Source organism: Gymnoscopelus braueri, assembly GCF_963280865.1.
Source record: "Gymnoscopelus braueri genome assembly, contig: SCAFFOLD_162, whole genome shotgun sequence".
Taxonomy (NCBI): Eukaryota; Metazoa; Chordata; class Actinopteri; order Myctophiformes; family Myctophidae; genus Gymnoscopelus; species Gymnoscopelus braueri.
In genome coordinates this window covers 74354-145731 of record NW_027660812.1, presented here as the reverse complement: position 1 = coordinate 145731, position 71378 = coordinate 74354, and the positions used below count along the sequence as shown (strand labels likewise).

General features: G+C 40.5%; 4 protein-coding genes across 4 annotated transcripts; 2 read left to right on the top strand and 2 right to left on the bottom strand.

Moving 5' to 3' along the window:
• Positions 1-27142: 27142 nt before the first annotated feature.
• Positions 27143-28632, top strand: LOC308081161 (uncharacterized protein). The gene is made up of 4 exons (XM_080457556.1): positions 27143-27199; positions 27453-27591; positions 27907-28004; positions 28204-28632. The coding sequence occupies exons 1-4, from the start codon at positions 27156-27158 to the stop codon at positions 28346-28348; spliced, it is 426 nt and encodes a 141-aa protein (XP_080313682.1). The 5' UTR covers positions 27143-27155; the 3' UTR covers positions 28349-28632.
• Positions 28633-32548: 3916 nt separating this feature from the next.
• On the top strand, positions 32549-35304 carry LOC308081162 (uncharacterized protein). Its single transcript, XM_080457557.1, has 6 exons — positions 32549-32980; positions 33074-33119; positions 33194-33285; positions 34291-34401; positions 34550-34823; positions 35031-35304. The coding sequence occupies exons 1-6, from the start codon at positions 32625-32627 to the stop codon at positions 35229-35231; spliced, it is 1080 nt and encodes a 359-aa protein (XP_080313683.1). The 5' UTR covers positions 32549-32624; the 3' UTR covers positions 35232-35304.
• A 3057-nt stretch (positions 35305-38361) lies between these two features.
• LOC308081164 (G2/M phase-specific E3 ubiquitin-protein ligase-like) lies at positions 38362-42995 on the bottom strand (the record flags this gene model as incomplete). The annotated part of the gene is made up of 11 exons (XM_080457559.1): positions 38362-38696; positions 38909-39029; positions 39306-39450; positions 39661-39758; positions 40074-40212; positions 40562-40661; positions 40838-41046; positions 41143-41259; positions 41462-41559; positions 42274-42402; positions 42840-42995. The coding sequence occupies 11 exons, from the start codon at positions 42993-42995 to the stop codon at positions 38362-38364; spliced, it is 1647 nt and encodes a 548-aa protein (XP_080313685.1).
• An 86-nt stretch (positions 42996-43081) lies between these two features.
• On the bottom strand, positions 43082-46074 carry LOC308081163 (uncharacterized protein). Its single transcript, XM_080457558.1, has 4 exons — positions 45993-46074; positions 44697-44877; positions 43317-43545; positions 43082-43195 (listed from the first exon to the last, which is right to left on the bottom strand). Exons 2-3 carry the CDS (start codon positions 44874-44876, stop codon positions 43411-43413), a joined length of 315 nt encoding a protein of 104 aa, XP_080313684.1. The 5' UTR covers position 44877; positions 45993-46074; the 3' UTR covers positions 43082-43195; positions 43317-43410.
• Between the last annotated feature and the right edge of the window lie 25304 nt (positions 46075-71378).

Below are 71378 nucleotides of genomic sequence, written 5' to 3'. Positions count from 1 at the left end.
ACACAAAATACATGAGCCCTAATGCCTTCCTTCAGACAGAACTGACACCCACTTTCTTTAAAAAATCGTGGTTCAAAATAGCATTTTTGGGCTGAGATAAGCACTTTGGTGACATTTTCCTGTAACTTGTTCCCAGTACATTTTAAGTGGCTGCTGACTTTGTGAGGTCTGTAAAATTGGGTTTTAGGAGCCCAACACAAAATACATGAGCCCTAATGCCTTCTTTCAGACAAAACTGACTTCCACTTTCTTAAAAAAATCTTGGGTCAAAATAGCATTATTAGACTGAGATAAGCACTTTGGTGACATTTTCCTGTAACTTGTTCCCAGTACATTCTAAGTGGCTGCTGACTTTGTGAGGTCTCTAAAAGTGGGTTTTAGGAGCCCAACACAAAATACATGAGCCCCAATGCCTTCCTTCATACAAAACTGACACCCACTTTCCTTAAAAAATCGTGGCTCAAAATGGCATTTTTGGGCTGAGATAAGCACTTTGGTGACATTTTCCTGTAACTTGTTCCCAGTACATTCTAAGTGGCTGCTGACTTTGTGAGGTCTCTAAAAGTGGGTTTTAGGAGCCCAACACAAAATACATGAGCCCCAATGCCTTCCTTCATACAAAACTGACACCCACTTTCCTTAAAAAATCGTGGCTCAAAATGGCATTTTTGGGCTGAGATAAGCACTTTGGTGACATTTTCCTGTAACTTGTTCCCAGTACATTCTAAGTGGCTGCTGACTTTGTGAGGTCTCTAAAAGTGGGTTTTAGGAGCCCAACACAAAATACATGAGCCCTAATGCCTTCTTTCAGACAAAACTGACTTCCACTTTCTTAAAAAAATCTTGGGTCAAAATAGCATTATTAGACTGAGATAAGCACTTTGGTGACATTTTCCTGTAACTTGTTCCCAGTACATTCTAAGTGGCTGCTGACTTTGTGAGGTCTCTAAAAGTGGGTTTTAGGAGCCCAACACAAAATACATGAGCCCCAATGCCTTCCTTCATACAAAACTGACACCCACTTTCCTTAAAAAATCGTGGCTCAAAATGGCATTTTTGGGCTGAGATAAGCACTTTGGTGACATTTTCCTGTAACTTGTTCCCAGTACATTCTAAGTGGCTGCTGACTTTGTGAGGTCTCTAAAAGTGGGTTTTAGGAGCCCAACACAAAATACATGAGCCCTAATGCCTTCTTTCAGACAAAACTGACTTCCACTTTCTTAAAAAAATCTTGGGTCAAAATAGCATTATTAGACTGAGATAAGCACTTTGGTGACATTTTCCTGTAACTTGTTCCCAGTACATTCTAAGTGGCTGCTGACTTTGTGAGGTCTCTAAAAGTGGGTTTTAGGAGCCCAACACAAAATACATGAGCCCCAATGCCTTCCTTCATACAAAACTGACACCCACTTTCCTTAAAAAATCGTGGCTCAAAATGGCATTTTTGGGCTGAGATAAGCACTTTGGTGACATTTTCCTGTAACTTGTTCCCAGTACATTCTAAGTGGCTGCTGACTTTGTGAGGTCTCTAAAAGTGGGTTTTAGGAGCCCAACACAAAATACATGAGCCCTAATGCCTTCCTTCAGACAGAACTGACACCCACTTTCTTTAAAAAATCGTGGTTCAAAATAGCATTTTTGGGCTGAGATAAGCACTTTGGTGACATTTTCCTGTAACTTGTTCCCAGTACATTTTAAGTGGCTGCTGACTTTGTGAGGTCTGTAAAATTGGGTTTTAGGAGCCCAACACAAAATACATGAGCCCTAATGCCTTCTTTCAGACAAAACTGACTTCCACTTTCTTAAAAAAATCTTGGGTCAAAATAGCATTATTAGACTGAGATAAGCACTTTGGTGACATTTTCCTGTAACTTGTTCCCAGTACATTCTAAGTGGCTGCTGACTTTGTGAGGTCTCTAAAAGTGGGTTTTAGGAGCCCAACACAAAATACATGAGCCCCAATGCCTTCCTTCATACAAAACTGACACCCACTTTCCTTAAAAAATCGTGGCTCAAAATGGCATTTTTGGGCTGAGATAAGCACTTTGGTGACATTTTCCTGTAACTTGTTCCCAGTACATTCTAAGTGGCTGCTGACTTTGTGAGGTCTCTAAAAGTGGGTTTTAGGAGCCCAACACAAAATACATGAGCCCCAATGCCTTCCTTCATACAAAACTGACACCCACTTTCCTTAAAAAATCGTGGCTCAAAATGGCATTTTTGGGCTGAGATAAGCACTTTGGTGACATTTTCCTGTAACTTGTTCCCAGTACATTCTAAGTGGCTGCTGACTTTGTGAGGTCTCTAAAAGTGGGTTTTAGGAGCCCAACACAAAATACATGAGCCCTAATGCCTTCTTTCAGACAAAACTGACTTCCACTTTCTTAAAAAAATCTTGGGTCAAAATAGCATTATTAGACTGAGATAAGCACTTTGGTGACATTTTCCTGTAACTTGTTCCCAGTACATTCTAAGTGGCTGCTGACTTTGTGAGGTCTCTAAAAGTGGGTTTTAGGAGCCCAACACAAAATACATGAGCCCCAATGCCTTCCTTCATACAAAACTGACACCCACTTTCCTTAAAAAATCGTGGCTCAAAATGGCATTTTTGGGCTGAGATAAGCACTTTGGTGACATTTTCCTGTAACTTGTTCCCAGTACATTCTAAGTGGCTGCTGACTTTGTGAGGTCTCTAAAAGTGGGTTTTAGGAGCCCAACACAAAATACATGAGCCCTAATGCCTTCTTTCAGACAAAACTGACTTCCACTTTCTTAAAAAAATCTTGGGTCAACATAGCATTATTAGACTGAGATAAGCACTTTGGTGACATTTTCCTGTAACTTGTTCCCAGTACATTCTAAGTGGCTGCTGACTTTGTGAGGTCTCTAAAAGTGGGTTTTAGGAGCCCAACACAAAATACATGAGCCCCAATGCCTTCCTTCATACAAAACTGACACCCACTTTCCTTAAAAAATCGTGGCTCAAAATGGCATTTTTGGGCTGAGATAAGCACTTTGGTGACATTTTCCTGTAACTTGTTCCCAGTACATTCTAAGTGGCTGCTGACTTTGTGAGGTCTCTAAAAGTGGGTTTTAGGAGCCCAACACAAAATACATGAGCCCTAATGCCTTCTTTCAGACAAAACTGACTTCCACTTTCTTAAAAAAATCTTGGGTCAAAATAGCATTATTAGACTGAGATAAGCACTTTGGTGACATTTTCCTGTAACTTGTTCCCAGTACATTCTAAGTGGCTGCTGACTTTGTGAGGTCTCTAAAAGTGGGTTTTAGGAGCCCAACACAAAATACATGAGCCCCAATGCCTTCCTTCATACAAAACTGACACCCACTTTCCTTAAAAAATCGTGGCTCAAAATGGCATTTTTGGGCTGAGATAAGCACTTTGGTGACATTTTCCTGTAACTTGTTCCCAGTACATTCTAAGTGGCTGCTGACTTTGTGAGGTCTCTAAAAGTGGGTTTTAGGAGCCCAACACAAAATACATGAGCCCTAATGCCTTCTTTCAGACAAAACTGACTTCCACTTTCTTAAAAAAATCTTGGGTCAAAATAGCATTATTAGACTGAGATAAGCACTTTGGTGACATTTTCCTGTAACTTGTTCCCAGTACATTCTAAGTGGCTGCTGACTTTGTGAGGTCTCTAAAAGTGGGTTTTAGGAGCCCAACACAAAATACATGAGCCCCAATGCCTTCCTTCATACAAAACTGACACCCACTTTCCTTAAAAAATCGTGGCTCAAAATGGCATTTTTGGGCTGAGATAAGCACTTTGGTGACATTTTCCTGTAACTTGTTCCCAGTACATTCTAAGTGGCTGCTGACTTTGTGAGGTCTCTAAAAGTGGGTTTTAGGAGCCCAACACAAAATACATGAGCCCTAATGCCTTCTTTCAGACAAAACTGACTTCCACTTTCTTAAAAAAATCTTGGGTCAAAATAGCATTATTAGACTGAGATAAGCACTTTGGTGACATTTTCCTGTAACTTGTTCCCAGTACATTCTAAGTGGCTGCTGACTTTGTGAGGTCTCTAAAAGTGGGTTTTAGGAGCCCAACACAAAATACATGAGCCCCAATGCCTTCCTTCATACAAAACTGACACCCACTTTCCTTAAAAAATCGTGGCTCAAAATGGCATTTTTGGGCTGAGATAAGCACTTTGGTGACATTTTCCTGTAACTTGTTCCCAGTACATTCTAAGTGGCTGCTGACTTTGTGAGGTCTCTAAAAGTGGGTTTTAGGAGCCCAACACAAAATACATGAGCCCTAATGCCTTCTTTCAGACAAAACTGACTTCCACTTTCTTAAAAAAATCTTGGGTCAAAATAGCATTATTAGACTGAGATAAGCACTTTGGTGACATTTTCCTGTAACTTGTTCCCAGTACATTCTAAGTGGCTGCTGACTTTGTGAGGTCTCTAAAAGTGGGTTTTAGGAGCCCAACACAAAATACATGAGCCCCAATGCCTTCCTTCATACAAAACTGACACCCACTTTCCTTAAAAAATCGTGGCTCAAAATGGCATTTTTGGGCTGAGATAAGCACTTTGGTGACATTTTCCTGTAACTTGTTCCCAGTACATTCTAAGTGGCTGCTGACTTTGTGAGGTCTCTAAAAGTGGGTTTTAGGAGCCCAACACAAAATACATGAGCCCTAATGCCTTCCTTCAGACAGAACTGACACCCACTTTCTTTAAAAAATCGTGGTTCAAAATAGCATTTTTGGGCTGAGATAAGCACTTTGGTGACATTTTCCTGTAACTTGTTCCCAGTACATTCTAAGTGGCTGCTGACTTTGTGAGGTCTCTAAAAGTGGGTTTTAGGAGCCCAACACAAAATACATGAGCCCCAATGCCTTCCTTCATACAAAACTGACACCCACTTTCCTTAAAAAATCGTGGCTCAAAATGGCATTTTTGGGCTGAGATAAGCACTTTGGTGACATTTTCCTGTAACTTGTTCCCAGTACATTCTAAGTGGCTGCTGACTTTGTGAGGTCTCTAAAAGTGGGTTTTAGGAGCCCAACACAAAATACATGAGCCCTAATGCCTTCTTTCAGACAAAACTGACTTCCACTTTCTTAAAAAAATCTTGGGTCAAAATAGCATTATTAGACTGAGATAAGCACTTTGGTGACATTTTCCTGTAACTTGTTCCCAGTACATTCTAAGTGGCTGCTGACTTTGTGAGGTCTCTAAAAGTGGGTTTTAGGAGCCCAACACAAAATACATGAGCCCCAATGCCTTCCTTCATACAAAACTGACACCCACTTTCCTTAAAAAATCGTGGCTCAAAATGGCATTTTTGGGCTGAGATAAGCACTTTGGTGACATTTTCCTGTAACTTGTTCCCAGTACATTCTAAGTGGCTGCTGACTTTGTGAGGTCTCTAAAAGTGGGTTTTAGGAGCCCAACACAAAATACATGAGCCCTAATGCCTTCTTTCAGACAAAACTGACTTCCACTTTCTTAAAAAAATCTTGGGTCAAAATAGCATTATTAGACTGAGATAAGCACTTTGGTGACATTTTCCTGTAACTTGTTCCCAGTACATTCTAAGTGGCTGCTGACTTTGTGAGGTCTCTAAAAGTGGGTTTTAGGAGCCCAACACAAAATACATGAGCCCCAATGCCTTCCTTCATACAAAACTGACACCCACTTTCCTTAAAAAATCGTGGCTCAAAATGGCATTTTTGGGCTGAGATAAGCACTTTGGTGACATTTTCCTGTAACTTGTTCCCAGTACATTCTAAGTGGCTGCTGACTTTGTGAGGTCTCTAAAAGTGGGTTTTAGGAGCCCAACACAAAATACATGAGCCCTAATGCCTTCTTTCAGACAAAACTGACTTCCACTTTCTTAAAAAAATCTTGGGTCAAAATAGCATTATTAGACTGAGATAAGCACTTTGGTGACATTTTCCTGTAACTTGTTCCCAGTACATTCTAAGTGGCTGCTGACTTTGTGAGGTCTCTAAAAGTGGGTTTTAGGAGCCCAACACAAAATACATGAGCCCCAATGCCTTCCTTCATACAAAACTGACACCCACTTTCCTTAAAAAATCGTGGCTCAAAATGGCATTTTTGGGCTGAGATAAGCACTTTGGTGACATTTTCCTGTAACTTGTTCCCAGTACATTCTAAGTGGCTGCTGACTTTGTGAGGTCTCTAAAAGTGGGTTTTAGGAGCCCAACACAAAATACATGAGCCCTAATGCCTTCTTTCAGACAAAACTGACTTCCACTTTCTTAAAAAAATCTTGGGTCAAAATAGCATTATTAGACTGAGATAAGCACTTTGGTGACATTTTCCTGTAACTTGTTCCCAGTACATTCTAAGTGGCTGCTGACTTTGTGAGGTCTCTAAAAGTGGGTTTTAGGAGCCCAACACAAAATACATGAGCCCCAATGCCTTCCTTCATACAAAACTGACACCCACTTTCCTTAAAAAATCGTGGCTCAAAATGGCATTTTTGGGCTGAGATAAGCACTTTGGTGACATTTTCCTGTAACTTGTTCCCAGTACATTCTAAGTGGCTGCTGACTTTGTGAGGTCTCTAAAAGTGGGTTTTAGGAGCCCAACACAAAATACATGAGCCCTAATGCCTTCTTTCAGACAAAACTGACTTCCACTTTCTTAAAAAAATCTTGGGTCAAAATAGCATTATTAGACTGAGATAAGCACTTTGGTGACATTTTCCTGTAACTTGTTCCCAGTACATTCTAAGTGGCTGCTGACTTTGTGAGGTCTCTAAAAGTGGGTTTTAGGAGCCCAACACAAAATACATGAGCCCCAATGCCTTCCTTCATACAAAACTGACACCCACTTTCCTTAAAAAATCGTGGCTCAAAATGGCATTTTTGGGCTGAGATAAGCACTTTGGTGACATTTTCCTGTAACTTGTTCCCAGTACATTCTAAGTGGCTGCTGACTTTGTGAGGTCTCTAAAAGTGGGTTTTAGGAGCCCAACACAAAATACATGAGCCCTAATGCCTTCCTTCAGACAGAACTGACACCCACTTTCTTTAAAAAATCGTGGTTCAAAATAGCATTTTTGGCTGAGATAAGCACTTTGGTGACATTTTCCTGTAACTTGTTCCCAGTACATTCTAAGTGGCTGCTGACTTTGTGAGGTCTCTAAAAGTGGGTTTTAGGAGCCCAACACAAAATACATGAGCCCCAATGCCTTCCTTCATACAAAACTGACACCCACTTTCCTTAAAAAATCGTGGCTCAAAATGGCATTTTTGGGCTGAGATAAGCACTTTGGTGACATTTTCCTGTAACTTGTTCCCAGTACATTCTAAGTGGCTGCTGACTTTGTGAGGTCTCTAAAAGTGGGTTTTAGGAGCCCAACACAAAATACATGAGCCCTAATGCCTTCTTTCAGACAAAACTGACTTCCACTTTCTTAAAAAAATCTTGGGTCAAAATAGCATTATTAGACTGAGATAAGCACTTTGGTGACATTTTCCTGTAACTTGTTCCCAGTACATTCTAAGTGGCTGCTGACTTTGTGAGGTCTCTAAAAGTGGGTTTTAGGAGCCCAACACAAAATACATGAGCCCCAATGCCTTCCTTCATACAAAACTGACACCCACTTTCCTTAAAAAATCGTGGCTCAAAATGGCATTTTTGGGCTGAGATAAGCACTTTGGTGACATTTTCCTGTAACTTGTTCCCAGTACATTCTAAGTGGCTGCTGACTTTGTGAGGTCTCTAAAAGTGGGTTTTAGGAGCCCAACACAAAATACATGAGCCCTAATGCCTTCTTTCAGACAAAACTGACTTCCACTTTCTTAAAAAAATCTTGGGTCAAAATAGCATTATTAGACTGAGATAAGCACTTTGGTGACATTTTCCTGTAACTTGTTCCCAGTACATTCTAAGTGGCTGCTGACTTTGTGAGGTCTCTAAAAGTGGGTTTTAGGAGCCCAACACAAAATACATGAGCCCCAATGCCTTCCTTCATACAAAACTGACACCCACTTTCCTTAAAAAATCGTGGCTCAAAATGGCATTTTTGGGCTGAGATAAGCACTTTGGTGACATTTTCCTGTAACTTGTTCCCAGTACATTCTAAGTGGCTGCTGACTTTGTGAGGTCTCTAAAAGTGGGTTTTAGGAGCCCAACACAAAATACATGAGCCCTAATGCCTTCTTTCAGACAAAACTGACTTCCACTTTCTTAAAAAAATCTTGGGTCAAAATAGCATTATTAGACTGAGATAAGCACTTTGGTGACATTTTCCTGTAACTTGTTCCCAGTACATTCTAAGTGGCTGCTGACTTTGTGAGGTCTCTAAAAGTGGGTTTTAGGAGCCCAACACAAAATACATGAGCCCCAATGCCTTCCTTCATACAAAACTGACACCCACTTTCCTTAAAAAATCGTGGCTCAAAATGGCATTTTTGGGCTGAGATAAGCACTTTGGTGACATTTTCCTGTAACTTGTTCCCAGTACATTCTAAGTGGCTGCTGACTTTGTGAGGTCTCTAAAAGTGGGTTTTAGGAGCCCAACACAAAATACATGAGCCCTAATGCCTTCTTTCAGACAAAACTGACTTCCACTTTCTTAAAAAAATCTTGGGTCAAAATAGCATTATTAGACTGAGATAAGCACTTTGGTGACATTTTCCTGTAACTTGTTCCCAGTACATTCTAAGTGGCTGCTGACTTTGTGAGGTCTCTAAAAGTGGGTTTTAGGAGCCCAACACAAAATACATGAGCCCCAATGCCTTCCTTCATACAAAACTGACACCCACTTTCCTTAAAAAATCGTGGCTCAAAATGGCATTTTTGGGCTGAGATAAGCACTTTGGTGACATTTTCCTGTAACTTGTTCCCAGTACATTCTAAGTGGCTGCTGACTTTGTGAGGTCTCTAAAAGTGGGTTTTAGGAGCCCAACACAAAATACATGAGCCCCAATGCCTTCCTTCAGACAAAACTGACACCCACTTTCTTTAAATAATCGTGGCTCAAAATAGAATTTTTGGGCTGAGATAAGCACTTTGGTGACATTTTCCTGTAACTTGTTCCCAGTACATTCTAAGTGGCTGCTGACTTTGTGAGGTCTCTAAAAGTGGGTTTTAGGAGCCCAACACAAAATACATGAGCCCTAATGCCTTCTTTCAGACAAAACTGACTTCCACTTTCTTAAAAAAATCTTGGGTCAAAATAGCATTATTAGACTGAGATAAGCACTTTGGTGACATTTTCCTGTAACTTGTTCCCAGTACATTCTAAGTGGCTGCTGACTTTGTGAGGTCTCTAAAAGTGCGTTTTAGGAGCCCAACACAAAATACATGAGCCCCAATGCCTTCCTTCATACAAAACTGACACCCACTTTCCTTAAAAAATCGTGGCTCAAAATGGCATTTTTGGGCTGAGATAAGCACTTTGGTGACATTTTCCTGTAACTTGTTCCCAGTACATTCTAAGTGGCTGCTGACTTTGTGAGGTCTCTAAAAGTGGGTTTTAGGAGCCCAACACAAAATACATGAGCCCTAATGCCTTCTTTCAGACAAAACTGACTTCCACTTTCTTAAAAAAATCTTGGGTCAAAATAGCATTATTAGACTGAGATAAGCACTTTGGTGACATTTTCCTGTAACTTGTTCCCAGTACATTCTAAGTGGCTGCTGACTTTGTGAGGTCTCTAAAAGTGGGTTTTAGGAGCCCAACACAAAATACATGAGCCCCAATGCCTTCCTTCATACAAAACTGACACCCACTTTCCTTAAAAAATCGTGGCTCAAAATGGCATTTTTGGGCTGAGATAAGCACTTTGGTGACATTTTCCTGTAACTTGTTCCCAGTACATTCTAAGTGGCTGCTGACTTTGTGAGGTCTCTAAAAGTGGGTTTTAGGAGCCCAACACAAAATACATGAGCCCTAATGCCTTCTTTCAGACAAAACTGACTTCCACTTTCTTAAAAAAATCTTGGGTCAAAATAGCATTATTAGACTGAGATAAGCACTTTGGTGACATTTTCCTGTAACTTGTTCCCAGTACATTCTAAGTGGCTGCTGACTTTGTGAGGTCTCTAAAAGTGGGTTTTAGGAGCCCAACACAAAATACATGAGCCCCAATGCCTTCCTTCATACAAAACTGACACCCACTTTCCTTAAAAAATCGTGGCTCAAAATGGCATTTTTGGGCTGAGATAAGCACTTTGGTGACATTTTCCTGTAACTTGTTCCCAGTACATTCTAAGTGGCTGCTGACTTTGTGAGGTCTCTAAAAGTGGGTTTTAGGAGCCCAACACAAAATACATGAGCCCTAATGCCTTCTTTCAGACAAAACTGACTTCCACTTTCTTAAAAAAATCTTGGGTCAAAATAGCATTATTAGACTGAGATAAGCACTTTGGTGACATTTTCCTGTAACTTGTTCCCAGTACATTCTAAGTGGCTGCTGACTTTGTGAGGTCTCTAAAAGTGGGTTTTAGGAGCCCAACACAAAATACATGAGCCCCAATGCCTTCCTTCATACAAAACTGACACCCACTTTCCTTAAAAAATCGTGGCTCAAAATGGCATTTTTGGGCTGAGATAAGCACTTTGGTGACATTTTCCTGTAACTTGTTCCCAGTACATTCTAAGTGGCTGCTGACTTTGTGAGGTCTCTAAAAGTGGGTTTTAGGAGCCCAACACAAAATACATGAGCCCTAATGCCTTCTTTCAGACAAAACTGACTTCCACTTTCTTAAAAAAATCTTGGGTCAAAATAGCATTATTAGACTGAGATAAGCACTTTGGTGACATTTTCCTGTAACTTGTTCCCAGTACATTCTAAGTGGCTGCTGACTTTGTGAGGTCTCTAAAAGTGGGTTTTAGGAGCCCAACACAAAATACATGAGCCCCAATGCCTTCCTTCATACAAAACTGACACCCACTTTCCTTAAAAAATCGTGGCTCAAAATGGCATTTTTGGGCTGAGATAAGCACTTTGGTGACATTTTCCTGTAACTTGTTCCCAGTACATTCTAAGTGGCTGCTGACTTTGTGAGGTCTCTAAAAGTGGGTTTTAGGAGCCCAACACAAAATACATGAGCCCTAATGCCTTCCTTCAGACAGAACTGACACCCACTTTCTTTAAAAAATCGTGGTTCAAAATAGCATTTTTGGGCTGAGATAAGCACTTTGGTGACATTTTCCTGTAACTTGTTCCCAGTACATTCTAAGTGGCTGCTGACTTTGTGAGGTCTCTAAAAGTGGGTTTTAGGAGCCCAACACAAAATACATGAGCCCTAATGCCTTCCTTCAGACAGAACTGACACCCACTTTCTTTAAAAAATCGTGGTTCAAAATAGCATTTTTGGGCTGAGATAAGCACTTTGGTGACATTTTCCTGTAACTTGTTCCCAGTACATTTTAAGTGGCTGCTGACTTTGTGAGGTCTGTAAAATTGGGTTTTAGGAGCCCAACACAAAATACATGAGCCCTAATGCCTTCTTTCAGACAAAACTGACTTCCACTTTCTTAAAAAAATCTTGGGTCAAAATAGCATTATTAGACTGAGATAAGCACTTTGGTGACATTTTCCTGTAACTTGTTCCCAGTACATTCTAAGTGGCTGCTGACTTTGTGAGGTCTCTAAAAGTGGGTTTTAGGAGCCCAACACAAAATACATGAGCCCTAATGCCTTCTTTCAGACAAAACTGACACCCACTTTCTTTAAAAAATCTTGGGTCAAAATAGCATTTTTAGACTGAGATAAGCACTTTGGTGACATTTTCCTGTAACTTGTTCCCAGTACATTCTAAGTGGCTGCTGACTTTGTGAGGTCTCTAAAAGTGGGTTTTAGGAGCCCAACACAAAATACATGAGCCCCAATGCCTTCCTTCAGACAAAACTGACACCCACTTTCTTTAAAAAATCGTGGCTCAAAATAGAATTTTTGGGCTGAGATAAGCACTTTGGTGACATTTTCCTGTAACTTGTTCCCAGTACATTCTAAGTGGCTGCTGACTTTGTGAGGTCTCTAAAAGTGGGTTTTAGGAGCCCAACACAAAATACATGAGCCCTAATGCCTTCTTTCAGACAAAACTGACTTCCACTTTCTTAAAAAAATCTTGGGTCAAAATAGCATTATTAGACTGAGATAAGCACTTTGGTGACATTTTCCTGTAACTTGTTCCCAGTACATTCTAAGTGGCTGCTGACTTTGTGAGGTCTCTAAAAGTGGGTTTTAGGAGCCCAACACAAAATACATGAGCCCCAATGCCTTCCTTCATACAAAACTGACACCCACTTTCCTTAAAAAATCGTGGCTCAAAATGGCATTTTTGGGCTGAGATAAGCACTTTGGTGACATTTTCCTGTAACTTGTTCCCAGTACATTCTAAGTGGCTGCTGACTTTGTGAGGTCTCTAAAAGTGGGTTTTAGGAGCCCAACACAAAATACATGAGCCCTAATGCCTTCTTTCAGACAAAACTGACTTCCACTTTCTTAAAAAAATCTTGGGTCAAAATAGCATTATTAGACTGAGATAAGCACTTTGGTGACATTTTCCTGTAACTTGTTCCCAGTACATTCTAAGTGGCTGCTGACTTTGTGAGGTCTCTAAAAGTGGGTTTTAGGAGCCCAACACAAAATACATGAGCCCCAATGCCTTCCTTCATACAAAACTGACACCCACTTTCCTTAAAAAATCGTGGCTCAAAATGGCATTTTTGGGCTGAGATAAGCACTTTGGTGACATTTTCCTGTAACTTGTTCCCAGTACATTCTAAGTGGCTGCTGACTTTGTGAGGTCTCTAAAAGTGGGTTTTAGGAGCCCAACACAAAATACATGAGCCCTAATGCCTTCTTTCAGACAAAACTGACTTCCACTTTCTTAAAAAAATCTTGGGTCAAAATAGCATTATTAGACTGAGATAAGCACTTTGGTGACATTTTCCTGTAACTTGTTCCCAGTACATTCTAAGTGGCTGCTGACTTTGTGAGGTCTCTAAAAGTGGGTTTTAGGAGCCCAACACAAAATACATGAGCCCCAATGCCTTCCTTCATACAAAACTGACACCCACTTTCCTTAAAAAATCGTGGCTCAAAATGGCATTTTTGGGCTGAGATAAGCACTTTGGTGACATTTTCCTGTAACTTGTTCCCAGTACATTCTAAGTGGCTGCTGACTTTGTGAGGTCTCTAAAAGTGGGTTTTAGGAGCCCAACACAAAATACATGAGCCCTAATGCCTTCTTTCAGACAAAACTGACTTCCACTTTCTTAAAAAAATCTTGGGTCAAAATAGCATTATTAGACTGAGATAAGCACTTTGGTGACATTTTCCTGTAACTTGTTCCCAGTACATTCTAAGTGGCTGCTGACTTTGTGAGGTCTCTAAAAGTGGGTTTTAGGAGCCCAACACAAAATACATGAGCCCCAATGCCTTCCTTCATACAAAACTGACACCCACTTTCCTTAAAAAATCGTGGCTCAAAATGGCATTTTTGGGCTGAGATAAGCACTTTGGTGACATTTTCCTGTAACTTGTTCCCAGTACATTCTAAGTGGCTGCTGACTTTGTGAGGTCTCTAAAAGTGGGTTTTAGGAGCCCAACACAAAATACATGAGCCCCAATGCCTTCCTTCATACAAAACTGACACCCACTTTCCTTAAAAAATCGTGGCTCAAAATGGCATTTTTGGGCTGAGATAAGCACTTTGGTGACATTTTCCTGTAACTTGTTCCCAGTACATTCTAAGTGGCTGCTGACTTTGTGAGGTCTCTAAAAGTGGGTTTTAGGAGCCCAACACAAAATACATGAGCCCTAATGCCTTCTTTCAGACAAAACTGACTTCCACTTTCTTAAAAAAATCTTGGGTCAAAATAGCATTATTAGACTGAGATAAGCACTTTGGTGACATTTTCCTGTAACTTGTTCCCAGTACATTCTAAGTGGCTGCTGACTTTGTGAGGTCTCTAAAAGTGGGTTTTAGGAGCCCAACACAAAATACATGAGCCCCAATGCCTTCCTTCATACAAAACTGACACCCACTTTCCTTAAAAAATCGTGGCTCAAAATGGCATTTTTGGGCTGAGATAAGCACTTTGGTGACATTTTCCTGTAACTTGTTCCCAGTACATTCTAAGTGGCTGCTGACTTTGTGAGGTCTCTAAAAGTGGGTTTTAGGAGCCCAACACAAAATACATGAGCCCTAATGCCTTCTTTCAGACAAAACTGACTTCCACTTTCTTAAAAAAATCTTGGGTCAAAATAGCATTATTAGACTGAGATAAGCACTTTGGTGACATTTTCCTGTAACTTGTTCCCAGTACATTCTAAGTGGCTGCTGACTTTGTGAGGTCTCTAAAAGTGGGTTTTAGGAGCCCAACACAAAATACATGAGCCCCAATGCCTTCCTTCATACAAAACTGACACCCACTTTCCTTAAAAAATCGTGGCTCAAAATGGCATTTTTGGGCTGAGATAAGCACTTTGGTGACATTTTCCTGTAACTTGTTCCCAGTACATTCTAAGTGGCTGCTGACTTTGTGAGGTCTCTAAAAGTGGGTTTTAGGAGCCCAACACAAAATACATGAGCCCTAATGCCTTCTTTCAGACAAAACTGACTTCCACTTTCTTAAAAAAATCTTGGGTCAAAATAGCATTATTAGACTGAGATAAGCACTTTGGTGACATTTTCCTGTAACTTGTTCCCAGTACATTCTAAGTGGCTGCTGACTTTGTGAGGTCTCTAAAAGTGGGTTTTAGGAGCCCAACACAAAATACATGAGCCCCAATGCCTTCCTTCATACAAAACTGACACCCACTTTCCTTAAAAAATCGTGGCTCAAAATGGCATTTTTGGGCTGAGATAAGCACTTTGGTGACATTTTCCTGTAACTTGTTCCCAGTACATTCTAAGTGGCTGCTGACTTTGTGAGGTCTCTAAAAGTGGGTTTTAGGAGCCCAACACAAAATACATGAGCCCTAATGCCTTCTTTCAGACAAAACTGACTTCCACTTTCTTAAAAAAATCTTGGGTCAAAATAGCATTATTAGACTGAGATAAGCACTTTGGTGACATTTTCCTGTAACTTGTTCCCAGTACATTCTAAGTGGCTGCTGACTTTGTGAGGTCTCTAAAAGTGGGTTTTAGGAGCCCAACACAAAATACATGAGCCCCAATGCCTTCCTTCATACAAAACTGACACCCACTTTCCTTAAAAAATCGTGGCTCAAAATGGCATTTTTGGGCTGAGATAAGCACTTTGGTGACATTTTCCTGTAACTTGTTCCCAGTACATTCTAAGTGGCTGCTGACTTTGTGAGGTCTCTAAAAGTGGGTTTTAGGAGCCCAACACAAAATACATGAGCCCCAATGCCTTCCTTCATACAAAACTGACACCCACTTTCCTTAAAAAATCGTGGCTCAAAATGGCATTTTTGGGCTGAGATAAGCACTTTGGTGACATTTTCCTGTAACTTGTTCCCAGTACATTCTAAGTGGCTGCTGACTTTGTGAGGTCTCTAAAAGTGGGTTTTAGGAGCCCAACACAAAATACATGAGCCCTAATGCCTTCTTTCAGACAAAACTGACTTCCACTTTCTTAAAAAAATCTTGGGTCAAAATAGCATTATTAGACTGAGATAAGCACTTTGGTGACATTTTCCTGTAACTTGTTCCCAGTACATTCTAAGTGGCTGCTGACTTTGTGAGGTCTCTAAAAGTGGGTTTTAGGAGCCCAACACAAAATACATGAGCCCCAATGCCTTCCTTCATACAAAACTGACACCCACTTTCCTTAAAAAATCGTGGCTCAAAATGGCATTTTTGGGCTGAGATAAGCACTTTGGTGACATTTTCCTGTAACTTGTTCCCAGTACATTCTAAGTGGCTGCTGACTTTGTGAGGTCTCTAAAAGTGGGTTTTAGGAGCCCAACACAAAATACATGAGCCCCAATGCCTTCCTTCATACAAAACTGACACCCACTTTCCTTAAAAAATCGTGGCTCAAAATGGCATTTTTGGGCTGAGATAAGCACTTTGGTGACATTTTCCTGTAACTTGTTCCCAGTACATTCTAAGTGGCTGCTGACTTTGTGAGGTCTCTAAAAGTGGGTTTTAGGAGCCCAACACAAAATACATGAGCCCTAATGCCTTCTTTCAGACAAAACTGACTTCCACTTTCTTAAAAAAATCTTGGGTCAAAATAGCATTATTAGACTGAGATAAGCACTTTGGTGACATTTTCCTGTAACTTGTTCCCAGTACATTCTAAGTGGCTGCTGACTTTGTGAGGTCTCTAAAAGTGGGTTTTAGGAGCCCAACACAAAATACATGAGCCCCAATGCCTTCCTTCATACAAAACTGACACCCACTTTCCTTAAAAAATCGTGGCTCAAAATGGCATTTTTGGGCTGAGATAAGCACTTTGGTGACATTTTCCTGTAACTTGTTCCCAGTACATTCTAAGTGGCTGCTGACTTTGTGAGGTCTCTAAAAGTGGGTTTTAGGAGCCCAACACAAAATACATGAGCCCTAATGCCTTCTTTCAGACAAAACTGACTTCCACTTTCTTAAAAAAATCTTGGGTCAAAATAGCATTATTAGACTGAGATAAGCACTTTGGTGACATTTTCCTGTAACTTGTTCCCAGTACATTCTAAGTGGCTGCTGACTTTGTGAGGTCTCTAAAAGTGGGTTTTAGGAGCCCAACACAAAATACATGAGCCCCAATGCCTTCCTTCATACAAAACTGACACCCACTTTCCTTAAAAAATCGTGGCTCAAAATGGCATTTTTGGGCTGAGATAAGCACTTTGGTGACATTTTCCTGTAACTTGTTCCCAGTACATTCTAAGTGGCTGCTGACTTTGTGAGGTCTCTAAAAGTGGGTTTTAGGAGCCCAACACAAAATACATGAGCCCTAATGCCTTCTTTCAGACAAAACTGACTTCCACTTTCTTAAAAAAATCTTGGGTCAAAATAGCATTATTAGACTGAGATAAGCACTTTGGTGACATTTTCCTGTAACTTGTTCCCAGTACATTCTAAGTGGCTGCTGACTTTGTGAGGTCTCTAAAAGTGGGTTTTAGGAGCCCAACACAAAATACATGAGCCCCAATGCCTTCCTTCATACAAAACTGACACCCACTTTCCTTAAAAAATCGTGGCTCAAAATGGCATTTTTGGGCTGAGATAAGCACTTTGGTGACATTTTCCTGTAACTTGTTCCCAGTACATTCTAAGTGGCTGCTGACTTTGTGAGGTCTCTAAAAGTGGGTTTTAGGAGCCCAACACAAAATACATGAGCCCCAATGCCTTCCTTCATACAAAACTGACACCCACTTTCCTTAAAAAATCGTGGCTCAAAATGGCATTTTTGGGCTGAGATAAGCACTTTGGTGACATTTTCCTGTAACTTGTTCCCAGTACATTCTAAGTGGCTGCTGACTTTGTGAGGTCTCTAAAAGTGGGTTTTAGGAGCCCAACACAAAATACATGAGCCCTAATGCCTTCTTTCAGACAAAACTGACTTCCACTTTCTTAAAAAAATCTTGGGTCAAAATAGCATTATTAGACTGAGATAAGCACTTTGGTGACATTTTCCTGTAACTTGTTCCCAGTACATTCTAAGTGGCTGCTGACTTTGTGAGGTCTCTAAAAGTGGGTTTTAGGAGCCCAACACAAAATACATGAGCCCCAATGCCTTCCTTCATACAAAACTGACACCCACTTTCCTTAAAAAATCGTGGCTCAAAATGGCATTTTTGGGCTGAGATAAGTACTTTGGTGACATTTTCCTGTAACTTGTTCCCAGTACATTCTAAGTGGCTGCTGACTTTGTGAGGTCTCTAAAAGTGGGTTTTAGGAGCCCAACACAAAATACATGAGCCCTAATGCCTTCTTTCAGACAAAACTGACTTCCACTTTCTTAAAAAAATCTTGGGTCAAAATAGCATTATTAGACTGAGATAAGCACTTTGGTGACATTTTCCTGTAACTTGTTCCCAGTACATTCTAAGTGGCTGCTGACTTTGTGAGGTCTCTAAAAGTGGGTTTTAGGAGCCCAACACAAAATACATGAGCCCCAATGCCTTCCTTCATACAAAACTGACACCCACTTTCCTTAAAAAATCGTGGCTCAAAATGGCATTTTTGGGCTGAGATAAGCACTTTGGTGACATTTTCCTGTAACTTGTTCCCAGTACATTCTAAGTGGCTGCTGACTTTGTGAGGTCTCTAAAAGTGGGTTTTAGGAGCCCAACACAAAATACATGAGCCCCAATGCCTTCTTTCAGACAAAACTGACTTCCACTTTCTTAAAAAAATCTTGGGTCAAAATAGCATTATTAGACTGAGATAAGCACTTTGGTGACATTTTCCTGTAACTTGTTCCCAGTACATTCTAAGTGGCTGCTGACTTTGTGAGGTCTCTAAAAGTGGGTTTTAGGAGCCCAACACAAAATACATGAGCCCCAATGCCTTCCTTCATACAAAACTGACACCCACTTTCCTTAAAAAATCGTGGCTCAAAATGGCATTTTTGGGCTGAGATAAGCACTTTGGTGACATTTTCCTGTAACTTGTTCCCAGTACATTCTAAGTGGCTGTTGACTTTGTGAGGTCTCTAAAAGTGGGTTTTAGGAGCCCAACACAAAATACATGAGCCCTAATGCCTTCTTTCAGACAAAACTGACTTCCACTTTCTTAAAAAAATCTTGGGTCAAAATAGCATTATTAGACTGAGATAAGCACTTTGGTGACATTTTCCTGTAACTTGTTCCCAGTACATTCTAAGTGGCTGCTGACTTTGTGAGGTCTCTAAAAGTGGGTTTTAGGAGCCCAACACAAAATACATGAGCCCCAATGCCTTCCTTCATACAAAACTGACACCCACTTTCCTTAAAAAATCGTGGCTCAAAATGGCATTTTTGGGCTGAGATAAGCACTTTGGTGACATTTTCCTGTAACTTGTTCCCAGTACATTCTAAGTGGCTGCTGACTTTGTGAGGTCTCTAAAAGTGGGTTTTAGGAGCCCAACACAAAATACATGAGCCCTAATGCCTTCTTTCAGACAAAACTGACTTCCACTTTCTTAAAAAAATCTTGGGTCAAAATAGCATTATTAGACTGAGATAAGCACTTTGGTGACATTTTCCTGTAACTTGTTCCCAGTACATTCTAAGTGGCTGCTGACTTTGTGAGGTCTCTAAAAGTGGGTTTTAGGAGCCCAACACAAAATACATGAGCCCCAATGCCTTCCTTCATACAAAACTGACACCCACTTTCCTTAAAAAATCGTGGCTCAAAATGGCATTTTTGGGCTGAGATAAGCACTTTGGTGACATTTTCCTGTAACTTGTTCCCAGTACATTCTAAGTGGCTGCTGACTTTGTGAGGTCTCTAAAAGTGGGTTTTAGGAGCCCAACACAAAATACATGAGCCCTAATGCCTTCTTTCAGACAAAACTGACTTCCACTTTCTTAAAAAAATCTTGGGTCAAAATAGCATTATTAGACTGAGATAAGCACTTTGGTGACATTTTCCTGTAACTTGTTCCCAGTACATTCTAAGTGGCTGCTGACTTTGTGAGGTCTCTAAAAGTGGGTTTTAGGAGCCCAACACAAAATACATGAGCCCCAATGCCTTCCTTCATACAAAACTGACACCCACTTTCCTTAAAAAATCGTGGCTCAAAATGGCATTTTTGGGCTGAGATAAGCACTTTGGTGACATTTTCCTGTAACTTGTTCCCAGTACATTCTAAGTGGCTGCTGACTTTGTGAGGTCTCTAAAAGTGGGTTTTAGGAGCCCAACACAAAATACATGAGCCCTAATGCCTTCTTTCAGACAAAACTGACTTCCACTTTCTTAAAAAAATCTTGGGTCAAAATAGCATTATTAGACTGAGATAAGCACTTTGGTGACATTTTCCTGTAACTTGTTCCCAGTACATTCTAAGTGGCTGCTGACTTTGTGAGGTCTCTAAAAGTGGGTTTTAGGAGCCCAACACAAAATACATGAGCCCCAATGCCTTCCTTCATACAAAACTGACACCCACTTTCCTTAAAAAATCGTGGCTCAAAATGGCATTTTTGGGCTGAGATAAGCACTTTGGTGACATTTTCCTGTAACTTGTTCCCAGTACATTCTAAGTGGCTGCTGACTTTGTGAGGTCTCTAAAAGTGGGTTTTAGGAGCCCAACACAAAATACATGAGCCCTAATGCCTTCTTTCAGACAAAACTGACTTCCACTTTCTTAAAAAAATCTTGGGTCAAAATAGCATTATTAGACTGAGATAAGCACTTTGGTGACATTTTCCTGTAACTTGTTCCCAGTACATTCTAAGTGGCTGCTGACTTTGTGAGGTCTCTAAAAGTGGGTTTTAGGAGCCCAACACAAAATACATGAGCCCCAATGCCTTCCTTCATACAAAACTGACACCCACTTTCCTTAAAAAATCGTGGCTCAAAATGGCATTTTTGGGCTGAGATAAGCACTTTGGTGACATTTTCCTGTAACTTGTTCCCAGTACATTCTAAGTGGCTGCTGACTTTGTGAGGTCTCTAAAAGTGGGTTTTAGGAGCCCAACACAAAATACATGAGCCCTAATGCCTTCTTTCAGACAAAACTGACTTCCACTTTCTTAAAAAAATCTTGGGTCAAAATAGCATTATTAGACTGAGATAAGCACTTTGGTGACATTTTCCTGTAACTTGTTCCCAGTACATTCTAAGTGGCTGCTGACTTTGTGAGGTCTCTAAAAGTGGGTTTTAGGAGCCCAACACAAAATACATGAGCCCCAATGCCTTCCTTCATACAAAACTGACACCCACTTTCCTTAAAAAATCGTGGCTCAAAATGGCATTTTTGGGCTGAGATAAGCACTTTGGTGACATTTTCCTGTAACTTGTTCCCAGTACATTCTAAGTGGCTGCTGACTTTGTGAGGTCTCTAAAAGTGGGTTTTAGGAGCCCAACACAAAATACATGAGCCCTAATGCCTTCTTTCAGACAAAACTGACTTCCACTTTCTTAAAAAAATCTTGGGTCAAAATAGCATTATTAGACTGAGATAAGCACTTTGGTGACATTTTCCTGTAACTTGTTCCCAGTACATTCTAAGTGGCTGCTGACTTTGTGAGGTCTCTAAAAGTGGGTTTTAGGAGCCCAACACAAAATACATGAGCCCCAATGCCTTCCTTCATACAAAACTGACACCCACTTTCCTTAAAAAATCGTGGCTCAAAATGGCATTTTTGGGCTGAGATAAGCACTTTGGTGACATTTTCCTGTAACTTGTTCCCAGTACATTCTAAGTGGCTGCTGACTTTGTGAGGTCTCTAAAAGTGGGTTTTAGGAGCCCAACACAAAATACATGAGCCCTAATGCTATGGAGTTACATTTGTGTCTTTATTAACCAAACAAAAGAAAAAAAAATTGAGAGAGAAAAAATATAAACAGAGCAAAGAATAGTTTTGAATGAAAACAAATTAAAACGGCAAGCAAAAAAATATAATTTGTAAGCAAAGGAAATTGTATAAACAGAACACTTTTTTTTTCATTAAAACAAATTAAAAACGCAATCAAAAAAATATATTTGCAAGCAAAAAAAATTAAGACTTGAAAGAAAAGAAAAAATAATTGAGAACAAAACTTTTAAAATTCAAGAGTAAAAAAATAAGGAAAAACTGTTTAAACTACATTAAACAAAATACTTAGTAAAATGTTTGGGTAATAAAATGTTTTTAATGTTTTTTTTCCTTGTTTGCCAATGAAAGTTTTTTTTTTCTGATTGCAAAACGCCTTCTCTCTCAAAACCTAGAGTCTTTGGTCTCGATTCTTTTTTTCTCTCTTGCGGTTTATTTGTGTGAGGGGTGAAAGTTCAGAAGGCGGGTCCTACGCTGAAAAGATGTAAGACACCTCTCCATTGGCCATTGTCATAAACCCTCCCCATTGGCCACCTTCTTAAACCCTCCCTTTCCACCGGAACACGGAAGACATTCAGAATTTCACCGGCGCGAACTGGTCACAGGCTGCAGCAGCGCACAGCTGAGCAAACAAACAAACAGCTTGTGTTGCCCACATTTCGCCCAGCAGCACCAGTCGTCGTTCGTCGCAGATGTTTACTCTTAAACTGCTGTCATAAAGTTAACACGTAAGTATTTTTATATTGTTCACATGTTATGTCGACTTTATTTAGTTAAAAATGCATAGTTTCTACTAGTTGGACGTGACTTGCGCGTTCCAAGGCGTGTGCCTACATTACATCGCCATCCTGCATGTAGCGTGTAACCAGTGGTGGAAAAAGTACTCAAATGTTTTACTTAAGTAAAAGTATAGATACTGCAGTGTAGAAGTACTCTGTTACAGGTAAAAGTCCGAAATTCAACATTTACTTGAGTAAAAGTACAAAAGTATTGGTATCCAAATGTACTTAAAGTAAAAGTACTAAAATGTTTGAAAATAGCAGATCTACAAGCTCACAACGCGTCGCAGAGCTTGTAGATCGGCTATTTTCAAATAGCCTATGTATAAAATAGGGATAAAGTGGTTAATGTATGTTTTATAATGTAATAATTTACATCTGCAAAGTAACTAGTAACTACAGTTTTCAAATAATTGTAGTGGAGTAAAAGTACAATATTTGCCTCTGAGATGTAGTGGAGTAGAAGTAAAAGTATAGACGATTGGAAATACTCCAGTAAAGTAAAAGTACCTCAAAACTGTACTTGAGTAAATGTACTTAGTTACTTTACACCACTGCGTGTAACTACTGAAGTTACCAGGACAATTAATCTGTTAACCTTAGTTAATACTCTTTTTGTGATGTGGTGCAATTTAATTTTAGCGTTGTGTGTTGCAACTATTATCATTTGAGTCAATTAAAAGTGAGACACTGTCTCAACTATGACTCATCCCGCGTCCAAACAAATACAATCCCACGTTTAGGTTTTTACTCAGTTTATTAAACTTATATTTACAGAATTCTTGTTCTGGAAACTCAAATTAGTATGAAACTTAAGCAGCCAGAAAATGTCTGAGCCTAGCTCACTCTTATTTCCTATCACGAAACGTTCTACTGTACATGGTACTGTTTTAATAACCAGAGTACCCTAAGCGTTTGCAGCCTACTAACAGTCTAATAAATGCATTTAAAAATCACACAGATGCACATTCTGGCTCCTACAGCCTGTAGCCATGGCCCATGTCTTTTGGCCTTTTACACATAATGACACTAACTTCTCCTGTTCTCCCTGACAGAATGCAGAACCAACCAGGCCGACCCCAGGCCCAGTCCGGCCGACCCCAGGCCCAGTCCGGCCGACCCCAGGCCCAGTCCGGCCGACCCCAGGCCCAGTCCGGCCGTCCTCAGGCCCAGCCAGGCCCACCTCAGGCCCAGGTAGGATACTTTGCTCATTCATATACATATGCTCACCATGTGGTCATTGTGATACAACAGCCAAAATATAAACTTGCGTGTGGCTGGAATCAATTGTTAGTGGGTCTTATGTTCCGTGCTCTTATATTAACAATATTTTAATTAACCGTAACTCCTCAACTGTCATTCCAGTATGATGAGCGATCAGCCACTGAGGCTGTTCACCACCTCATGTCCATGCTCCACAGAGGGGAGCCTATAATGCACAGGCCTACAATCAGTACTGAGATGCACGGGTAAAAAAATGTTTTTGTAGTCTTGCACTGTTATTTTACATATGTACTGTGATTCAAGGCACTTGCTATGAATTGCATTTAGTGGCTTAATCATTCTTAATAGCACCAGTGCTATCATACAGCAGTGTTTATCAGTGTGGGGACCAGGGGTCCTTGACGTTAACTTCTCATTGTCACCCTTGCAGAATGCTAAACCAGCCAGGCCGACCTCAGGCCCAGCCAGACCCACCTCAGGCGCAGCCAGGCAGACCTCAAGCCCAGGTAAGGATACTTAGCTCATTCATATACATTTGCTCACCATGTGGTTATTGTATGACAACAGATAAACTTGCGTGTGGCTGGAATCAATTCTTAGTGGGTCTTATGTTCCGTGCTGTCATATTAACAATATTTTAATTAACCGTAACTCCTAAACTGTCATTCCAGCATGATGAGCGATCAGCCACTGTTCACCACCTCATGTCCATGCTCCACAGAGAGGAGCCTATAATGCACAGGCCTACAGTCAGTACTGAGATGCACGGGTAAAAAACATGTTTTGTAGTCTTACACCATGTTGTTGTACATATGTATTGTGATTCAAGGCACTTGCTATGAATTGCATTTAGTGGCTTAATCATTCTTAATAGCACCAGTGCTGTCATACAGCAGTGTTTATCAATGTGGGGACCAGGGGTCCTTGACGTTAACTTCTCATTGTCACCCTTGCAGAATGCTAAACCAGCCAGGCCGACCTCAGGCCCAGCCAGGCCCACCTCAGGACCAGGTAAGGATAATTTGCTCATTCATATAAATTTGCTCACCATGTTGTCATAATGGGGACAAAATATAAACTTGTTTTCCAATGGTGTGCGTGTGACTGGAATCAATTGTTGGTTGCTGATAACTCCTTAACTGTCCTTCCAGTATGTCCTTAACTGTCCTTCCAGTATGACCAGCGTGCAGCCGCGGAAGCTGCTCAGACATGTCTGTTAGTGCTCAACAGAGCCATTCCCGAGGAGCCTAGACCGTTTCAGAGTGCTACAACGGCAATGCTTACCGTAGATGATGAGATGCACAGGTAAAAAATCTAATTGTTTGTAGTATTACACAATGTTGTTGTACATATGCATTGTGATTCAAGGCACTTGCTATGAATTGCATTTAATGGCTTTATTAATATTAACAGCAGTGTTTATCAGTGTGGGGACCAGGGGTCCTTAAGGAAAATGACTTAATTTGCCCAAGTTATTTATTCTTTTTCCCCCAACTGTTTCGCTTAATAAAAATATGTTTAACATTGTTTTAAAATTGTAATTCTTATAGTGCCTTCCCTGGAACCTTTCTAAAAGGCCTTGCCAAAAACAAGGGTCCCCCTTGCCACGTTCCAGAAAAGAGGTCAAAGAAGTCGTGGAAGCCATTCCAGGTGAACTTCCTGTTACTGGCCTCCAAACATGACACTACACCTTCACCCCGTGATGAGCTGGAGCTCATGCAGGCAGGCATGGGAAAGAGGACATTGGCCATTACACACGACTTCAGTCATTCAGAGGTGCAATGTTTAATTTGAAATGCATATTTTGTTCCCAAGTGTATCAAGAGTATTATTGATTGTGTGGCAACAAAGCTATACTGTCTAAATACAAGTAGTTGAAGTTTTTCTTTTCCCTTATCAGTTATCCAGTTTATTAAGGACAGCATTTCCAAAGATGAACAACCTTCAGGACAGATGGCTTCTGTACAAAGCATCAGGTGCACTTTTAAGTTGTCACTAGACTTATTCCAACAAAGTTATTCATCCAATAGAGATGCAAAATAATGCACTATATACTGCATCATTTCAGTTGTGCTACATGCTTTTCAAAGGTGGAAATGGGAGGAGGAAAATGTCACGAGTCGTGTTGGACGCAAGGGGATACTCTGGTTCTGCCATCAGAAGTGCCTCCGGAGGTGGAGGAAAACAAACTCTCTACATAGTGCCCCTCCAAGATGAGCTGGACCTAACTCCGCTGCCAGCAGATGCTCCAGACTTCGCACTGATGCCAAAAGTGGCATGCAAACGTTGCATGACCTTAATGCCACTACAGATGTTGGCACTGCACATTGATCAGTGCGGAAACTCATCCGGCTCAGAAAACGAGGTAAAAATGTTTCCTACTTTGCCTCTTAGGCATGTGAGATCAAAGCTGTAAAAAGTTCACCTTCCAGTTGTAACTTGAGATTGTCCTTTGCTGATGAACTCCAACCTTAGCATATCTACCGGGTCATAACCCGAGATTGTCCTTTTCTGATGAACTCCAACCTCAGCATATCTACCGGGTCATGTTTTACTCCTCTGCTAACTTAGCATGTTTTACTCCTCTGCTCAGGCTGCAGATGTGGTGTTGCTGGAAGAGGAAGAACCAGAGTCCAGAGGTCAAAATTGCTTTCAGCAGGTGGGTCAAATGATGATGGTTGTCTACTTTCCCATTTTAAATGGAGCAATATAACATTCATATTAAGTTGTTTTAGGTCTTAGTTGCAATTCAAAATGCCTCAATGATTTTTATACCTTAATCTGCTTATTGGCGCTTATGTATGTTAAAATACACTTATTTTGGGGCTCAGGTGAGTGGGTGAGAGCTTTTTTTTTGTTTGTTAAATGTGCCCCTCACAATTCTGATTGTCAATGTTTTCCATGTGCCTGCATCTAGATGGATGGGGTCCAAAGTCCTGAGGGTTGTACCAGAGGGTTACCTGTGTTAGACAATATGGAACATGAGAGCTTCTGCGGTGAAAGGTAATTGTTTTTATGTCACAGGTCAGATATGAGGTAGTAGATGGTAATCTGTGTATATGTATTTACATGACAAGTGTAAATGTATTTTATTTACATTAGTATGGGGAAGGACTTCTGCCAGCTTGACCCGGCATGCTCCGATCGGGAAGATCTCTCACAGTTTGACCATGACAGCATTCGCTCCAATCTGGATCATATATCATGGTAAGCATTTGGCACATGGTAAGCAAATGTAACATTTCAATTCTTTTTGAAAGGGCCATGCATTCTATTCATTTGAATGTTTTTAAACTTAACAGCGAGGAGGACGTCATTCTATTCTTGGCAGCACAGATAGACCAAACCAAGACCTTCAACATTCTTGTGTCCAGAGATGGCATGGTGGAGAGGGGTCTGAAACTGTGGAACCGCCGGAAGAACAATGGTGGACCACAGAACCCACTGAGAGTGTCCTTCCTGGGAGAAAAGGGGGTCGATACTGGAGCACCAAAGGAGTTCCTGTCCAGTGAGTTTTATTCATATGTGGCACTAGGGTACATTATGTTGTAGAAAGTGTAAATAAATTATTTTAATTGCTATGCCATTTGGAAAACATCTGGAACAACATGCTTTTTTCCCCCTAGGATAGAATAACTGCATGTTTTTTTCTGTTTAGCTAAACTAATGCTGTTTTGTCTGTTTTTGCCTGTAGCAATGATTGCTACGATCGAGAAGCGGCTGTTCGAAGGGGAAAGGGAGAAGGGCAAAATGCCCAAGTACTCTACAAATGACGCCAACAATGACCTGTTCAAGTATGTTCTTCATTCTAGCTCTTAACCACTTGAAAGTTAGCATAACTATAGGCTCTGTTTGTGCATATCTGCGTTCCATGACTACAGTCTGGTACACATGGAGGGAAAACGGATTTGAATCCTGCCTACTATGAGCTTTATTTGCAGCTTTCAATTTGTAAATCTTGTAAACGGTGTGTGTGAAAGTTGATAAATTCTTCTTGCTGTCAGTTAGATCAGTACTTAAAACTGTCTTTATTTGTGTTTCATCCAGAGCTGCAGGTGAAATATTTGCAGTGAGCCTTGCCCAAGGAGGACCAGCACCACGGTTCCTGCAGGAGTGGTGCTACAATTACCTCGTCACTGGCTTTGTGGACAAAACTGATGTTATGCATTACCCCTTGATCAAAGAGGTATGTTTGGTAAACTGCTTCAGGTCATCTTAATGTGTAAAATGTCTTCTTTAGGTGCATAGAAAGTAATCTGACCCCAAGTTTTGAACAGTGGTTTTAGGCCATACCTTAATATGACTGTAGGTTCACTAAATGACAATTCATCAATAAGTTTGGTTCTCGCTTTAACTTAATTAGTTTTGCGGAGGCAAGTCGCTTAACAGGAATTAACTGTAAATTATTGATAATCTGTGAGATGGGTGAATATGTATGATGCTGTAGACGCATAACTCAAAAGTTGTGAGCTTAATCCTTGTTGCTTGTAAATAATTTCAGATTGAAGATGCATCTGACCCGTCTCCCCTCGCTGAAAGAATGGCAGACTGTGGCTACACTGGTAGAGTCGACGTGGACCATAAAGAGAGCATCATAAGGTTTGTTTTGCATTTTGATGTCTTCACTTGGAGAAATATTATACTATTGCATATGTACAGGTAGATTTTATTTTTCAATTATGAACTGAAGACTATAAAGTTAATGTACTGCTTTGAAGTGGTCTTTACACATGAGTGTTATAGCTAATTGTACAGTATACATTGTGTTTTGACATTGCTGTTATCCTTTTCCTTCTAGGGCTATTGTCTTGCACATCACCATCCACTGCACAGCAATGCTGCAACAGCTGCGGGAAGGCCTTGAGGTTTACGACCTCATCAAGGTCATACAAAAAAAGCCAGTGGAGTGTCGCAGTCTCTTCGTCGTTGGGGAAGCTGACTGAAGAATGCTGTTCATGTGCTTGTCAAGTTGTAAATCTGTATCAAATTGCACATGTTTTGCACTATTTCTTAAGGGCACTAACTGGCAGCCTCTCACGATCTGTTTATGTTTGATACAGATCGTGAGTAACTGTTCAACCAATATTTACTGGACATATTATTTATTTTCCTACAGTTGGCGTGTGTCACTGAAGTCGTTTCGTTTCATGTCATGTGAGATCAAATGGGTAGTAGTCTAGTGCACATCAATCTCTTGACAGTTGCTGACCAACGAAGGCAACAAAGTAGAGCCTCTCACTGTATAATCTCTAGTCTAGATTAATTTTTAAACTTATTTAAGCAGAGTAATGTTTCGGGGCACATTACTCTGCTTACTTACATAAAATTACTCTATGGTAGCATACAGTGTGCATCTTGTTTTTGAGATCAAAATGTTTTGAGATCAAAATGTTTTACTGTACTTACAGTACAGCTGCTGTACTAAAAGCAAGTGTCTGTCTACTGTAGAAATTTCTTATTGTTAATGGACTTGCAAACGCTGTATGCCGTAACTAAATGGAATGCTTTGATAAGTGTTGCATAAACAATGGCACTAAACTGACTGAATTGTCCTATCTGTTGTTTTACTTATTAAGACTGCAGCTGATGCATATTATGTCAGTTTTAGCATAAACATTTATGCTCATTGTGTATAATGTTGGTTGAATGTGAAGAAATATGGATACTAAGACTTGCATTTGTTAGGATATGAAGTAATTGGTTAACACTTGTATGTACTGTAGCTGAATACAATATTTCTGCTGAAATTAGGCCTATGGAAATATATTTGTTCCAGGGCATGTCCAAGGATTTAGCCAGGGTGCACAAGCTGGAGAGCCTCACATCTACATCAACGTGCAACAGACTTCATTCAGCTTTACAGCATTTGCATAACCTATTTTGCAGCCAAAGAAGGAAAAGTTTTAGGTTTAGCAGACTCTTAATGCTGAGCGATTTACAGTAAACGCATCAAATGCATAAATGGTCATTTAGTATCATGGGTAAACTAAAAGCTATACATTGAAACTACAACTATTTCCAGGTCAACAAATGAACCTGGCATCTGTCTATATAACATGCTATCTTAATTACAGGAGGATGGTGCAGGGCTTTACTGTCATACTGAAATATGGAGTTGAAAATATGAATGTATCATTTAAATGTACAGTCCTTAACTAATTGCAACTGAAACAAAAAATGTTCATATGAAATATATTTAAGACTTTACAATTCTCAGTGACAATTATGTGAAGAGACATTTCATTGTGGAGGCCTACTAAATAGCCTATGAATACGATTGGGTTTATTAGATAAAGCCCACCACAAAGTTGCCCATGTGGTTGGCTCTGCAGGAAGGTGTGGGGGAGGTCACTGGTCAGGCCGGACCTCATCTGTGAACATAACAGGGGAACCAGGTCGGGACGTTGTCCAAAATAGACCTGGCTGGAAGTAGAGTGGGGTTTTTATGGATACCGCTGATGTGGGTGTGGAGGGCAATGTTGATGTGGCGAGGAGGTGGATGTGAACATAGCCTTGGGCATCTCTGAGTACCACAGAGAAATAAAGGAGGTGGCAGAATTAGTGGAAGAGGGAAAAGAGAGGAAGGTTTAATACATCATACAAAACAGTGGAAGGAACATCAGGGGAACAGCAGGAGAGAACAGGTGACCGACCGTGACACGATTGAGATTTGGACACTATGGACTAGCATTGGGACTGTCACGCATTGGGAAACATAAGGATGTACTGTGTAAATGTGGGAAAGAAGGGACTGTGCAGCATGTGATGGAGTGCTCCAAATATACAATGGAGAGGAATGTCCTGTTCTCGATACAGTGCTAGATGCTGGGGTCTCCCTGCAATCTTCTCACACCTGTGGAATTTCAAAGTGCAGTGGGGAATGCATAATTATAATATGTTATGAAAGCTGTGATGGATTTTCTCTCTGACACGAGGAGAGTCATCCAAAAGGTCAACCAAATAACACTTTTTTTGTATAGGATTTCCTCTAGTCAGTAAGAATACCTTGAGGATTCTTACAGGGGCCCTCATCCAAGGTCATTTCGACTATGCATGCCCCTCATGCTACCACAACACCACCCAGGCCTTAAAAACAAGGCTCCAGACATCCCAAAACAAACTAGTAAGGCTACTTCTTGGCCGTAAACATACAACTCATCTAACCCCTGCTCATTTTGCTAGGGTTGGATGGCTCAGGGTTGAGGACAGAGTACGGCAACTTGCAATGGGCCTGGTCTACAAGATACACCACAACATTGGGATACCCATGTACCTGTCAAAGTATAAACGTAAATGTAAGTCCACAATCACAACACCAAAGGCAGCTCCACTGATCATGTCCAGATTTGGCAGAAACAAGGAATTGAACTCATTCTCCTGCTATGCAACAAAAATGTGGAATGCCCTTTTTATTATATATCTCCATGATTTGAGTATGTGGGGATCTCATTTGAAACAAGCCTTTGTCTTCTAAATAAAGATTTCAATCAATCAATCAATCAATTGAATGGCTGTGTGCAAATGCAGATCAATTGCTCCAGCCACTGAGGAGAGCCGGGCAGAACCGATTTTGGGCAGACAGACAGACAGACAGACAGACAGACAGAGCTACAGAGGCACAGAGCTTTGTGGAATTATAGTTGAGTTAAAATGTGCAGTACCCAACACAAACAATGGGAGGCAGTACTAGGCTGACGGGCGGCTAGTGTGCCGAAATTACAAAAGAAAGAAGAAGATGAAGTCAACCAAAAATAGTAAACAAGTATCAAACACAAACAGATCGTGAGAGGCTGCCAGAAAATCTATGTGTAAGTATTGTTAACTCCCATATAGTAATAGCATGCATGTTATGTTTTATTTGCTTCACTTTGATTAACGTGGTGGAAATAGCCTACATTATTTTTGCTGCTAGCCACTCAGGCGTTCTACAGTGAGGTAGGCCTAAATTTACAGCCAGTTAATAAATTAAGCGTAATAAATTATAATGCTCTATTTGTGATGTGGTGCTGACATTATTTTGTCATCCTTTGTTGCAACTACTACTAGGCTACTTAGTCAATTAAAAGTGTGACCATAAAAGAGCACCTGTCCACATGCAAATTGTAACTGGCCCTCCTATTAAAGTCTAAGCTTAACACCATAAATGACCAACTGTTCATATATGTTTTATTGCTACCAGTGTTGATGTATTTATATTATTGTATGTCTTTAAATGTGTCAATGAATTGAATACACAGGACCACTATAGAAACAAGCCCAAGCCAAGTTTTTACTTCAATATTAAATCAATCAATGAAAGGATCACTTCACCCATTTTAAACTTATCTTCATATAATTGGTCCTCACTCATGTTCATTATAAGATTACACCTTTTATGACTACTCACTGTCACAGAGGAGTCCATAAACCTGCCTATACCAGTGACATAATCAGTATGCAAGTTTGGTTTGGTTTTTGTTATTAATGCAAGAGCAATGTCTTCTATTTCTATGCTCTTGCATTAATTAATACATAATGACATAATATTGACCATACCCGCCTAATGAGATAAAATGGGTATTATGGCCTTTTCCACTCAATAACAATACTTCCCCTTGTCTTCCTGGCAGAATGCAGAACCAACCAGGCAGGTTACAGTTCCAGGTAAGGTTTTTTCCCAGAAAGTAAATGAGTAAGTAGTTACTTGTTTTCCAGTATTGTCCTTCAATAGCCAATTGTTAGTGAGTGACCTTTATGCTGTGCTCTGTATGATCAGTGTACAATATAGATATATTATATATATTTTTTTATGATCTCGAAGGTGCACACTTAAAATGTTGTGTATGTGAAACACTATCTTTGTTACTTTTATGTTAACTTATTTAAACCTTGTATTTTACCTTGTTTCAGGAACCCATGGGACGGCAGCTCTTGCAGAGAGTCAGGGATAGACTTGCCTCAGTGATTAACAGAGAGCCCATTGACTTTGAATACCTACACTTTGTTTGCTCTCAAGAGTTGCAGTTTGTTCGAGCTGGGGCAGCTTATATTGACTTTCCTGAGTATATAGTAGATAGTCTACAACAGCTGTCTGAAGTTGTCAGCACTTATCTATCACAGAGTAATGACCCTCCACTATTTGATGATGTAGCTGTTATGGAATATAGTGGAAGTGTAGGGCGACCCAAGCTTAACATAGAAATCCAAACACTCCTGAATCTACTCAGTACTGGGTTACCAATGACTTCTTTGGCTGACCTCCATGGGATTTCAAGGTCAACTCTTTACAGACAGATGAAACATCATAACCTCTCTGTCAGAAAATGCTATTCAGACATACCAGATGATGTGCTAGATCAGAAAGTTAGGTCTATAAAGACAAGAATGCCCCATGCTGGCTACAGGCTAGTGAAAGGATCTCTGCAAGCTATGGGGCATCGGATTACATGGAGAAGAGTAAAGATGTCGTTGCAGCGTGTGGATGGTGCAGGAATAGTTGCCAGGATGATCCAGCTGTCTTGCATTGCTAGACGGGCATACTCTGTTCCCGCTCCCTTGTCTCTTGTCCACATCGACACAAACCACAAGTTAATAAGGTGCTATTTCCTCTACTGGACTACTTCTGCCCTTTGACTTTCATGTCACCCAAATGCAATATCAGTGCTGTCTAACTATTTACTTTTTGTTAGGTACAACATTGTGATTTTCGGAGCAATTGATGGCTTTTCAAGGAAGGTGTGTTTAATTTTCAATCTCTCATTCATTATAATCTTGTAAATGTGAACTACAAGTGTCCCATTTCTTTACAGATCTTTTACATGGACACAGCTTTGAATAACAGAGCAGAGACGGCTTTTGGATTCTTTATGGATGGAGTTGAGAAACATGGATGGCCATCAAGGTAAGTGTATTAAACTATTTTTTAGAAGATGACAATGTCAACACACATTTTAGAAATGAAGTGAAAAACGAGAATCTCCACATCTGGGCATGTGACATGCCGATTGGTGTTGATATTGGGACTTGGACTGATACGTGAAGCTCCACATCCTGCCCGTCGTTTCCAAGGTTACACATGCAAATGTCTCTTCCAGGGCATATAGGGTCAAATGTGCGTGCCTGGCACAGACACACAGATACGCTGCATTTTCTTTATAGGTACATATACAAAATGTTAATCTTAATCCATGTTGCCAAGCGATGGGGTGGCTGGTAGTGTATGTTTTACTCTGCTTCAATTTAATTATGTTTTGGGGCTTTCCTTCATTTCAAACCTTTATTTCATTAACAGTGACGTAGACGCAACAATATAAACAACAACAGACAGGAAGGCAACATTGTTTAAAAACAGTTACAAACAGATACATAGTGGAGCATAATCAAAGATGTAACTGGGCAAAAGATGGCATTGAAAAGTTCGTAAAAGGGCATTCCAGGAGTCGGGGGCATTAAAAGAAAAAGATTTTCCCAACTCAGAATGAACCCTAGGAGCTAATAGTAAATCAGTTGATCTGGTGCAGCTCCCATTTTGCCAAGGTAATATCTCAGTTAAATATGAGAGATGTTTACTACCTTCACTAATTTACAGTAACAGTCCAGGTCACTCTGATGTCAGATTATGACACCATATTGGGATTTGCAGATTTATCTATATTCGACCGACTTTCCCACTCGGCTCATCACAACGCACTTGTGACCTCACTGATACGCATGCCAAGTTTCAAGTCAATCGGTCAGACGGGTCTTGAGATCTGTGTGGTACACAGGTGCAGACAGACACAAAAGCATCTAGTGATTTTGTGCATTTATAAATGGATTTTAGTGCCATAAAGAAAAATAAGTGATAATGGTGATTGCTTCCAACACAGTAAAATATATAATTTTGTACATTGTCTTTCTCTTTCAGAGTACGAGGGGATCATGGTGTTGAAAATTTAGACATTGCTAGATGCATGTTCACTGTGCGAGGAACCGGTCGTGGCAGCTTTATTGCTGGGAAAAGCGTCCATAACCAGAGGTTGTACATGTTGTTTTTTTTTCTTCTAAAATATTAGAATGTATAACCTTTTGAGTCATCTATCTATCTTGATGTTTTTTTAGTAGTGTTTTGAAAGACTTCACACTACATGGTCTAGTCTCATCTGTATCCCCTCCCTTGTTTTTAGAGTGGAGCGCCTATGGAGAGATGTTTGGAGTGTAACATGCGAATACTACAACGTGCTCCACAGTTTAGAGGAAGAGGGCTTTATTGACCTGTCCAATGCTGTCCACCTCTTCTGTGTGGGCTATGTCTTTATACCACGACTGCGATCGGATTTGCAGCATTTCACGGAGAGCTGGGATAATCACCCCTTGCGTACAGAGGGAAATCTGACGCCGAATCAGCTGTGGATGATTGGGATGCTGCAAGCACCTGTGTCAGAGCCAGACATAGCAGAGGTATGTATTAGGTCATACAAGACTAACCTGCAAAAATGGTCAGATGGGGAAAGAAACCCTTAAATGAAAACACTGCATCTTAATATAAAAAAAAACATGGCATGAAGACTGATCTCTGATCTGATGTTCAGTATGGGTGTGTTGAAGCTCATTTGACTTGCCAGTAATCAGTGTCTGATGTATGGATGCTTGTATTGGTCATTCCAGATCCAGCAAGCTGAGGAGCAACCATCTCGGGAAGAACAAAGTGACAACTCTGAGCATGGAGTTATTGTACCAGACATCCAATGCCCCCTGTCAGCCGAAAGACTTGCTGCACTACAGCACCACGTGAACCCCAACACTGAGTCCTCATCCTTTGGTCGGGACATCTACTTGTGTGCTCTTGGAATAGCTCTCAGACTTTAAAATCAAGAGGCCTATATACTGGCTGGCAGTGCCCCCTCTCCCCATTACTCTGGCCTGTATGGAAATATTTTGGTTAGGCATGTCAAGTTTAGTTCTAGGCACAAGAAAGGTCGCAGTAACACATGTACTTTAGCTGAGTACACTGTTTGACACTGAACTGTATTTGTTGTTTTTATGCAGTAGCCTATAGGCTTAGTACTGAGGCTTTTTTATTGTGGTTTGGGCAGTGTACTGTGAGGACATGACCCTATGTTTCCTCTTTTTTTCCCTTGGCTGCATAGTGCAGGATATTGTATGTAGGTGTATCATATGGTATACTGTTTGGTTATTACTGATGTTGCTTTTTGTGACATTATTGTACGACTACCCTTGCAGTATCTACAGTAGGGTACTTTTTTCGTACTCCTGTACCTGTAACCAAACTCCTGTGTTGCCTCTGGTAACTTATTTCCCCCCGTGGGATAATAAAGGTATTGATCTATCTTATTTGTATAGCAAGTTTGTATTGATGTTCAAAATGCATGTTTTTGGAAGTGTTGTGTACAATTTACTGATTATGGGATACTGGATTAGACCATTCTATTTACTTAAGAGCTGGAGAGACAGGGAGGCCCCTGTCATTAAACAAACACTATAGCCGACTGTATATCCTCGATTGCTATAGGAATGTAGAGTTTGACTGGCAAGTCAAGACAATACACAAAAGATAAGGTTGTGCAAAAGAAACCCATTATAAAAGGCCTGAGCACTGCTTCACCATATTTCTGACTTTGGATGACAGAAATCCAATGGTTTTTAGACCAAGACAACTCCAGAAGCAACTAGGCATCTGATTATTTTATGGGGACCTGGAATTGTTACAGTACTCAAGTCTGTCAGAAGATGAATAACCTGAATGTTACAATATGTTTGTACCAGTAGCTTATTGCAGGGAAGGAGGTGTTTTATGGCCATCCACTTAAGGAACTAGACTGGCAGCGTAGCAGCATCCCGAGCAGAGGGACCCACATACCATACCATATACTGACCATCCATATTTTCAACTCCATATTTCTAAATGTGGGGCTGGTACTGGGACGGTAAAGCATGTGCCATCCTCCTGTAATTTAGATAGCATGTTATGTAGACAGTGCCAGGTTAATTTGCTGACCTGCCAATAGCATGTAGTTTAAATGTACATATTACTGTTTAGACGGATAGTTCATATACTAACTAACAAATGTAGTTCTTAATATCAATCATTTAAATTCAAACATACAGTCACAAGCTATTTGAGCATAACTGTTATCTCTGCTGTCCGGCAGCAACCAGCTAACTCCAAAACGCTCATTTTTCAGGATTTCTTTTTTTTTTATTAAACAAACTGCCTCAAAGTTGGTATTGTGACTTTATATATTGTCAGTGTCATATTATCACCACTTTACCCAAATGCAGCTCAAGTGGAGTTAGGAGTTGTCAGTCATTGAGAACAACAGCTGACAATAGCTCGAATCGCTACGGAGGGAGAGGTTCCAAATGAGGCTAAGCTGACAATGGATGCTGATCTGATGATGCTTCATGACACACATTATAAGCCTACATAAACAGGACTTTAAATATTACAATAACTTCTGCAAAGAGGGGTTCACAGAGTTGGAGTTTCAGTAGAACAGCGAGAGAAATGCTGAACGTCACATTGCTCTCCTCAGAAAACACAAAAAAATACTTATTTTCTATCAATTGCACACCCTATGAAGCCTTGAATCCATGGATTCTTTTTTGTTTTTGTCGCATTCCTAAGCCATTAATTTGATTCGTCTCCTACCGGCTAATGTATCCGGTAGGAGACACAAAGTAGATTATTTGTGTCTCCTACCGGAAATACACACGGTCATCAAATTATAGTCTTATGAATGCCATAAACAAAAATAAATCCATGAAATCAAGGCTTCATGGGGTGTGTAATTGACAGAAAATAAGTAATTTTTTGGGTGAACTCCTCCTTTAAGAGTAGAAATAGAATTGCTTGTTTTCATAACATTAGCATCAGTGCTTAAGCTTGATAAACAGGTACAACTGACATGCAGCAGCTGCAGTAAAACAGATAAGACAATTCATTCAGTTCAGTGCAATTGTTTATCCAACAATTTCAATTATATTTTACAGTGACACTTGGTAACACGGTAGAAAAACAGCAGCTTTACTGTAAGTACAAGTTTTCTAACATTTTGATCAAAGATAACACAATACAGTATAAAAGTGGAACACAAAATACTTCAAGTTAAAGTAAATAAATATTTGTTGAACAGTTGCACTGCCCACACATAAAGTGACCTTAAGGGGAATTCCACCCAACGGTTTTCTTAACTTTTCTATGATGTTATATCCTAAAATGAGGTATAGTAGAACAGGTCCGCCACAGCTAAAAGCACGCGCCAACGGGCCTTGCGGTGGATCGCACATTTTTATAGTATGTTCTGTCACTGAACATCAGATCTAAAAAAAGCTATTAAAATAAGCGATCTAGCGCAAGGCACATCGGCACCCGTTTTTAGCTTTGGCGGACCCGGGATGGAGTTTTTCAACTGTACCATTCATCCTAGGATATCACATCATAGAAAAGGTAAGAAAACCGTTGGGCGGAATTTCCCTTTAAGAAATGGTGCAAACATTTGCAAAAGTTAAAATGCAAACAGAATGTGCAATTTGAACATTGAACATTGCACATCCCCCCCCCCCCCCCCCCCACGTTAAAGTGCCTTTAAAAGACAGGTACAAAACATGTGCCATTTTAACATGGATATCAAACATAATTCTCTCTCTTCCTCTTGTGACACCTGTTGGCTCATTGCTACAATTCTGGAAGTGCTGTAGTATTTTGTGCTGGCGTTAAACATTTCACTCCACACTGGGAACACTGTCTACAGCACAGAGCTGTGTTACTGTGTAATACATCACTCTGCAGCCACACCATCGGTAGCATCTGCTGTATATGTAAAGAAGTCATTCAACTCTACCCTGCTGTCTCAGACACGGTCATGTCGCTCTGGACTATTGAGGAAAATCTTAAACTGACATGTAAAGTAACACAATTTCACATGAACCGTATTCCCCCCCCCCCCCCCCCCAGAAAAAGACACACTTTCACAGGCTATGCTCGGTCGAAGGTAGAACCATATTTCATGGCGGTAAGGAAGGTATTCTTAAATGACTCATAATCTTCCATATGGGTTGATGGAAGAGTTATGGTGTCAGTGCACGCACTAACAATTGGGAAACACACCGTGTGGCCTGGCATGTTCACAAGACACTCGTGGTCAAATTTTACAGTAATTTGGAAATCCTCCCTCTCCGAAACCAGCATGTGTCTGTAACCTTGACCAGTCAGCCACTGCATCACCTTGGCCACAGTCGGTAGCCCTTGTTCAGCCCCATCTTCAGCCCCATCTTCAGCCCCATCTTCAGCCCCATCTTCTGCTTGTGCATCTTAGAAAAGTTAAGAGATCAGAATCAACAACTGTATTATGTGACTGACATCAATATCCAGATAATGAAATAGTGTTTATGGTACAAGATACACATTGCTTGCCATGTACCAGTTTAGTTAGTAGCCACTAGAGCCAGGTTATAATTTGTTCCAATCTGGATATATATGCATTATCAGTGTAGGATCTCCTAAGCTATATAAAAATACCTACCCTCAAGCTCGTGCAAAAAGTCCTGGAAGTGATCCATGATCTTTGCCTCTTTCACATGGTTTGTGGAGCCTTTTGGACTCATATCTGGGACCAGGTGTGATGCCAGGTAATGAGCGTCCACCTAAGAACAAAAAAAGTATTACAGTTAATGTGATCCAATATCACTCACACACACTGGTACCGCCAGTGGCAATTTCAATACTGCTTGTGCAGAGGGTATATTTCTATCCCCGCTCACTTTGATGTAAATATTACCATTTTTAATTGTCGTGAATGTACAATTAAATAAAGAAATTGCACTGTTTTATACACCTGAAAACTCCACTGGGTATGTTAATGAGAATACCACTGCGCACTTCAAGAAAGGTTATGGAAGAACATATCCACTTGAACATACCTTGTCATCTTCCCCAACAACGAAGAGACTGCGACATTCTAATGGCTTTTTCTGCATGACCTTGATGAGGTCGTACACCTCAAGCCCCTCCCGCAGCTGTTGCAGCATTGCAGTGCAATGTATGGTGATGTGCAAGACAATAGCCCTAGAAGGAAAAGGATAACAAAAGTTTTATGTCAGACATTTCAAAACACAATGTAAACTGTACAATTAGCTATATAACATTTGTTTGTAAAGACCCCTTCAAACCAGCACATTACTACATGGCTAAAATACCATTGACCTATACATATGTAATAAATCAATAGTATAATATTTCTCCATAATAGTGAAGACATCAAAATGCAAAACAAACCTTATGATGCTTTCTTTACGGTCCACGTTGACTCTACCAGTGTAGCCACAGTCTGCTATTCTTTCGGCCAATGGAGACAGGTCAGATGCATCTTCAATCTAAAATTATTTACAAGCAACAAGGATTAAGCTCACAACTTTTGAGTTATGCGTCTACAGCATCTTCCATATTCACCCATCTCTCACAGATTGATAATCAATAACGTTAAGTGACTGACAGACTTGCCTCTCCAAAACGAATTAATTTAATGCAAGAACCAAACTTATTGATGAATTGTCATTTAGTGAACCTACAGTCATATTAAGGTATAGCCTAAAACAGCTGTTCAAAACTTGGGGGTCAGATTACTTTCTATGCACCTAAAGAAAAAATGTTACGCATTAAGATGGCCTGAAGCAGTTCACCAAACATACCTCTTTGATCAAGGGGTAATGCATAACAGCAGCTTTGTCCACAACGCCAGTGACGAGGTAATTGTAGCACCACTCCTGCAGGAACCGTGGTGCTGGTCCTCCTTGGGCAAGGCTCACAGCAAATATTTCACCTGCAGCTCTGGATGAAACACAAATAAATAGACAGTTTTAAGTACTGATCTAACATGACTGACAGCAAGAAGAAGAATTTATCAACTTCACACACACCGTTTACAATATGTACAAATTTAAAGCTGCAAATAAAGCTCATAGTAGGCAGGATTCAAATCCGTTTTCCCTCCATGTGTACCAAAATGTATGCCACTGAGCTAGTAGAGCTGAGCATGCCTTTTGCTTAGGGGATGAATTAACTTGTCCATCAGGCAGTACCACCTGTCAAACTGTAGTCATGGAACGCAGATATGCACAAACAAAGCCTATAGTTATGCTAACTTTCAAGTGGTTAAGAGCTAGAATGAAGAACATACTTGAACAGGTCATTGTTGGCGTCATTTGTAGAGTACTTGGGCATTTTGCCCTTCTCCCTTTCCCCTTCGAACAGCCGCTTCTCGATCGCAGCAATCATTGCTACAGGCAAAAACAGACAAAACAGCATTAGTTTAGCTAAACAGAAAAAAACATGCAGTTATTCTATCCTAGGGGGAAAAAAGCATATTGTTCCAAATGGCATAGCAATTACAATAATTTATTTAAACTCTTCTACAACATAATGTACCCTAATGCCACATACGAATACAACTCACTGGACAGGAACTCTTTCTTTAGTGCGCCAGTATCGACCCCCTTTTCTCCCAGGAAGGACACTCTCAGTGGGTTCTGTGGTCCACCATTGTTCTTCCGGCGGTTCCACAGTTTAAGACCCCTCTCCACCATGCCATCTCTGGACACAAGAACGTTGAAGGTCTTGGTCTTGTCGATCTGTGCCGCCAAAAACCGAATGACGTCCTCCTCGCTGTTAAAAGTTTAAAACCATTCAAATGAATAGAATGCACTGTCCTTTTAAAAAAATATTGAAATGTTAATTGCTTACCATGTGCCAAATGCTTACCATGATATATCATCCAGATCAGAGCGGCGGATGTTGTCAAGGTCAACCTGCAGTGCGAGATCTTCCCGATCGGAGCATTCCGGGTCGGTGTCAGGCTGGCAAAAGGCAGTTTGCATGCTAAGGAAAACAAACAACAGTAAATGACAGGTACCTGGGTACCGTTCCTCTGAGAAAACCAGACATTTGAAAGTTGGTGAACTCTTTCTTCAACTAACAAAGTGAGCTGGGGTTAGAGGGGTCGTGGGGGGAAGGCTATGTATCAATCTAGTTTGTTTTGAAAGTTTGATTATGTCTTTTATACAGTGTATGTATATATTACCTTTCACCGCAGAACCTGTCACCGCAGAAGTTCGCATGAACTTCGATGTCGGATGCAGGATATTTCCTACAGCAAATTGGGCATTGCACGTCCTTTGCCTATGTGCAGGCACATGGAAAATACTGTTAAACATGTAGTTTGAAAGATGACAGCAGAAATGTAAAGGAGAGCAATTTTTTTTAATGAGGGGGGGATCCGCTATAGTGAATACAATTGCATTTTGTCCAATCTGTATGGTAGACTAGAGTATGTTAATATAACTTAGGATCTAAATATCTCTAAATATCTCAATAGAATAGCAGGAGGGCCAAATACAAACAAGACCATGTGTCTGGTTTGACTACAGTATGACACCATCCTGTGTCTAATTTTTACAAATTCTGACCTGAAGGTCTAAATTAACAAACAGCAAAGTTACACAGAGCAGCTTTAGGTCCCAAACAGTTTACATCATTACACATAATATGCATTACATCATTACACATAATATGCATTTTAACATACAATACGTTCCACTATGCAGATTTAAGGCATACATCATTGAAGCATTTCTCGCCATAAAGACTACTTTGTAAAAAAAAAGATTGCATGTTATGTTTGACTATTCTTTGGTCTGTTGCTCTCCATTTAAAATGTTCTCCACAATGAAGTTGTGACGCCAATCTACAATGAACTATGCAGTCGGTGTTTCAGCCAACTACCAGTTGTTCATGGGAGGGAGTAGACAACCATGAGTGTACTCTGATAAACAGGTTTACCCCCTGCGCCACCCAGATGCCCATTCTATAGTTTATTTTTTCCAGTTGCTGTACCTGCTCGAAGCAATTTAGCTCACTGGACTCTGGTTCTTCAGGACCTTCGACAGGCGACTCTTCGCGCAGATCTATGGCAGCAGTGTCTCTTTCTGGTCTGGCTGTGTCCAGCAACACCACATCTGCATCCTGAGCAGAGGAGTAAAACATGTTAACCCATTAAGACCTGGAACGCATCTGTGTCACTTTTAAGATTTCTTTGGCTATTCAAAAATAGCTCATAGCTCATAGCGCGGCACCGAGTGCCGCACTATGAGCTTGTAGATCTGCTATTTTTGGAAAAAAAATAATCTCAAAAAACTGTTGGGATTTAGAAAACATTTTTTAAGAATCGCCTCAGTGTTAAGTGTACATATCCTGAGGTTGGGGGTGGAGTTCATCAGAAAAGGACAATCTTAAATTACAACTGGAAGATTAACTTTTCACAGCTTTGATCTCGCATGCCTAAGAGGTAAAGTAGGAAACATTTGTACCTCCGTTTCTGAGCCAGATGTGTTTCCGCACTGATCAATGTGCAGTGCCAACATTTGTAGTGGCATTAGGGTCATGCAATGTTTGCATGCCACCTTTGGCATCAGTGCGAACTCGGGAGCATCAGCTGGCAGTGGAGTGAGGTCCAGCTCATCTTGGAGAGGAACTATGTAGAGGGTTTGTTTTCCTCCTCCTGATATGCTTCGGAGGGCAGTCCCAGTGTACCCCAATTCTCCCAGGATTTGGAACATTTTCCTCCTACCATTTCCACCTTTAAAAGCATGTAGCACAATTAAATTATGCATAACCCTAAAGCATAGTGCATTTAAATGTTCTGTCGGATTGGAATATGTATAGTGATAACTTAAGGTGCACCTGCTGCTTTGTAGAGCACCCATCTGTCCTGAAGGTCCATCATCTTTGGAAATGTTGCTCCCAATAAACTGGATAACTGATAAGGGGAAGAAAAAAAAAAAGTCAACCGCTTGCATATAAACAGTATAGCTTTATTGCCAAACAAATACTCTTGTACACTTGGGAACAAAATAAGCATTTAAAATTAAATATTGCACCTCTGCATGACTGAAGTCATTAGTAATGGCCAATGTCCTCTTTCCCAGGCCTGCCTGGATTAGTTCAAGCTCATCACTGTGAGATGGGGTAGTGTCAAGTTTTGAGGCCAGCAACATAAACGTGACCTCGAACGGCTTCCACAATTTTGACAGCTTGGCTGGAATGGGGCTTCGGATGGGGTGACCCTTGTTCTTTCCAAATCTTTTTAGGAAATTTCCAGGGCTGGCTCTATATGATTAGAACAATGTTAATGGCACACATTGAATAACATCCGATAACAAGCCTGAAAATTATTTAAACGATGCAAATAGCATGGGTAAATTTCCAAAGATAAACTACATTTTTGAGCGGTGCTAGCCGCTCCAATATGTCACTTTGTGTGCATGTCTATGCGTTTTTTCATTATATCAAATACTGATACCATCATCAGCACCGCTCACACGGGTGTGATTTTTATTGCTGGATATGTTTTTTGGTCCAGAATTCCTTCATTGTCAAAGAAGGTATAGAAATAACTGACACTATTGCATATTCTATATTTGTACATAGGGAAAAAGATGTACATGAAGACTAGTTTTGTTTTACCTATGCATCTCAGTACTGACTGTAGGCCTGTGCATTATAGGCTCCTCTCTGTGGAGCATGGACATGAGGTGGTGAACAGCCTCAGTGGCTGATCGCTCATCATGCTGGAATGACAGTTTAGGAGTTACGGTTAATTAAAATATTGTTAATATGAGAGCACGGAACATAAGACCCACTAACAATTGATTCCAGCCACACGCAAGTTTATATTTTGGCTGTTGTCTCACAATAACCACATGGTGAGCAAATGTATATGAATGAGCTAAGTATCCTTACCTGGGCCTGAGGTCTGCCTGGCTGCGCCTGAGGTGGGCCTGGCTGGGCCCGAGGTCGGCCTGGCTGGTTTAGCATTCTGCAAGGGTGACAATGAGAGTGGTCCCCACACTGATAAACACTGCTGTATGATAGCACTGGTGCTATTAAGAATGATTAAGCCACTAAATGCAATTCATAGCAAGCGCCTTGAATCACAGTACATATGTAAAATAACAGTGTAAGACTACAAAAACATTTTTTTACCCGTGCATCTCAGTACTGACTGTAGGCCTGTGCATTATAGGCTCCCCTCTGTGGAGCATGGACATGAGGTGGTGAACAGCCTCAGTGGCTGATCGCTCATCATACTGGAATGACAGTTGAGGAGTTACGGTTAATTAAAATATTGTTAATATAAGAGCACGGAACATAAGACCCACTAACAATTGATTCCAGCCACACGCAAGTTTATATTTTGGCTGTTGTATCACAATGACCACATGGTGAGCATATGTATATGAATGAGCAAAGTATCCTACCTGGGCCTGAGGTGGGCCTGGCTGGGCCTGAGGACGGCCGGACTGGGCCTGGGGTCGGCCGGACTGGGCCTGGGGTCGGCCGGACTGGGCCTGGGGTCGGCCGGACTGGGCCTGGGGTCGGCCGGACTGGGCCTGGGGTCGGCCGGACTGGGCCTGGGGTCGGCCTGGTTGGTTCTGCATTCTGTCAGGGAGAACAGGAGAAGTTAGTGTCATTATGTGTAAAAGGCCAAAAGACATGGGCCATGGCTACAGGCTGTAGGAGCCAGAATGTGCATCTGTGTGATTTTTAAATGCATTTATTAGACTGTTAGTAGGCTGCAAACACTTAGGGTACTCTGGTTATTAAAACAGTACCATGTACAGTAGAACGTTTCGTGATAGGAAATAAGAGTGAGCTAGGCTCAGACATTTTCTGGCTGCTTAAGTTTCATACTAATTTGAGTTTCCAGAACAAGAATTCTGTAAATATAAGTTTAATAAACTGAGTAAAAACCTAAACGTGGGATTGTATTTGTTTGGACGCGGGATGAGTCATAGTGGAGACAGTGTCTCACTTTTAATTGACTCAAATGATAATAGTTGCAACACACAACGCTAAAATTAAATTGCACCACATCACAAAAAGAGTATTAACTAAGGTTAACAGATTAATTGTCCTGGTAACTTCAGTAGTTACACGCAGTGGTGTAAAGTAACTAAGTACATTTACTCAAGTACAGTTTTGAGGTACTTTTACTTTACTGGAGTATTTCCAATCGTCTATACTTTTACTTCTACTCCACTACATCTCAGAGGCAAATATTGTACTTTTACTCCACTACAATTATTTGAAAACTGTAGTTACTAGTTACTTTGCAGATGTAAATTATTACATTATAAAACATACATTAACCACTTTATCCCTATTTTATACATAGGCTATTTGAAAATAGCCGATCTACAAGCTCTGCGACGCGTTGTGAGCTTGTAGATCTGCTATTTTCAAACATTTTAGTACTTTTACTTTTGGTACTTTAAGTACATTTGGATACCAATACTTTTGTACTTTTACTCAAGTAAATGTTGAATTTCGGACTTTTACCTGTAACAGAGTACTTCTACACTGCAGTATCTATACTTTTACTTAAGTAAAACATTTGAGTACTTTTTCCACCACTGGTTACACGCTACATGCAGGATGGCGATGTAATGTAGGCACACGCCTTGGAACGCGCAAGTCACGTCCAACTAGTAGAAACTATGCATTTTTAACTAAATAAAGTCGACATAACATGTGAACAATATAAAAATACTTACGTGTTAACTTTATGACAGCAGTTTAAGAGTAAACATCTGCGACGAACGACGACTGGTGCTGCTGGGCGAAATGTGGGCAACACAAGCTGTTTGTTTGTTTGCTCAGCTGTGCGCTGCTGCAGCCTGTGACCAGTTCGCGCCGGTGAAATTCTGAATGTCTTCCGTGTTCCGGTGGAAAGGGAGGGTTTAAGAAGGTGGCCAATGGGGAGGGTTTATGACAATGGCCAATGGAGAGGTGTCTTACATCTTTTCAGCGTAGGACCCGCCTTCTGAACTTTCACCCCTCACACAAATAAACCGCAAGAGAGAAAAAAAGAATCGAGACCAAAGACTCTAGGTTTTGAGAGAGAAGGCGTTTTGCAATCAGAAAAAAAAAACTTTCATTGGCAAACAAGGAAAAAAAACATTAAAAACATTTTATTACCCAAACATTTTACTAAGTATTTTGTTTAATGTAGTTTAAACAGTTTTTCCTTATTTTTTTACTCTTGAATTTTAAAAGTTTTGTTCTCAATTATTTTTTCTTTTCTTTCAAGTCTTAATTTTTTTTGCTTGCAAATATATTTTTTTGATTGCGTTTTTAATTTGTTTTAATGAAAAAAAAAAGTGTTCTGTTTATACAATTTCCTTTGCTTACAAATTATATTTTTTTGCTTGCCGTTTTAATTTGTTTTCATTCAAAACTATTCTTTGCTCTGTTTATATTTTTTCTCTCTCAATTTTTTTTCTTTTGTTTGGTTAATAAAGACACAAATGTAACTCCATATAATGCCTTCTTTCAGACAAAACTGACTTCCACTTTCTTAAAAAAATCTTGGGTCAAAATAGCATTATTAGACTGAGATAAGCACTTTGGTGACATTTTCCTGTAACTTGTTCCCAGTACATTCTAAGTGGCTGCTGACTTTGTGAGGTCTCTAAAAGTGGGTTTTAGGAGCCCAACACAAAATACATGAGCGCCAATGCCTTCCTTCATACAAAACTGACACCCACTTTCCTTAAAAAATCGTGGCTCAAAATGGCATTTTTGGGCTGAGATAAGCACTTTGGTGACATTTTCCTGTAACTTGTTCCCAGTACATTCTAAGTGGCTGCTGACTTTGTGAGGTCTCTGAAAGTGGGTTTTAGGAGCCCAACACAAAATACATGAGCCCTAATGCCTTCTTTCAGACAAAACTGACTTCCACTTTCTTAAAAAAATCTTGGGTCAAAATAGCATTATTAGACTGAGATAAGCACTTTGGTGACATTTTCCTGTAACTTGTTCCCAGTACATTCTAAGTGGCTGCTGACTTTGTGAGGTCTCTAAAAGTGGGTTTTAGGAGCCCAACACAAAATACATGAGCCCCAATGCCTTCCTTCATACAAAACTGACACCCACTTTCCTTAAAAAATCGTGGCTCAAAATGGCATTTTTGGGCTGAGATAAGCACTTTGGTGACATTTTCCTGTAACTTGTTCCCAGTACATTCTAAGTGGCTGCTGACTTTGTGAGGTCTCTAAAAGTGGGTTTTAGGAGCCCAACACAAAATACATGAGCCCTAATGCCTTCTTTCAGACAAAACTGACTTCCACTTTCTTAAAAAAATCTTGGGTCAAAATAGCATTATTAGACTGAGATAAGCACTTTGGTGACATTTTCCTGTAACTTGTTCCCAGTACATTCTAAGTGGCTGCTGACTTTGTGAGGTCTCTAAAAGTGGGTTTTAGGAGCCCAACACAAAATACATGAGCCCCAATGCCTTCCTTCATACAAAACTGACACCCACTTTCCTTAAAAAATCGTGGCTCAAAATGGCATTTTTGGGCTGAGATAAGCACTTTGGTGACATTTTCCTGTAACTTGTTCCCAGTACATTCTAAGTGGCTGCTGACTTTGTGAGGTCTCTAAAAGTGGGTTTTAGGAGCCCAACACAAAATACATGAGCCCTAATGCCTTCTTTCAGACAAAACTGACTTCCACTTTCTTAAAAAAATCTTGGGTCAAAATAGCATTATTAGACTGAGATAAGCACTTTGGTGACATTTTCCTGTAACTTGTTCCCAGTACATTCTAAGTGGCTGCTGACTTTGTGAGGTCTCTAAAAGTGGGTTTTAGGAGCCCAACACAAAATACATGAGCCCCAATGCCTTCCTTCATACAAAACTGACACCCACTTTCCTTAAAAAATCGTGGCTCAAAATGGCATTTTTGGGCTGAGATAAGCACTTTGGTGACATTTTCCTGTAACTTGTTCCCAGTACATTCTAAGTGGCTGCTGACTTTGTGAGGTCTCTAAAAGTGGGTTTTAGGAGCCCAACACAAAATACATGAGCCCTAATGCCTTCTTTCAGACAAAACTGACTTCCACTTTCTTAAAAAAATCTTGGGTCAAAATAGCATTATTAGACTGAGATAAGCACTTTGGTGACATTTTCCTGTAACTTGTTCCCAGTACATTCTAAGTGGCTGCTGACTTTGTGAGGTCTCTAAAAGTGGGTTTTAGGAGCCCAACACAAAATACATGAGCCCCAATGCCTTCCTTCATACAAAACTGACACCCACTTTCCTTAAAAAATCGTGGCTCAAAATGGCATTTTTGGGCTGAGATAAGCACTTTGGTGACATTTTCCTGTAACTTGTTCCCAGTACATTCTAAGTGGCTGCTGACTTTGTGAGGTCTCTAAAAGTGGGTTTTAGGAGCCCAACACAAAATACATGAGCCCTAATGCCTTCTTTCAGACAAAACTGACTTCCACTTTCTTAAAAAAATCTTGGGTCAAAATAGCATTATTAGACTGAGATAAGCACTTTGGTGACATTTTCCTGTAACTTGTTCCCAGTACATTCTAAGTGGCTGCTGACTTTGTGAGGTCTCTAAAAGTGGGTTTTAGGAGCCCAACACAAAATACATGAGCCCCAATGCCTTCCTTCATACAAAACTGACACCCACTTTCCTTAAAAAATCGTGGCTCAAAATGGCATTTTTGGGCTGAGATAAGCACTTTGGTGACATTTTCCTGTAACTTGTTCCCAGTACATTCTAAGTGGCTGCTGACTTTGTGAGGTCTCTAAAAGTGGGTTTTAGGAGCCCAACACAAAATACATGAGCCCTAATGCCTTCTTTCAGACAAAACTGACTTCCACTTTCTTAAAAAAATCTTGGGTCAAAATAGCATTATTAGACTGAGATAAGCACTTTGGTGACATTTTCCTGTAACTTGTTCCCAGTACATTCTAAGTGGCTGCTGACTTTGTGAGGTCTCTAAAAGTGGGTTTTAGGAGCCCAACACAAAATACATGAGCCCCAATGCCTTCCTTCATACAAAACTGACACCCACTTTCCTTAAAAAATCGTGGCTCAAAATGGCATTTTTGGGCTGAGATAAGCACTTTGGTGACATTTTCCTGTAACTTGTTCCCAGTACATTCTAAGTGGCTGCTGACTTTGTGAGGTCTCTAAAAGTGGGTTTTAGGAGCCCAACACAAAATACATGAGCCCTAATGCCTTCTTTCAGACAAAACTGACTTCCACTTTCTTAAAAAAATCTTGGGTCAAAATAGCATTATTAGACTGAGATAAGCACTTTGGTGACATTTTCCTGTAACTTGTTCCCAGTACATTCTAAGTGGCTGCTGACTTTGTGAGGTCTCTAAAAGTGGGTTTTAGGAGCCCAACACAAAATACATGAGCCCCAATGCCTTCCTTCATACAAAACTGACACCCACTTTCCTTAAAAAATCGTGGCTCAAAATGGCATTTTTGGGCTGAGATAAGCACTTTGGTGACATTTTCCTGTAACTTGTTCCCAGTACATTCTAAGTGGCTGCTGACTTTGTGAGGTCTCTAAAAGTGGGTTTTAGGAGCCCAACACAAAATACATGAGCCCTAATGCCTTCTTTCAGACAAAACTGACTTCCACTTTCTTAAAAAAATCTTGGGTCAAAATAGCATTATTAGACTGAGATAAGCACTTTGGTGACATTTTCCTGTAACTTGTTCCCAGTACATTCTAAGTGGCTGCTGACTTTGTGAGGTCTCTAAAAGTGGGTTTTAGGAGCCCAACACAAAATACATGAGCGCCAATGCCTTCCTTCATACAAAACTGACACCCACTTTCCTTAAAAAATCGTGGCTCAAAATGGCATTTTTGGGCTGAGATAAGCACTTTGGTGACATTTTCCTGTAACTTGTTCCCAGTACATTCTAAGTGGCTGCTGACTTTGTGAGGTCTCTGAAAGTGGGTTTTAGGAGCCCAACACAAAATACATGAGCCCTAATGCCTTCTTTCAGACAAAACTGACTTCCACTTTCTTAAAAAAATCTTGGGTCAAAATAGCATTATTAGACTGAGATAAGCACTTTGGTGACATTTTCCTGTAACTTGTTCCCAGTACATTCTAAGTGGCTGCTGACTTTGTGAGGTCTCTAAAAGTGGGTTTTAGGAGCCCAACACAAAATACATGAGCCCCAATGCCTTCCTTCATACAAAACTGACACCCACTTTCCTTAAAAAATCGTGGCTCAAAATGGCATTTTTGGGCTGAGATAAGCACTTTGGTGACATTTTCCTGTAACTTGTTCCCAGTACATTCTAAGTGGCTGCTGACTTTGTGAGGTCTCTAAAAGTGGGTTTTAGGAGCCCAACACAAAATACATGAGCCCTAATGCCTTCTTTCAGACAAAACTGACTTCCACTTTCTTAAAAAAATCTTGGGTCAAAATAGCATTATTAGACTGAGATAAGCACTTTGGTGACATTTTCCTGTAACTTGTTCCCAGTACATTCTAAGTGGCTGCTGACTTTGTGAGGTCTCTAAAAGTGGGTTTTAGGAGCCCAACACAAAATACATGAGCCCCAATGCCTTCCTTCATACAAAACTGACACCCACTTTCCTTAAAAAATCGTGGCTCAAAATGGCATTTTTGGGCTGAGATAAGCACTTTGGTGACATTTTCCTGTAACTTGTTCCCAGTACATTCTAAGTGGCTGCTGACTTTGTGAGGTCTCTAAAAGTGGGTTTTAGGAGCCCAACACAAAATACATGAGCCCTAATGCCTTCTTTCAGACAAAACTGACTTCCACTTTCTTAAAAAAATCTTGGGTCAAAATAGCATTATTAGACTGAGATAAGCACTTTGGTGACATTTTCCTGTAACTTGTTCCCAGTACATTCTAAGTGGCTGCTGACTTTGTGAGGTCTCTAAAAGTGGGTTTTAGGAGCCCAACACAAAATACATGAGCCCCAATGCCTTCCTTCATACAAAACTGACACCCACTTTCCTTAAAAAATCGTGGCTCAAAATGGCATTTTTGGGCTGAGATAAGCACTTTGGTGACATTTTCCTGTAACTTGTTCCCAGTACATTCTAAGTGGCTGCTGACTTTGTGAGGTCTCTAAAAGTGGGTTTTAGGAGCCCAACACAAAATACATGAGCCCTAATGCCTTCTTTCAGACAAAACTGACTTCCACTTTCTTAAAAAAATCTTGGGTCAAAATAGCATTATTAGACTGAGATAAGCACTTTGGTGACATTTTCCTGTAACTTGTTCCCAGTACATTCTAAGTGGCTGCTGACTTTGTGAGGTCTCTAAAAGTGGGTTTTAGGAGCCCAACACAAAATACATGAGCCCCAATGCCTTCCTTCATACAAAACTGACACCCACTTTCCTTAAAAAATCGTGGCTCAAAATGGCATTTTTGGGCTGAGATAAGCACTTTGGTGACATTTTCCTGTAACTTGTTCCCAGTACATTCTAAGTGGCTGCTGACTTTGTGAGGTCTCTAAAAGTGGGTTTTAGGAGCCCAACACAAAATACATGAGCCCTAATGCCTTCTTTCAGACAAAACTGACTTCCACTTTCTTAAAAAAATCTTGGGTCAAAATAGCATTATTAGACTGAGATAAGCACTTTGGTGACATTTTCCTGTAACTTGTTCCCAGTACATTCTAAGTGGCTGCTGACTTTGTGAGGTCTCTAAAAGTGGGTTTTAGGAGCCCAACACAAAATACATGAGCGCCAATGCCTTCCTTCATACAAAACTGACACCCACTTTCCTTAAAAAATCGTGGCTCAAAATGGCATTTTTGGGCTGAGATAAGCACTTTGGTGACATTTTCCTGTAACTTGTTCCCAGTACATTCTAAGTGGCTGCTGACTTTGTGAGGTCTCTGAAAGTGGGTTTTAGGAGCCCAACACAAAATACATGAGCCCTAATGCCTTCTTTCAGACAAAACTGACTTCCACTTTCTTAAAAAAATCTTGGGTCAAAATAGCATTATTAGACTGAGATAAGCACTTTGGTGACATTTTCCTGTAACTTGTTCCCAGTACATTCTAAGTGGCTGCTGACTTTGTGAGGTCTCTAAAAGTGGGTTTTAGGAGCCCAACACAAAATACATGAGCCCCAATGCCTTCCTTCATACAAAACTGACACCCACTTTCCTTAAAAAATCGTGGCTCAAAATGGCATTTTTGGGCTGAGATAAGCACTTTGGTGACATTTTCCTGTAACTTGTTCCCAGTACATTCTAAGTGGCTGCTGACTTTGTGAGGTCTCTAAAAGTGGGTTTTAGGAGCCCAACACAAAATACATGAGCCCTAATGCCTTCTTTCAGACAAAACTGACTTCCACTTTCTTAAAAAAATCTTGGGTCAAAATAGCATTATTAGACTGAGATAAGCACTTTGGTGACATTTTCCTGTAACTTGTTCCCAGTACATTCTAAGTGGCTGCTGACTTTGTGAGGTCTCTAAAAGTGGGTTTTAGGAGCCCAACACAAAATACATGAGCCCCAATGCCTTCCTTCATACAAAACTGACACCCACTTTCCTTAAAAAATCGTGGCTCAAAATGGCATTTTTGGGCTGAGATAAGCACTTTGGTGACATTTTCCTGTAACTTGTTCCCAGTACATTCTAAGTGGCTGCTGACTTTGTGAGGTCTCTAAAAGTGGGTTTTAGGAGCCCAACACAAAATACATGAGCCCTAATGCCTTCTTTCAGACAAAACTGACTTCCACTTTCTTAAAAAAATCTTGGGTCAAAATAGCATTATTAGACTGAGATAAGCACTTTGGTGACATTTTCCTGTAACTTGTTCCCAGTACATTCTAAGTGGCTGCTGACTTTGTGAGGTCTCTAAAAGTGGGTTTTAGGAGCCCAACACAAAATACATGAGCCCCAATGCCTTCCTTCATACAAAACTGACACCCACTTTCCTTAAAAAATCGTGGCTCAAAATGGCATTTTTGGGCTGAGATAAGCACTTTGGTGACATTTTCCTGTAACTTGTTCCCAGTACATTCTAAGTGGCTGCTGACTTTGTGAGGTCTCTAAAAGTGGGTTTTAGGAGCCCAACACAAAATACATGAGCCCTAATGCCTTCTTTCAGACAAAACTGACTTCCACTTTCTTAAAAAAATCTTGGGTCAAAATAGCATTATTAGACTGAGATAAGCACTTTGGTGACATTTTCCTGTAACTTGTTCCCAGTACATTCTAAGTGGCTGCTGACTTTGTGAGGTCTCTAAAAGTGGGTTTTAGGAGCCCAACACAAAATACATGAGCCCCAATGCCTTCCTTCATACAAAACTGACACCCACTTTCCTTAAAAAATCGTGGCTCAAAATGGCATTTTTGGGCTGAGATAAGCACTTTGGTGACATTTTCCTGTAACTTGTTCCCAGTACATTCTAAGTGGCTGCTGACTTTGTGAGGTCTCTAAAAGTGGGTTTTAGGAGCCCAACACAAAATACATGAGCCCTAATGCCTTCTTTCAGACAAAACTGACTTCCACTTTCTTAAAAAAATCTTGGGTCAAAATAGCATTATTAGACTGAGATAAGCACTTTGGTGACATTTTCCTGTAACTTGTTCCCAGTACATTCTAAGTGGCTGCTGACTTTGTGAGGTCTCTAAAAGTGGGTTTTAGGAGCCCAACACAAAATACATGAGCCCCAATGCCTTCCTTCATACAAAACTGACACCCACTTTCCTTAAAAAATCGTGGCTCAAAATGGCATTTTTGGGCTGAGATAAGCACTTTGGTGACATTTTCCTGTAACTTGTTCCCAGTACATTCTAAGTGGCTGCTGACTTTGTGAGGTCTCTAAAAGTGGGTTTTAGGAGCCCAACACAAAATACATGAGCCCTAATGCCTTCTTTCAGACAAAACTGACTTCCACTTTCTTAAAAAAATCTTGGGTCAAAATAGCATTATTAGACTGAGATAAGCACTTTGGTGACATTTTCCTGTAACTTGTTCCCAGTACATTCTAAGTGGCTGCTGACTTTGTGAGGTCTCTAAAAGTGGGTTTTAGGAGCCCAACACAAAATACATGAGCCCCAATGCCTTCCTTCATACAAAACTGACACCCACTTTCCTTAAAAAATCGTGGCTCAAAATGGCATTTTTGGGCTGAGATAAGCACTTTGGTGACATTTTCCTGTAACTTGTTCCCAGTACATTCTAAGTGGCTGCTGACTTTGTGAGGTCTCTAAAAGTGGGTTTTAGGAGCCCAACACAAAATACATGAGCGCCAATGCCTTCCTTCATACAAAACTGACACCCACTTTCCTTAAAAAATCGTGGCTCAAAATGGCATTTTTGGGCTGAGATAAGCACTTTGGTGACATTTTCCTGTAACTTGTTCCCAGTACATTCTAAGTGGCTGCTGACTTTGTGAGGTCTCTGAAAGTGGGTTTTAGGAGCCCAACACAAAATACATGAGCCCTAATGCCTTCTTTCAGACAAAACTGACTTCCACTTTCTTAAAAAAATCTTGGGTCAAAATAGCATTATTAGACTGAGATAAGCACTTTGGTGACATTTTCCTGTAACTTGTTCCCAGTACATTCTAAGTGGCTGCTGACTTTGTGAGGTCTCTAAAAGTGGGTTTTAGGAGCCCAACACAAAATACATGAGCCCCAATGCCTTCCTTCATACAAAACTGACACCCACTTTCCTTAAAAAATCGTGGCTCAAAATGGCATTTTTGGGCTGAGATAAGCACTTTGGTGACATTTTCCTGTAACTTGTTCCCAGTACATTCTAAGTGGCTGCTGACTTTGTGAGGTCTCTAAAAGTGGGTTTTAGGAGCCCAACACAAAATACATGAGCCCTAATGCCTTCTTTCAGACAAAACTGACTTCCACTTTCTTAAAAAAATCTTGGGTCAAAATAGCATTATTAGACTGAGATAAGCACTTTGGTGACATTTTCCTGTAACTTGTTCCCAGTACATTCTAAGTGGCTGCTGACTTTGTGAGGTCTCTAAAAGTGGGTTTTAGGAGCCCAACACAAAATACATGAGCCCTAATGCCTTCTTTCAGACAAAACTGACTTCCACTTTCTTAAAAAAATCTTGGGTCAAAATAGCATTATTAGACTGAGATAAGCACTTTGGTGACATTTTCCTGTAACTTGTTCCCAGTACATTCTAAGTGGCTGCTGACTTTGTGAGGTCTCTAAAAGTGGGTTTTAGGAGCCCAACACAAAATACATGAGCCCCAATGCCTTCCTTCATACAAAACTGACACCCACTTTCCTTAAAAAATCGTGGCTCAAAATGGCATTTTTGGGCTGAGATAAGCACTTTGGTGACATTTTCCTGTAACTTGTTCCCAGTACATTCTAAGTGGCTGCTGACTTTGTGAGGTCTCTAAAAGTGGGTTTTAGGAGCCCAACACAAAATACATGAGCCCTAATGCCTTCTTTCAGACAAAACTGACTTCCACTTTCTTAAAAAAATCTTGGGTCAAAATAGCATTATTAGACTGAGATAAGCACTTTGGTGACATTTTCCTGTAACTTGTTCCCAGTACATTCTAAGTGGCTGCTGACTTTGTGAGGTCTCTAAAAGTGGGTTTTAGGAGCCCAACACAAAATACATGAGCCCCAATGCCTTCCTTCATACAAAACTGACACCCACTTTCCTTAAAAAATCGTGGCTCAAAATGGCATTTTTGGGCTGAGATAAGCACTTTGGTGACATTTTCCTGTAACTTGTTCCCAGTACATTCTAAGTGGCTGCTGACTTTGTGAGGTCTCTAAAAGTGGGTTTTAGGAGCCCAACACAAAATACATGAGCCCTAATGCCTTCTTTCAGACAAAACTGACTTCCACTTTCTTAAAAAAATCTTGGGTCAAAATAGCATTATTAGACTGAGATAAGCACTTTGGTGACATTTTCCTGTAACTTGTTCCCAGTACATTCTAAGTGGCTGCTGACTTTGTGAGGTCTCTAAAAGTGGGTTTTAGGAGCCCAACACAAAATACATGAGCCCCAATGCCTTCCTTCATACAAAACTGACACCCACTTTCCTTAAAAAATCGTGGCTCAAAATGGCATTTTTGGGCTGAGATAAGCACTTTGGTGACATTTTCCTGTAACTTGTTCCCAGTACATTCTAAGTGGCTGCTGACTTTGTGAGGTCTCTAAAAGTGGGTTTTAGGAGCCCAACACAAAATACATGAGCCCTAATGCCTTCTTTCAGACAAAACTGACTTCCACTTTCTTAAAAAAATCTTGGGTCAAAATAGCATTATTAGACTGAGATAAGCACTTTGGTGACATTTTCCTGTAACTTGTTCCCAGTACATTCTAAGTGGCTGCTGACTTTGTGAGGTCTCTAAAAGTGGGTTTTAGGAGCCCAACACAAAATACATGAGCCCCAATGCCTTCCTTCATACAAAACTGACACCCACTTTCCTTAAAAAATCGTGGCTCAAAATGGCATTTTTGGGCTGAGATAAGCACTTTGGTGACATTTTCCTGTAACTTGTTCCCAGTACATTCTAAGTGGCTGCTGACTTTGTGAGGTCTCTAAAAGTGGGTTTTAGGAGCCCAACACAAAATACATGAGCCCCAATGCCTTCCTTCATACAAAACTGACACCCACTTTCCTTAAAAAATCGTGGCTCAAAATGGCATTTTTGGGCTGAGATAAGCACTTTGGTGACATTTTCCTGTAACTTGTTCCCAGTACATTCTAAGTGGCTGCTGACTTTGTGAGGTCTCTAAAAGTGGGTTTTAGGAGCCCAACACAAAATACATGAGCCCCAATGCCTTCCTTCATACAAAACTGACACCCACTTTCCTTAAAAATCGTGGCTCAAAATGGCATTTTTGGGCTGAGATAAGCACTTTGGTGACATTTTCCTGTAACTTGTTCCCAGTACATTCTAAGTGGCTGCTGACTTTGTGAGGTCTCTAAAAGTGGGTTTTAGGAGCCCAACACAAAATACATGAGCCCCAATGCCTTCCTTCATACAAAACTGACACCCACTTTCCTTAAAAAATCGTGGCTCAAAATGGCATTTTTGGGCTGAGATAAGCACTTTGGTGACATTTTCCTGTAACTTGTTCCCAGTACATTCTAAGTGGCTGCTGACTTTGTGAGGTCTCTAAAAGTGGGTTTTAGGAGCCCAACACAAAATACATGAGCCCTAATGCCTTCTTTCAGACAAAACTGACTTCCACTTTCTTAAAAAATCTTGGGTCAAAATAGCATTATTAGACTGAGATAAGCACTTTGGTGACATTTTCCTGTAACTTGTTCCCAGTACATTCTAAGTGGCTGCTGACTTTGTGAGGTCTCTAAAAGTGGGTTTTAGGAGCCCAACACAAAATACATGAGCCCCAATGCCTTCCTTCATACAAAACTGACACCCACTTTCCTTAAAAAATCGTGGCTCAAAATGGCATTTTTGGGCTGAGATAAGCACTTTGGTGACATTTTCCTGTAACTTGTTCCCAGTACATTCTAAGTGGCTGCTGACTTTGTGAGGTCTCTAAAAGTGGGTTTTAGGAGCCCAACACAAAATACATGAGCCCTAATGCCTTCTTTCAGACAAAACTGACTTCCACTTTCTTAAAAAAATCTTGGGTCAAAATAGCATTATTAGACTGAGATAAGCACTTTGGTGACATTTTCCTGTAACTTGTTCCCAGTACATTCTAAGTGGCTGCTGACTTTGTGAGGTCTCTAAAAGTGGGTTTTAGGAGCCCAACACAAAATACATGAGCCCCAATGCCTTCCTTCATACAAAACTGACACCCACTTTCCTTAAAAAATCGTGGCTCAAAATGGCATTTTTGGGCTGAGATAAGCACTTTGGTGACATTTTCCTGTAACTTGTTCCCAGTACATTCTAAGTGGCTGCTGACTTTGTGAGGTCTCTAAAAGTGGGTTTTAGGAGCCCAACACAAAATACATGAGCCCTAATGCCTTCTTTCAGACAAAACTGACTTCCACTTTCTTAAAAAAATCTTGGGTCAAAATAGCATTATTAGACTGAGATAAGCACTTTGGTGACATTTTCCTGTAACTTGTTCCCAGTACATTCTAAGTGGCTGCTGACTTTGTGAGGTCTCTAAAAGTGGGTTTTAGGAGCCCAACACAAAATACATGAGCCCCAATGCCTTCCTTCATACAAAACTGACACCCACTTTCCTTAAAAAATCGTGGCTCAAAATGGCATTTTTGGGCTGAGATAAGCACTTTGGTGACATTTTCCTGTAACTTGTTCCCAGTACATTCTAAGTGGCTGCTGACTTTGTGAGGTCTCTAAAAGTGGGTTTTAGGAGCCCAACACAAAATACATGAGCCCTAATGCCTTCTTTCAGACAAAACTGACTTCCACTTTCTTAAAAAAATCTTGGGTCAAAATAGCATTATTAGACTGAGATAAGCACTTTGGTGACATTTTCCTGTAACTTGTTCCCAGTACATTCTAAGTGGCTGCTGACTTTGTGAGGTCTCTAAAAGTGGGTTTTAGGAGCCCAACACAAAATACATGAGCCCCAATGCCTTCCTTCATACAAAACTGACACCCACTTTCCTTAAAAAATCGTGGCTCAAAATGGCATTTTTGGGCTGAGATAAGCACTTTGGTGACATTTTCCTGTAACTTGTTCCCAGTACATTCTAAGTGGCTGCTGACTTTGTGAGGTCTCTAAAAGTGGGTTTTAGGAGCCCAACACAAAATACATGAGCCCCAATGCCTTCCTTCATACAAAACTGACACCCACTTTCCTTAAAAAATCGTGGCTCAAAATGGCATTTTTGGGCTGAGATAAGCACTTTGGTGACATTTTCCTGTAACTTGTTCCCAGTACATTCTAAGTGGCTGCTGACTTTGTGAGGTCTCTAAAAGTGGGTTTTAGGAGCCCAACACAAAATACATGAGCCCTAATGCCTTCTTTCAGACAAAACTGACTTCCACTTTCTTAAAAAAATCTTGGGTCAAAATAGCATTATTAGACTGAGATAAGCACTTTGGTGACATTTTCCTGTAACTTGTTCCCAGTACATTCTAAGTGGCTGCTGACTTTGTGAGGTCTCTAAAAGTGGGTTTTAGGAGCCCAACACAAAATACATGAGCCCCAATGCCTTCCTTCATACAAAACTGACACCCACTTTCCTTAAAAAATCGTGGCTCAAAATGGCATTTTTGGGCTGAGATAAGCACTTTGGTGACATTTTCCTGTAACTTGTTCCCAGTACATTCTAAGTGGCTGCTGACTTTGTGAGGTCTCTAAAAGTGGGTTTTAGGAGCCCAACACAAAATACATGAGCCCTAATGCCTTCTTTCAGACAAAACTGACTTCCACTTTCTTAAAAAAATCTTGGGTCAAAATAGCATTATTAGACTGAGATAAGCACTTTGGTGACATTTTCCTGTAACTTGTTCCCAGTACATTCTAAGTGGCTGCTGACTTTGTGAGGTCTCTAAAAGTGGGTTTTAGGAGCCCAACACAAAATACATGAGCCCCAATGCCTTCCTTCATACAAAACTGACACCCACTTTCCTTAAAAAATCGTGGCTCAAAATGGCATTTTTGGGCTGAGATAAGCACTTTGGTGACATTTTCCTGTAACTTGTTCCCAGTACATTCTAAGTGGCTGCTGACTTTGTGAGGTCTCTAAAAGTGGGTTTTAGGAGCCCAACACAAAATACATGAGCCCTAATGCCTTCTTTCAGACAAAACTGACTTCCACTTTCTTAAAAAAATCTTGGGTCAAAATAGCATTATTAGACTGAGATAAGCACTTTGGTGACATTTTCCTGTAACTTGTTCCCAGTACATTCTAAGTGGCTGCTGACTTTGTGAGGTCTCTAAAAGTGGGTTTTAGGAGCCCAACACAAAATACATGAGCCCCAATGCCTTCCTTCATACAAAACTGACACCCACTTTCCTTAAAAAATCGTGGCTCAAAATGGCATTTTTGGGCTGAGATAAGCACTTTGGTGACATTTTCCTGTAACTTGTTCCCAGTACATTCTAAGTGGCTGCTGACTTTGTGAGGTCTCTAAAAGTGGGTTTTAGGAGCCCAACACAAAATACATGAGCCCCAATGCCTTCCTTCATACAAAACTGACACCCACTTTCCTTAAAAAATCGTGGCTCAAAATGGCATTTTTGGGCTGAGATAAGCACTTTGGTGACATTTTCCTGTAACTTGTTCCCAGTACATTCTAAGTGGCTGCTGACTTTGTGAGGTCTCTAAAAGTGGGTTTTAGGAGCCCAACACAAAATACATGAGCCCTAATGCCTTCTTTCAGACAAAACTGACTTCCACTTTCTTAAAAAAATCTTGGGTCAAAATAGCATTATTAGACTGAGATAAGCACTTTGGTGACATTTTCCTGTAACTTGTTCCCAGTACATTCTAAGTGGCTGCTGACTTTGTGAGGTCTCTAAAAGTGGGTTTTAGGAGCCCAACACAAAATACATGAGCCCCAATGCCTTCCTTCATACAAAACTGACACCCACTTTCCTTAAAAAATCGTGGCTCAAAATGGCATTTTTGGGCTGAGATAAGTACTTTGGTGACATTTTCCTGTAACTTGTTCCCAGTACATTCTAAGTGGCTGCTGACTTTGTGAGGTCTCTAAAAGTGGGTTTTAGGAGCCCAACACAAAATACATGAGCCCTAATGCCTTCTTTCAGACAAAACTGACTTCCACTTTCTTAAAAAAATCTTGGGTCAAAATAGCATTATTAGACTGAGATAAGCACTTTGGTGACATTTTCCTGTAACTTGTTCCCAGTACATTCTAAGTGGCTGCTGACTTTGTGAGGTCTCTAAAAGTGGGTTTTAGGAGCCCAACACAAAATACATGAGCCCCAATGCCTTCCTTCATACAAAACTGACACCCACTTTCCTTAAAAAATCGTGGCTCAAAATGGCATTTTTGGGCTGAGATAAGCACTTTGGTGACATTTTCCTGTAACTTGTTCCCAGTACATTCTAAGTGGCTGCTGACTTTGTGAGGTCTCTAAAAGTGGGTTTTAGGAGCCCAACACAAAATACATGAGCCCCAATGCCTTCTTTCAGACAAAACTGACTTCCACTTTCTTAAAAAAATCTTGGGTCAAAATAGCATTATTAGACTGAGATAAGCACTTTGGTGACATTTTCCTGTAACTTGTTCCCAGTACATTCTAAGTGGCTGCTGACTTTGTGAGGTCTCTAAAAGTGGGTTTTAGGAGCCCAACACAAAATACATGAGCCCCAATGCCTTCCTTCATACAAAACTGACACCCACTTTCCTTAAAAAATCGTGGCTCAAAATGGCATTTTTGGGCTGAGATAAGCACTTTGGTGACATTTTCCTGTAACTTGTTCCCAGTACATTCTAAGTGGCTGTTGACTTTGTGAGGTCTCTAAAAGTGGGTTTTAGGAGCCCAACACAAAATACATGAGCCCTAATGCCTTCTTTCAGACAAAACTGACTTCCACTTTCTTAAAAAAATCTTGGGTCAAAATAGCATTATTAGACTGAGATAAGCACTTTGGTGACATTTTCCTGTAACTTGTTCCCAGTACATTCTAAGTGGCTGCTGACTCTGTGAGGTCTCTAAAAGTGGGTTTTAGGAGCCCAACACAAAATACATGAGCCCCAATGCCTTCCTTCATACAAAACTGACACCCACTTTCCTTAAAAAATCGTGGCTCAAAATGGCATTTTTGGGCTGAGATAAGCACTTTGGTGACATTTTCCTGTAACTTGTTCCCAGTACATTCTAAGTGGCTGCTGACTTTGTGAGGTCTCTAAAAGTGGGTTTTAGGAGCCCAACACAAAATACATGAGCCCTAATGCCTTCTTTCAGACAAAACTGACTTCCACTTTCTTAAAAAAATCTTGGGTCAAAATAGCATTATTAGACTGAGATAAGCACTTTGGTGACATTTTCCTGTAACTTGTTCCCAGTACATTCTAAGTGGCTGCTGACTTTGTGAGGTCTCTAAAAGTGGGTTTTAGGAGCCCAACACAAAATACATGAGCCCCAATGCCTTCCTTCATACAAAACTGACACCCACTTTCCTTAAAAAATCGTGGCTCAAAATGGCATTTTTGGGCTGAGATAAGCACTTTGGTGACATTTTCCTGTAACTTGTTCCCAGTACATTCTAAGTGGCTGCTGACTTTGTGAGGTCTCTAAAAGTGGGTTTTAGGAGCCCAACACAAAATACATGAGCCCTAATGCCTTCTTTCAGACAAAACTGACTTCCACTTTCTTAAAAAAATCTTGGGTCAAAATAGCATTATTAGACTGAGATAAGCACTTTGGTGACATTTTCCTGTAACTTGTTCCCAGTACATTCTAAGTGGCTGCTGACTTTGTGAGGTCTCTAAAAGTGGGTTTTAGGAGCCCAACACAAAATACATGAGCCCCAATGCCTTCCTTCATACAAAACTGACACCCACTTTCCTTAAAAAATCGTGGCTCAAAATGGCATTTTTGGGCTGAGATAAGCACTTTGGTGACATTTTCCTGTAACTTGTTCCCAGTACATTCTAAGTGGCTGCTGACTTTGTGAGGTCTCTAAAAGTGGGTTTTAGGAGCCCAACACAAAATACATGAGCCCTAATGCCTTCTTTCAGACAAAACTGACTTCCACTTTCTTAAAAAAATCTTGGGTCAAAATAGCATTATTAGACTGAGATAAGCACTTTGGTGACATTTTCCTGTAACTTGTTCCCAGTACATTCTAAGTGGCTGCTGACTTTGTGAGGTCTCTAAAAGTGGGTTTTAGGAGCCCAACACAAAATACATGAGCCCCAATGCCTTCCTTCATACAAAACTGACACCCACTTTCCTTAAAAAATCGTGGCTCAAAATGGCATTTTTGGGCTGAGATAAGCACTTTGGTGACATTTTCCTGTAACTTGTTCCCAGTACATTCTAAGTGGCTGCTGACTTTGTGAGGTCTCTAAAAGTGGGTTTTAGGAGCCCAACACAAAATACATGAGCCCTAATGCCTTCTTTCAGACAAAACTGACTTCCACTTTCTTCTAAAAAAATCTTGGGTCAAAATAGCATTATTAGACTGAGATAAGCACTTTGGTGACATTTTCCTGTAACTTGTTCCCAGTACATTCTAAGTGGCTGCTGACTTTGTGAGGTCTCTAAAAGTGGGTTTTAGGAGCCCAACACAAAATACATGAGCCCCAATGCCTTCCTTCATACAAAACTGACACCCACTTTCCTTAAAAAATCGTGGCTCAAAATGGCATTTTTGGGCTGAGATAAGCACTTTGGTGACATTTTCCTGTAACTTGTTCCCAGTACATTCTAAGTGGCTGCTGACTTTGTGAGGTCTCTAAAAGTGGGTTTTAGGAGCCCAACACAAAATACATGAGCCCTAATGCCTTCTTTCAGACAAAACTGACTTCCACTTTCTTAAAAAAATCTTGGGTCAAAATAGCATTATTAGACTGAGATAAGCACTTTGGTGACATTTTCCTGTAACTTGTTCCCAGTACATTCTAAGTGGCTGCTGACTTTGTGAGGTCTCTAAAAGTGGGTTTTAGGAGCCCAACACAAAATACATGAGCCCCAATGCCTTCCTTCATACAAAACTGACACCCACTTTCCTTAAAAAATCGTGGCTCAAAATGGCATTTTTGGGCTGAGATAAGCACTTTGGTGACATTTTCCTGTAACTTGTTCCCAGTACATTCTAAGTGGCTGCTGACTTTGTGAGGTCTCTAAAAGTGGGTTTTAGGAGCCCAACACAAAATACATGAGCCCTAATGCCTTCTTTCAGACAAAACTGACTTCCACTTTCTTAAAAAAATCTTGGGTCAAAATAGCATTATTAGACTGAGATAAGCACTTTGGTGACATTTTCCTGTAACTTGTTCCCAGTACATTCTAAGTGGCTGCTGACTTTGTGAGGTCTCTAAAAGTGGGTTTTAGGAGCCCAACACAAAATACATGAGCCCCAATGCCTTCCTTCATACAAAACTGACACCCACTTTCCTTAAAAAATCGTGGCTCAAAATGGCATTTTTGGGCTGAGATAAGCACTTTGGTGACATTTTCCTGTAACTTGTTCCCAGTACATTCTAAGTGGCTGCTGACTTTGTGAGGTCTCTAAAAGTGGGTTTTAGGAGCCCAACACAAAATACATGAGCCCTAATGCCTTCTTTCAGACAAAACTGACTTCCACTTTCTTAAAAAAATCTTGGGTCAAAATAGCATTATTAGACTGAGATAAGCACTTTGGTGACATTTTCCTGTAACTTGTTCCCAGTACATTCTAAGTGGCTGCTGACTTTGTGAGGTCTCTAAAAGTGGGTTTTAGGAGCCCAACACAAAATACATGAGCCCCAATGCCTTCCTTCATACAAAACTGACACCCACTTTCCTTAAAAAATCGTGGCTCAAAATGGCATTTTTGGGCTGAGATAAGCACTTTGGTGACATTTTCCTGTAACTTGTTCCCAGTACATTCTAAGTGGCTGCTGACTTTGTGAGGTCTCTAAAAGTGGGTTTTAGGAGCCCAACACAAAATACATGAGCCCCAATGCCTTCCTTCATACAAAACTGACACCCACTTTCCTTAAAAAATCGTGGCTCAAAATGGCATTTTTGGGCTGAGATAAGCACTTTGGTGACATTTTCCTGTAACTTGTTCCCAGTACATTCTAAGTGGCTGCTGACTTTGTGAGGTCTCTAAAAGTGGGTTTTAGGAGCCCAACACAAAATACATGAGCCCCAATGCCTTCCTTCATACAAAACTGACACCCACTTTCCTTAAAAAATCGTGGCTCAAAATGGCATTTTTGGGCTGAGATAAGCACTTTGGTGACATTTTCCTGTAACTTGTTCCCAGTACATTCTAAGTGGCTGCTGACTTTGTGAGGTCTCTAAAAGTGGGTTTTAGGAGCCCAACACAAAATACATGAGCCCTAATGCCTTCTTTCAGACAAAACTGACTTCCACTTTCTTAAAAAAATCTTGGGTCAAAATAGCATTATTAGACTGAGATAAGCACTTTGGTGACATTTTCCTGTAACTTGTTCCCAGTACATTCTAAGTGGCTGCTGACTTTGTGAGGTCTCTAAAAGTGGGTTTTAGGAGCCCAACACAAAATACATGAGCGCCAATGCCTTCCTTCATACAAAACTGACACCCACTTTCCTTAAAAAATCGTGGCTCAAAATGGCATTTTTGGGCTGAGATAAGCACTTTGGTGACATTTTCCTGTAACTTGTTCCCAGTACATTCTAAGTGGCTGCTGACTTTGTGAGGTCTCTGAAAGTGGGTTTTAGGAGCCCAACACAAAATACATGAGCCCTAATGCCTTCTTTCAGACAAAACTGACTTCCACTTTCTTAAAAAAATCTTGGGTCAAAATAGCATTATTAGACTGAGATAAGCACTTTGGTGACATTTTCCTGTAACTTGTTCCCAGTACATTCTAAGTGGCTGCTGACTTTGTGAGGTCTCTAAAAGTGGGTTTTAGGAGCCCAACACAAAATACATGAGCCCCAATGCCTTCCTTCATACAAAACTGACACCCACTTTCCTTAAAAAATCGTGGCTCAAAATGGCATTTTTGGGCTGAGATAAGCACTTTGGTGACATTTTCCTGTAACTTGTTCCCAGTACATTCTAAGTGGCTGCTGACTTTGTGAGGTCTCTAAAAGTGGGTTTTAGGAGCCCAACACAAAATACATGAGCCCTAATGCCTTCTTTCAGACAAAACTGACTTCCACTTTCTTAAAAAAATCTTGGGTCAAAATAGCATTATTAGACTGAGATAAGCACTTTGGTGACATTTTCCTGTAACTTGTTCCCAGTACATTCTAAGTGGCTGCTGACTTTGTGAGGTCTCTAAAAGTGGGTTTTAGGAGCCCAACACAAAATACATGAGCCCCAATGCCTTCCTTCATACAAAACTGACACCCACTTTCCTTAAAAAATCGTGGCTCAAAATGGCATTTTTGGGCTGAGATAAGCACTTTGGTGACATTTTCCTGTAACTTGTTCCCAGTACATTCTAAGTGGCTGCTGACTTTGTGAGGTCTCTAAAAGTGGGTTTTAGGAGCCCAACACAAAATACATGAGCCCTAATGCCTTCTTTCAGACAAAACTGACTTCCACTTTCTTAAAAAAATCTTGGGTCAAAATAGCATTATTAGACTGAGATAAGCACTTTGGTGACATTTTCCTGTAACTTGTTCCCAGTACATTCTAAGTGGCTGCTGACTTTGTGAGGTCTCTAAAAGTGGGTTTTAGGAGCCCAACACAAAATACATGAGCCCCAATGCCTTCCTTCATACAAAACTGACACCCACTTTCCTTAAAAAATCGTGGCTCAAAATGGCATTTTTGGGCTGAGATAAGCACTTTGGTGACATTTTCCTGTAACTTGTTCCCAGTACATTCTAAGTGGCTGCTGACTTTGTGAGGTCTCTAAAAGTGGGTTTTAGGAGCCCAACACAAAATACATGAGCCCTAATGCCTTCTTTCAGACAAAACTGACTTCCACTTTCTTAAAAAAATCTTGGGTCAAAATAGCATTATTAGACTGAGATAAGCACTTTGGTGACATTTTCCTGTAACTTGTTCCCAGTACATTCTAAGTGGCTGCTGACTTTGTGAGGTCTCTAAAAGTGGGTTTTAGGAGCCCAACACAAAATACATGAGCCCCAATGCCTTCCTTCATACAAAACTGACACCCACTTTCCTTAAAAAATCGTGGCTCAAAATGGCATTTTTGGGCTGAGATAAGCACTTTGGTGACATTTCCTGTAACTTGTTCCCAGTACATTCTAAGTGGCTGCTGACTTTGTGAGGTCTCTAAAAGTGGGTTTTAGGAGCCCAACACAAAATACATGAGCCCTAATGCCTTCTTTCAGACAAAACTGACTTCCACTTTCTTAAAAAAATCTTGGGTCAAAATAGCATTATTAGACTGAGATAAGCACTTTGGTGACATTTTCCTGTAACTTGTTCCCAGTACATTCTAAGTGGCTGCTGACTTTGTGAGGTCTCTAAAAGTGGGTTTTAGGAGCCCAACACAAAATACATGAGCCCCAATGCCTTCCTTCATACAAAACTGACACCCACTTTCCTTAAAAAATCGTGGCTCAAAATGGCATTTTTGGGCTGAGATAAGCACTTTGGTGACATTTTCCTGTAACTTGTTCCCAGTACATTCTAAGTGGCTGCTGACTTTGTGAGGTCTCTAAAAGTGGGTTTTAGGAGCCCAACACAAAATACATGAGCCCTAATGCCTTCTTTCAGACAAAACTGACTTCCACTTTCTTAAAAAAATCTTGGGTCAAAATAGCATTATTAGACTGAGATAAGCACTTTGGTGACATTTTCCTGTAACTTGTTCCCAGTACATTCTAAGTGGCTGCTGACTTTGTGAGGTCTCTAAAAGTGGGTTTTAGGAGCCCAACACAAAATACATGAGCCCCAATGCCTTCCTTCATACAAAACTGACACCCACTTTCCTTAAAAAATCGTGGCTCAAAATGGCATTTTTGGGCTGAGATAAGCACTTTGGTGACATTTTCCTGTAACTTGTTCCCAGTACATTCTAAGTGGCTGCTGACTTTGTGAGGTCTCTAAAAGTGGGTTTTAGGAGCCCAACACAAAATACATGAGCCCTAATGCCTTCTTTCAGACAAAACTGACTTCCACTTTCTTAAAAAAATCTTGGGTCAAAATAGCATTATTAGACTGAGATAAGCACTTTGGTGACATTTTCCTGTAACTTGTTCCCAGTACATTCTAAGTGGCTGCTGACTTTGTGAGGTCTCTAAAAGTGGGTTTTAGGAGCCCAACACAAAATACATGAGCCCCAATGCCTTCCTTCATACAAAACTGACACCCACTTTCCTTAAAAAATCGTGGCTCAAAATGGCATTTTTGGGCTGAGATAAGCACTTTGGTGACATTTTCCTGTAACTTGTTCCCAGTACATTCTAAGTGGCTGCTGACTTTGTGAGGTCTCTAAAAGTGGGTTTTAGGAGCCCAACACAAAATACATGAGCCCTAATGCCTTCTTTCAGACAAAACTGACTTCCACTTTCTTAAAAAAATCTTGGGTCAAAATAGCATTATTAGACTGAGATAAGCACTTTGGTGACATTTTCCTGTAACTTGTTCCCAGTACATTCTAAGTGGCTGCTGACTTTGTGAGGTCTCTAAAAGTGGGTTTTAGGAGCCCAACACAAAATACATGAGCGCCAATGCCTTCCTTCATACAAAACTGACACCCACTTTCCTTAAAAAATCGTGGCTCAAAATGGCATTTTTGGGCTGAGATAAGCACTTTGGTGACATTTTCCTGTAACTTGTTCCCAGTACATTCTAAGTGGCTGCTGACTTTGTGAGGTCTCTGAAAGTGGGTTTTAGGAGCCCAACACAAAATACATGAGCCCTAATGCCTTCTTTCAGACAAAACTGACTTCCACTTTCTTAAAAAAATCTTGGGTCAAAATAGCATTATTAGACTGAGATAAGCACTTTGGTGACATTTTCCTGTAACTTGTTCCCAGTACATTCTAAGTGGCTGCTGACTTTGTGAGGTCTCTAAAAGTGGGTTTTAGGAGCCCAACACAAAATACATGAGCCCCAATGCCTTCCTTCATACAAAACTGACACCCACTTTCCTTAAAAAATCGTGGCTCAAAATGGCATTTTTGGGCTGAGATAAGCACTTTGGTGACATTTTCCTGTAACTTGTTCCCAGTACATTCTAAGTGGCTGCTGACTTTGTGAGGTCTCTAAAAGTGGGTTTTAGGAGCCCAACACAAAATACATGAGCCCTAATGCCTTCTTTCAGACAAAACTGACTTCCACTTTCTTAAAAAAATCTTGGGTCAAAATAGCATTATTAGACTGAGATAAGCACTTTGGTGACATTTTCCTGTAACTTGTTCCCAGTACATTCTAAGTGGCTGCTGACTTTGTGAGGTCTCTAAAAGTGGGTTTTAGGAGCCCAACACAAAATACATGAGCCCCAATGCCTTCCTTCATACAAAACTGACACCCACTTTCCTTAAAAAATCGTGGCTCAAAATGGCATTTTTGGGCTGAGATAAGCACTTTGGTGACATTTTCCTGTAACTTGTTCCCAGTACATTCTAAGTGGCTGCTGACTTTGTGAGGTCTCTAAAAGTGGGTTTTAGGAGCCCAACACAAAATACATGAGCCCTAATGCCTTCTTTCAGACAAAACTGACTTCCACTTTCTTAAAAAAATCTTGGGTCAAAATAGCATTATTAGACTGAGATAAGCACTTTGGTGACATTTTCCTGTAACTTGTTCCCAGTACATTCTAAGTGGCTGCTGACTTTGTGAGGTCTCTAAAAGTGGGTTTTAGGAGCCCAACACAAAATACATGAGCCCCAATGCCTTCCTTCATACAAAACTGACACCCACTTTCCTTAAAAAATCGTGGCTCAAAATGGCATTTTTGGGCTGAGATAAGCACTTTGGTGACATTTTCCTGTAACTTGTTCCCAGTACATTCTAAGTGGCTGCTGACTTTGTGAGGTCTCTAAAAGTGGGTTTTAGGAGCCCAACACAAAATACATGAGCCCTAATGCCTTCTTTCAGACAAAACTGACTTCCACTTTCTTAAAAAAATCTTGGGTCAAAATAGCATTATTAGACTGAGATAAGCACTTTGGTGACATTTTCCTGTAACTTGTTCCCAGTACATTCTAAGTGGCTGCTGACTTTGTGAGGTCTCTAAAAGTGGGTTTTAGGAGCCCAACACAAAATACATGAGCCCCAATGCCTTCCTTCATACAAAACTGACACCCACTTTCCTTAAAAAATCGTGGCTCAAAATGGCATTTTTGGGCTGAGATAAGCACTTTGGTGACATTTTCCTGTAACTTGTTCCCAGTACATTCTAAGTGGCTGCTGACTTTGTGAGGTCTCTAAAAGTGGGTTTTAGGAGCCCAACACAAAATACATGAGCCCTAATGCCTTCTTTCAGACAAAACTGACTTCCACTTTCTTAAAAAAATCTTGGGTCAAAATAGCATTATTAGACTGAGATAAGCACTTTGGTGACATTTTCCTGTAACTTGTTCCCAGTACATTCTAAGTGGCTGCTGACTTTGTGAGGTCTCTAAAAGTGGGTTTTAGGAGCCCAACACAAAATACATGAGCCCCAATGCCTTCCTTCATACAAAACTGACACCCACTTTCCTTAAAAAATCGTGGCTCAAAATGGCATTTTTGGGCTGAGATAAGCACTTTGGTGACATTTTCCTGTAACTTGTTCCCAGTACATTCTAAGTGGCTGCTGACTTTGTGAGGTCTCTAAAAGTGGGTTTTAGGAGCCCAACACAAAATACATGAGCCCTAATGCCTTCTTTCAGACAAAACTGACTTCCACTTTCTTAAAAAAATCTTGGGTCAAAATAGCATTATTAGACTGAGATAAGCACTTTGGTGACATTTTCCTGTAACTTGTTCCCAGTACATTCTAAGTGGCTGCTGACTTTGTGAGGTCTCTAAAAGTGGGTTTTAGGAGCCCAACACAAAATACATGAGCCCCAATGCCTTCCTTCATACAAAACTGACACCCACTTTCCTTAAAAAATCGTGGCTCAAAATGGCATTTTTGGGCTGAGATAAGCACTTTGGTGACATTTTCCTGTAACTTGTTCCCAGTACATTCTAAGTGGCTGCTGACTTTGTGAGGTCTCTAAAAGTGGGTTTTAGGAGCCCAACACAAAATACATGAGCCCCAATGCCTTCCTTCATACAAAACTGACACCCACTTTCCTTAAAAAATCGTGGCTCAAAATGGCATTTTTGGGCTGAGATAAGCACTTTGGTGACATTTTCCTGTAACTTGTTCCCAGTACATTCTAAGTGGCTGCTGACTTTGTGAGGTCTCTAAAAGTGGGTTTTAGGAGCCCAACACAAAATACATGAGCCCTAATGCCTTCTTTCAGACAAAACTGACTTCCACTTTCTTAAAAAAATCTTGGGTCAAAATAGCATTATTAGACTGAGATAAGCACTTTGGTGACATTTTCCTGTAACTTGTTCCCAGTACATTCTAAGTGGCTGCTGACTTTGTGAGGTCTCTAAAAGTGGGTTTTAGGAGCCCAAC

Coding starts and splice junctions, on each gene's coding strand:
- LOC308081161 (XM_080457556.1), top strand. CDS start 27,156: ATGCCCAAGTACTCTACAAATGACGCCAACAATGACCTGTTCAA. Junction 27,592..27,906: donor ATTACCCCTTGATCAAAGAG/GTATGTTTGGTA, acceptor AAATAATTTCAG/ATTGAAGATGCATCTGACCC. Junction 28,005..28,203: donor CATAAAGAGAGCATCATAAG/GTTTGTTTTGCA, acceptor TTTTCCTTCTAG/GGCTATTGTCTTGCACATCA.
- LOC308081162 (XM_080457557.1), top strand. CDS start 32,625: ATGACTTCTTTGGCTGACCTCCATGGGATTTCAAGGTCAACTCTTTAC. Junction 33,120..33,193: donor TTGATGGCTTTTCAAGGAAG/GTGTGTTTAATT, acceptor ATTTCTTTACAG/ATCTTTTACATGGACACAGC. Junction 33,286..34,290: donor AAACATGGATGGCCATCAAG/GTAAGTGTATTA, acceptor TTTCTCTTTCAG/AGTACGAGGGGATCATGGTG.
- LOC308081163 (XM_080457558.1), bottom strand. CDS start 44,876: ATGCAGAACCAACCAGGCCGACCCCAGGCCCAGTCCGGCCGACCCCAG. Junction 43,546..44,696: donor CAGGCCCACCTCAGGCCCAG/GTAGGATACTTT, acceptor CTAATCATATAG/AGCCAGCCCTGGAAATTTCC.